Source organism: Colias croceus, chromosome 7 (assembly GCF_905220415.1).
Source record: "Colias croceus chromosome 7, ilColCroc2.1".
NCBI lineage: Eukaryota > Metazoa > Arthropoda > Insecta > Lepidoptera > Pieridae > Colias > Colias croceus.
Genome location: NC_059543.1, coordinates 4,455,823 through 4,516,692, shown reverse-complemented (window position 1 = coordinate 4,516,692; position 60,870 = coordinate 4,455,823). Strand labels below are relative to the sequence as shown.

The 60,870-nt window shown below is 32.7% G+C and overlaps 2 protein-coding genes across 2 annotated transcripts; one reads left to right on the top strand and one right to left on the bottom strand.

Moving 5' to 3' along the window:
- Window positions 1-37,695: 37,695 nt before the first annotated feature.
- On the top strand, window positions 37,696-39,563 carry LOC123693153 (putative nuclease HARBI1). Its single transcript, XM_045638124.1, has 5 exons — window positions 37,696-38,226; window positions 38,321-38,589; window positions 38,711-38,866; window positions 38,954-39,110; window positions 39,228-39,563. The coding sequence occupies exons 1-5, from the start codon at window positions 37,991-37,993 to the stop codon at window positions 39,475-39,477; spliced, it is 1,068 nt and encodes a 355-aa protein (XP_045494080.1). The 5' UTR covers window positions 37,696-37,990; the 3' UTR covers window positions 39,478-39,563.
- A 143-nt stretch (window positions 39,564-39,706) lies between these two features.
- Window positions 39,707-41,459, bottom strand: LOC123693217. The gene is made up of 4 exons (XM_045638217.1): window positions 41,387-41,459; window positions 40,983-41,240; window positions 40,216-40,570; window positions 39,707-39,936 (listed from the first exon to the last, which is right to left on the bottom strand). The coding sequence occupies exons 1-4, from the start codon at window positions 41,405-41,407 to the stop codon at window positions 39,707-39,709; spliced, it is 864 nt and encodes a 287-aa protein (XP_045494173.1). The 5' UTR covers window positions 41,408-41,459.
- Window positions 41,460-60,870: the final 19,411 nt, after the last annotated feature.

Here is a 60,870-nt window from a genome sequence, read left to right as displayed (position 1 = left end):
GAAGTCGCTTAAAAAGTTACGTCTAACACCTACTTAATATTATACCTATATGCGAAAGATTGTGAAGATGGATGGATGTGTGTTACTCTTTCGCAAATACTACAAAGCCGATTACAATGAAATTTGGTATGTAGGTAGCTGAAGACCCAGAATAAGACATAGGTTACCTTTTATCCCAGAAATCCTACAGGAACGGGAACTATGAGGGTTTTTCTTTGAAAACGCGGGCGGAGCAGTGGAAAACTAGTATTTTTATACCTACCTACTAAAAATAATATTTGTATTAAAATTTCATTAAAGCTTACTTTTTGAAGTGAAACTTCTTTAGGCGCGTTGAGAGTAACATTTCAAGTTTGCTATATAGCAATACCGTCACGTCATGGAGAATGGAGAAATTTTGCTATGTTTGAATCTTGCCAAAGAAGTTTCACTTCTGACAAGTGTGTTATTTTTTTGTTCAATTATGGCCCTAATTATTATCAAAAGGTATTTTCTATTTATATCTTTTATCTGTACCAAAGCGTTTAATTTATTCGCATAGGTATCATATCCTCCAAGCCTGTAGTGTGATGTCACTTTAACTAGAAACTCTTTAACGAGGCATCAAAGAAAATATTAAAACCCAGCTGCAAATTCTACAAATAACCTCCGACTAACAAAGACCTTGTCACCTCAAAGGTAAGAACTCCAAACAGAAACGGAACAAAAACTAAACTTACAAAACCATTTTCAGAGTTCCACAAGGCTCGAGCGAGATCTCCTTATTACGGAATAATATAATATTGCTGGGAACAATTAAGTAGGTAGCTATAAACACGCACGGAAATATGCTAATTATTATAAATACTATAATTTAATTTATATCTTCAGAAGTATGCACGTAAATAAACATGTATTTGTTTTTATATGATATTATTTTAAGCAGTGAAATTATACTTCAGATTTTTATTATTTTTGTAAACGTGTGTGTTTAATTCTACTGATATACGACGTATTTATGTAGATATTATTTATTATTTACATTTTTAATACTTACCGTTATGATTTCAAACAATTGATTACATCAGATTTTCAATGTTTACATTCCGAACTTCGTAAACATTTTCCATTTTACATTATTGATTAAATATCTTTATGATTACTCCATATTTTATTTAAAAAAGTATACGGTATGCACGCAGCACAGTGTATCATAATGGATATGAAATAAAACAAAAGTTATGAATTATTACACTTGTATTTATTTAATATTCTTCAGATGCTGCGACATCGCAGTAAAGTTGCTTATAATCTCATTTGCACTTCTAGTTCCTGGATCTGTAAACTTTTCTAACAAAAGTTAATAGAACATGAGAGAACACGAATGTAGTGTACTTTAATGTGTGAAGTTTTCACTTTCTAATGGAGTTATTTAGTTATGTTTATTTACACCTAACTATATTGTATTTTATGTCTAACTATATTAGTTAGATATATTATAATAAACTCAAACTCAAACATTTATTTATTTAATCAGACTTCTTCTAGAAGCACTTTTGAATCGTCATGACCTACATATTTTTTACATTTACCACTGATTCGGAAAGCAGTATCAATGGAGAAGAACCGACAAGAAACTCCATAGTTGCTCTTTTAAGATCATGTCAAATTACAATTTAATTTTTACGTTATACGTTACTTATATCTAACTACATAATATATCATAATATGCCAAAGAACTGTCCTGTAGTTCTTACGCGACAACTCTCCACACCCTCTCTCTATTTATACGCATATTTATGATTTATAGAGGCTCAAAATTCATGATAAATAATATGACTGTGACTAAATAGTTTATTTAATGTGTCTATAAATAAAGGTAATAAATGCCAATATTATTTATCGAGCAGTCCGAGTCACATGATATTCAATGTATCTACTCCTACTTTAAAGTTTTCTGTGCATTAAAATTATTTATTTCATTTTTTTCGTAAAAAACACTTAAAGTATAGATAAGTACATACTAACTCACAGCTTACTATTTAGAATATAACAATGTGCAAAGCAATCCGGGCATAGTTCATAAACTAGAGGAATATTTAAAAACTTCAACTAACAGAATTGTTTAAAAACTAAACCATCGGTATTCAACTGTTTTCTAAGACAACACGACAGCAGCAGCTGTTTCCCGGATGCAAGATTTGAATTTCAATTGGACATAAAGTCTTTTCAAAGTATTGCCATCTGAAAGCCATTTCTAAGATGCATTTATTGGGCAGGGAGAGCTTATCTGTATATGGAGTACGGATACATACATACATGATATTGCAGTATTATTTGTTGTATTGTAAATCATAATAAAAGGAAATATTTATGAGAGACTAGCTTTCCGCCCGCAGCTTCACCCGCGTAGCTTAGGAAAACTGGCATAGTTAGAAACTATGCGAGTTTGCTTTGCGGTAAAAACTATTCTGTGGTAATTCAAGTTACCCTAGCTATGTGTGTGCCAGTTTCATGAAAATCGGTTCAGCAGTTCTTGTGTGATAGAGTGCCTAACAAACAAGCAAACAAACTCACAAACTTTTGCATTTAATATAAGTATTACTAGGATCTATAATCTATAAGAATTTAAAATGTTTATTGGTTGCCCATGGAGATCGAATTTCATGCCTCTATAAAAAGTAAAGCAATGGCGATCGAAGAACAATATACCTGTATAAATAACCTACAGATTCATCAGAAATAAGCAGCGAGTCGCGCTTGTCCTATATTTCCACAATAGTTGCCCTCTACAATCAGGCGCCTCTAATTATACCTCTACTTTTAACAATGAACAGTTTTTGTTGACATTCGCCGACGGGCGGCATTGTAACTATTCCACCTCCTGAACATTTTGTACCAAAAGGATTTTTATATAAAGGCGCAACTTTAATGAGTGCTTTATCTTTAATTAGCACTGTTTAATGTGCCAAATTACGACACAGTGTAACGTTTTTATAAAAGAGAACAATAAAACAAATAATCACACGAACTACTTCTAGAAAAGTAATTTATTAAATCGCCAATTATAATACAAGCGTTAAATTATAATTTTATATTATAAATAGCTTAAATAATTACCCTCGTTTTGGCAGAGTAGACCGCGTTAATATCGATTAGTGTTCACCAGTACTGTGTTTCCATTATAATTACAAGTCTACAAAAACAAGGCACGGAGAGGTAAAGCGGATTTGGAGCTAGTTAATTATACAGCTAAATAAAATGCGATTCCGACTGCACTCTAATCAACAAAGTTATACACCACACGGATGAAAGTTTGGTGAAGTCTAGCACAATTGAGCATCGCAGTATTTCATAACAGTTTTCGTTAGTAAACTACAACAAACCAGTTCTGAACTCACAAACAAAACAGTGCTTAACTTCTGTCAACACTGCACCTTAACGAGAAAACTTCGTGTTACACAAATGACATGACTATTTTGAAGAATTAAATAACTCTTTAGTCTTGTTATAGTCTTCTGGATTTTAGTTGAACACCCAAAAGTATAAATAAATACGCACTTATGGTAAGAGCTCCAACTTTTCTAGTACGGTCAAGATAGGACTTGGCAACGGGTTGCAAAGGTGCAAAGCAAAGAAACCATAAAGCTCTAATTATTTTGTACCGTCAGTTTTGAAATAATGTGCATACGAAAAATAATCCCCTCTAGGTGCAGTGTTAAACGAATATTGTTAATGTACCTATTTACTACATCTGTGTTTCTCGATTCACTAAAGTATAATATGAACATGTCCATAGGTACTTAAAACTACTTTGCGTAATAATATGGGTTAATATTATAACAATAATTTATACGCAACCAGTCTTTGAGACGTGCGTAATGAAGCGGTATGATTAATGACAATTAATTACTAAGTGATATTATGTATTGTACAAGTATTTGGGATATAGGTTAAGTATGTTATGGCTGCCTCGGTTTGGTTAGGGTTAACGGTTAGGTATGAAGTAATAATAATTATTTATACGAAATATAATTTAAATGTTATCATTTTGTTGTGGTAACGAAGTGTATTATAATAAAATTTGAAACCTCTCGGGTAGTCTGAGAATCATCATAATATGCACATTGTAAATGTCAACATACACTAATAGTTCTTCGATATTTTGCTCGTAAAGACGTTAAACGTTGTTAAGATTAGGTCAAAATATGATGTTGTTGAATCAATTTTTCATGTTCTAATAATTAAGAATACGTAACGAGAACTTCGAAGCTAGATATCTCATTATAAAAATTGGATAAAAATATATATTATTACGTTCTAGGTATTACTAATTTGGAAATATTTTTTCAATAGATATTTATAAATATTCTAGTCTAAGTTATAAAAACATCATGCTCCTGAATAGAAAAACACAAATATTTATAAAACAATGCCTAAACTTTTTATACAGAAGACTTAAAGCAGTAAGAACTATAAGAACAATATAGTTTCTACAATCCTTCCGCAACTGTTCATATTAAGTGGCCCCTTTTTGGATAATTTGTACTCTTGTTCTATTTTGCAGTTGTCGAGATCCTACTACACAGACTCCTTCATATCCTTAGCGCCTAGTACTTTAAGCTTTCGTACTTTATAATAATACTTGGGTAATATTCCATTATATTATACTATTAAACTGTTATTTCTCAAGTTTCTCGGAGCAAAAATAAATAATCATATAAAATTAATGGTTCTTTATTTTAAATAATTCTTGGTGCGTACAAGCACAAATCTAGGTACTTATATCCAATACATAATTAAAGATCAAAATGAAACAAGTACCCTGAGTGAAGTTCGATTTCTTTTCTCACAATATGACAAAATATACAATATTCGTTTCATGTGTCGTTCTTTAAATAATATTACGAAAAAATTTGTGGCAATTTTGAAATTACTCATTTGTATTTTATATGGTTAATGTTTATTTATATTTATATTTTCATATAGGTACCTACTTACATTCGTATTGAATCATCTACCATTTATTTAAATGTGAAAGACATACATAATCACGTTCGCGTAAGATAATATTATCAATTTTGGTAAGGCCTCCGTCCCAAAGTCGGTGTTGGTAAAGATAGGCGATTGCGACCTGTGCTTGCGGCTACGGCCGCGGCGGTTGGTCTGCTATCCTTTCAAAATTATGATTCCTTACTGAGAATTTATAACACTTTATAGTGGAGCAATTAATTTAGCATCACTGAAGAACACGTCCATACAAAATAATAACACGATAGATATAGTAGGTGCCTAGCTATTAACACAATGTTATATTCGCCTAGAGTCCTAGACTAATTCATATATACTTATTATCTGCTAGTTACTTCGTATAATTTCAAATACTTATCACTCCCGATCCAATAGGATATTATCCTTTGTCCTCTTCGTTGTAGAGTTTCATTCAGCTTCTGTATTTTTCTACTTTTATTTATGTTTCGTTATTCTCTTTGTGGTTTATAGTCTGTGTTGAAAGCACTACCTTATGTATTCTTTGTAACTAGGTTCTGTGTGGGAGTATATTACAGGTTTGTTGACGTGCGTAATCTTAATCTTAATATATTATATAAATCTCGTGTCACAATTTTTGTCCTCAATGGACTCCTAAACCACTTAACCGATTATAATAAAATTCGCGATCCAACTTGAGAGATAGGATAGTTTATATCTCAAATCGTTTTAGAGAAAGCGGGCGAAACTGCGGGCGGTAAGCTAGTAATAATATAAACTTCATCGCGTAAAATCCAATAACATGAAAAAACTGGTTGAAATCAAATAAAAGTGTGGATGGATATTATTTTAGGGGTAATTTTATAAAAAAAACTGCTCATTTTTTTTCCAAAGGTAACTTTCACCAAATACATATACTCGAACCGGAACATAAAAAATAAAATTTATTTTTTAATTAGAATAATATCATCACCTCTACATCATTATTATTTTCGCAATCATATATAATTTCATAATTAATTCGAGGCTTTGTAACATCAAAATAATATAGATAATACGTATGAATAGCATAAACAAACAGCAAAATCAATCCACCCATTTCACAATCGAGATGTTAATATCATAATCAATCAGTTTGTTATAGAGTGATTAAATGCAACGCTCAAAGCGTAATTATATACGTTGATTATTCCGGCCAATTGCACTCAGATGATATAACATGTTGGTTGATCCATAAATCCGTCTTGAAACCTGTTACGTGGAACAATTCTGTCAAGCAATCAATCAGTGAATCAAGGTGACATCTGAGGTCACATTATGATATAGAGTACGATATATTCCCCGTCCTGAGATTGGTTATAGGGAGTTAGCGTCACTGTACGTGAACTGAATGTCTATAGTATACTATGTTACTTGTTCTGTTCTAATATGTTTTGGCGAAGTGCGTAATGTACTTATGAATGTGTGTCGTTTGTTTTTGCATTTTTCTTCATTTCGGAAAAATAAGTAAACGGTGTTGAAGTTTTTTTTTTTAATATTTGATAACCATGTTATTTCTACATTTAAATACGTAATAATAATTAGAATGCTAGTCAATAGTTTAAGAGAGTCACTGCAGAACGAGCAGCCGTCTATATAGACCAAGCTGCTTCGGGCAGAAATAGCTTTGCGGGGCTGATATCCATGTAGTATTTTCAAGTATGCTGGTGATTGCATGATGCTTTTCCATTTTTATGAAACTGTAGCACGTCCCACAAAACACAATACTAACCATACACTATTTACCTTACCGTATCTAGACGGAAATTCGGTTGCAATACCTCATGCACCATTGATCAAATAATTCCCACAATACGTTACAAACGTGTCGGCGATCACGCGACTGATCGCGTGTTCGCGTGATCCGATTTTATTGCGTGCACGCTTTTCACTTCAACTCTGTCGGGGGCTTTCTTGAGTGCTCAATAAGGGAGCACATGCGAATTGCATAGATGTAGATAACTAGAAGATACTTTTATTTGTATTCCACAATGGGTATGTGGGTGTTTTTTAGAATCGATTTTAACAGCTTGTGGTGTAGGTTTAGCCTTTTGTTACTTTAGATAGGTTTAATTCTGTTCGCAATAAAGAATTCTATATTAATATAGAATTCTTTATATAGCGATTGCCAGGTTAGATATTAATATCTAACCTGGCAATCGCTATAATATAATTCTTACATACTTTTATGTCTTTAAGTATAAAGCTCACGGAGTAGCTTTTTTAAATAAATAATATTTATTGAGTTCCTTCCAGTGTCTCTAGTTCTTTCTTATAAGTATATTAAACGCGATTAATCCAATCTGAAACGAAAGATGGAATGAGTTTTAGACAAGAACTTTAGTCTGCGTCTACTTTATCGGTTAATGTATTAACTTTGCTCACTTTACAAGTTACCAATCATAAAAAAATGTCTGTTGAACTTTGTAATTAGGAAAATTGGAGAAACCAGTATTTCATGTCATTATTTCTAATTTTTATATTAAAACAGTTGTTTGAATAATATATTTTCTATTAATTTCATTAAATATAGTGGATAACATATTAGATAATATATCAATGTGTATTTACAAATCGCTGCACTGGTTGCACTTTACTTGTCTTTGTTTCTGTGACATAAAATAAATGGGGAATCATATTATTAATTTTTATACTCTATGGGATTCCTAACAACATGGCATCTAACAATTCAATCAACAACAAAAACTAACATGTAAATTTACTTGTACTAGTAAGTATGTTTATATATTTTTACACTTTTACCTATTAACTTAATTGTTTGTCATTTTTTTAATTACTTTTATTTCATTTGCTTACATATATCTACTCTTTTTAGGGTTCAAACATAGTTCAGATTACCAACTTTTTTCTCTTTAAATCATAAGTATAAAACTATTATTGAATATCCTTTCAAACGCATAGAACGTTCTAGACAAACAATACATTAGATTTTAATAATATATATAATATATATTCAATACTGTGACGTTGCTATAGCAATACAATTTCAAGACAGCTTTGCTCGAACGAATTAAATTTATAATAGATGGATCATCATCAATTCTCATTGTAGCGAAAGTAACGTATTGTATCGGACTGGGTACTGATAGTTTATATTGTACTAGATTTCCGCCCGCGGCTTCGCCCGCGTTTGCAAAGGAAAACCCGCATAGTTCCCGTTCCCGTGGGATTTCCGGGATAAAAACTATCCTATGTGTTAATCCAAGTTACCCTCTATATGTGTGCTAAATTTCATTGTAATCGGTTCAGTAGTTTTTACGTGAAAGAGTAACAAACATCCACACATCCATACAAACTTTCGCCTTTATAATATATATTATATATTTTAAATAACATTGAAGTTTCTCCGAAATCTATAACAAATAGGTAATATTTTTTGTATTTTCTTTAGTTTGAGTTTACGCGACCATTAAGTTACTACATTTAATATTTAATGATTTGATATATTTCGACCTTTCTGTCTATTATAAGGCTCCTTGTTCAATGTATCAAAAATGTATATTATAATCTGTTAACAACAGATAAACAGTCCATCTATAAAAAATGATTGTATTGCGAAAGCGCTTTAGTCTTAAAATTCAATACAGTTTAACAAAACAACGCACCGCTCTCACTATAAACTGTTCAATAAAACTGAAATCTCTCGCAAGGGAAATTGTAGGTTATTCAAGTTGTATCGAACTTCGAGCACCAAGAGCTTAGGTATTACTAAAATCAAAACCGCAGCCTCCATTGAACACTAGCCGGTAGGCATCGAGTTCCGATATTCGAGTAAATATACAGACTCGATCTTATATACTTCGATCTCAGAATATTACAATAATTACTAGCCAATGTCGCGCAATAAGCAACTATTCAAATCAACGAGTTGGATTAATATAGGACTGTTCTTAACTTAATATCTTCATCTTCTATCTATACTTATATTATAAAGAGGAAAGGTTTGTATGTATGTATGTATGGTTTTCACGCATAAACTACTGAATCGATTACAATGAAATTTAGCACACATATAGAAGGTAACTTGGATTAACACATAGGATAGGTTTTATCCCAGAAATCCCACGGGAAGTATGCGGGTTTCCTTTAAAAACGCGGGTGAAGCCGCGGGCGGAAAGCGAGTCCGTAAATAAATTTTGATGTAACGTGTTCACAATGGACATTAACTATTATAGAGTAGTCTATAAATACTGAATTGACTATCTTCTCGTGGTTATGGAGGTCTTAAAATATTTATGGTTTTTATCTAAGGTTTGTATTTATATTGTTCTTAATAATGATGTTAGATGAAATTGTGTTGTGAGTAAAAACTTAACAATATCTAAAAATATTATCTATGTACGTAAAAAACGTTATTGTATACTCAGTTATACCATACGAACCTTTCCCATATAAGATTACTAGCTGTGCCCTGCGGTTTTAGTTCCCACGTCGCTCCACTCCTGTTGGTCTTAGCGTGATGATATATAGCTTATAGCCTCGATAAATGGGCTATCTAACACCGAAATAATTTTTCAAATCGGACTATATTAGCGCATTCAAACAAACAAACTCTTCAGCTTTATAACATTAGTAAGTATAGATTTAACAAAAAATGGCAATAATTCCAAAAACCACATATCGCCCAAGATCGATATCGATCCCGTTTGATTCGCAGCTGGTTCAATTTCCACGGAGTAAGAACCATTTCAATATATTCATGCTTATCTGGAAAACATAAAATTTAAGCACACTGCCTACGCATTAACAAAAGCCTGCAATCAATTGCTACATACATTCTCTTTACGCTCGATTCGACACACGGGTCATGGTTTTTTTTTTATTAAAAATATTTTCTAAAAATGATATCTAAATTTTTGATGAGAATTTATTGAATACCGATTCTTATCTTCTTATGTGTTTAAAACTTCACAAAAGTATTACAAGAATATCAACATATAATATTTGAAATTATTTAATACTAGCGGTCCGCCCCGGCTTCGCCCTTGGTACATATTTCGCAATAAAAGGTAGCCTACGTTCTTTTTCAGGGTCTAAAAGTTGTCTGTGCCAAATTTCATCAAAATCGGTTGAGAGGTTTAAGCGGGAAAACGTAACAGACAGACAGACAGACAGAGATACTTTCGCATTTATAATATTAAGTAGGGATATACATATATATAATGCATTTAATATTTTTATACAAAGAAATAAAGAAGTACCTAACCTATATCTCTAAAAATTACTTTCTACTCACCTCTTCCATATCTATAAAATATCTACAATATTATGTTGTATTCTGTAACAACCGTGTGTCACTTAAGTTATAGTCAATTCCCTTATTGAAAACGTTGGGTTCAAACCTCAGGTGATTAATATCGGAATCAGATATCCGTATAAGCAAAAGCGCCATTTATAGATAAATTTCTGCGTTTTCTATTTCAACGTAACATTTATCAGAATTGCTAGGCTCGAGAGATTTTATATAGAAATTATTCAGCTGTGTTTGATTCGTAATATTTTTCAATAATATGGCAATGTTCAATCCGTGAAAATTGATAAAATATACAAGTAAAAACTAAAACAACAAATAAATGGCGAATAAATAGCGAACCTTATTATAAAATATTAAAAACAAATATTATGCTTGAAGTATTGCTTCTTCTGCTTAGTGGGTGATTGAAAGTAAATGTTGTATTCTATCTAGTTAAAGAATAAGTTTTTAATAAACGATAAATAGTTCCTCATAAATTTGCAATATATGAATAATAAATACCAAGTACCCTTTGTCACCTTTTGTCTGGAATAAAAATTGGGTTTAAAACAATTAACAAAATTCTCAGAATTTAAATTAAGTACTTATAATAGAAAATATTAACATGTAACATCATAATTCATACACAATTATGCTCGCTGGCAACAAAAATTATTGCTCAATAAAATTGATTATTTTGAATTCCTGGAATTGGTTGTATTAATTGCAGAACCGTTCAATATTATTTCATATTCCTAATGTGTGCAGAAATTATACAAAATTACCATACTGAATTTTCCTGACGACTAATAAAATATTAAATACTAGCTGCTTTTCCTAGGTTCGCCCGTGTTTAGTTGGAATATTTTAAAGCGTATTTTACTCTATAAAGTTATGTTAATTAATTTTTACTATATAGAAAAGTATATAGTACAAATTAAAAATAAGCGACAAAACAAACACTGCCTTTCTTTGGGATAAGACTTAAAAGGGCATTGTAGTTCTGTAACTGTTAAAATATGTGCTAAACTTATCGATTCTATCCAATAAAAATAAAACAAACCTAAAACCAAATCATACATTCCAAATTATATAGTTAAAATAACAAGATACGAGTATATTACGAAAAACACTCAACATATCTCGTTATTTTTATTTTACGCACTCATATCACTCTAGGTTAGCAATAGCGTATACGATGAATGATATCCGATTCTGGGGTCCTATTTCCATATCAATTTGTCTGACATTACAGAAAGATCACATCATTATTGTTTTTCGATCCAACTTTGATATATGAAACGTTTAATGGACTTTGTATCCAACTGGATAAAGGTTTTTATTTGGTCCTTTTAACTGTACTTCTAGCGCACTTCAAATTGAATCTACTAGTTTGCATAGAATGTTTATTAGTTTTGTTTTGCAGTATCGAGTGTTCGCTCCAATTTTTTGGTATAATGGATACTTGTGTTTCAGCGATCCTTTGGTTGAAATAAAACTTGTAGATCAATTTGATATTATTGAAAATAGAACAAAAAGCCTGCTCGTGAAAATGCTCACAATTCTAAATATCAAAATATTGTTGATTTTTATTTCAAACTTGAATTTTATGTCAGTATTAACTAGTTGAAGATTTGTCATTTGTGCTTAAAGACCATAAAACATGAGCTACAGTTTATTCCACAAATATCTACAAAATCATAAAATAAATCGCTCGCTATTTCATACTTTAACTAAAACAAGATAACGAACACCACGAAGAATATCGTATGACACAAGAATAACCGTGAAATAATAACGAACACATAAAAACTGACACGATTATGCTGGTCAAGTGCTTCATATAGCGAGAGGTTTTATGGCCCAAGTGAAAATTACATTCAGTTTACGATTGTGCTCGTAATTTAAGCGTATGGAGATGACACCAATACGGAGGATATAGTTAATCTGAATCAGAGATCAATTACTTTTTATCGCATAGGTATGAAAGTTCTTGAATTAATGTGTGATTAGATTACAGGTTCATGCTGGTTTAAAAATAGCATCTCTCTTTTATAGACTTTCAAATAATATACAGTAGGTTATAACAATTAAGGTATAAATTAAAAATTTCCGTACCCTATAGATCACAGCAATTAGATATCAGCAAAAATATTCACCTCACCTCTATTTTTCTTTTCAACCATTTTTAAGTTACGCCACCAAACATGACAAAAGACGATTAGAACGTCTCCTTAAATATAAATATGTCACGGCATAGCTTTTTGTTTATACTTTATTATCATACAAATTGCAATTTGTTTTCTTTCTTTCCATCGGGGTAACATCTTCAACAATTTAATTTAGGTATCGAGAGGGTAGAATGTAAATAAATTTCAGTGCTGATGTTTGGTATATATTAAAGATATGTACCTAACGGTCAATGTTAGGGTTGCCTGGTAGAGATCGCTACCTAACGATAAGGCCGCAATTTGCTGTTTATGTTAAGTCTTGTCTTTATTTCATGGATTTATTTTCAAAGCAATGAAGAATTTTCATGCATTCATAATACTCTAAATCTATGGAACTATGCAGAATCTATGTAATCTATGTAAATATAATATTTTTAAATCTACTTCTGAATCAGCAACATTAAGACCTACACAAACGCACGACATATTATTATGATCAAAACAAAATCGTTGACATTAATGTGTTTACATTATCATCATTACATAACAAGTAATTACCTGAAAAAAGCCTTTTTTCCTCATATTTTACGAGTAAATATTACCAGTGGGGTGATTACGTATCCTGTTTATTTTTAATAAAGCCATCACGTTAGTTGGTAAATATTAAAGACGCGGGACTATTAATCACGTCTGAAGCGACGTTAAAGGCATAGTCGGTGACCGCGAACAAGAGGGTAGTTGAAAAAATAATTAATCATTAATACTTTTAATTATTTTTGCATCGCGGTATGAATCGTTACTCGTTTCACGCACCAACATCAATTTATTATGTATGATTGTGCTGAAAATATCTTATCTGAATCTGAAAATATAAATTTTATGTTTGTAATTAAAACCTCAATAAGAATAATTCTTTTAGGTATTTAAGTTTAAAATATAGGAAAGATTTAATGTAAAAAGTAGTATTTTCTGAGTAGGATTCCTTCTTCCTTACATTATCTAAAACATTGATATGTATATGAAGGAATTGTTACTTTTTAGTACATTATTACAAAAAGGAAAAACAGGAATACATTTTACATTTTTACCAATGTATGATGTACTAGTAATTACCTATTAACTTTAATTTACATAAACTTAACACTAACTTTATCTGATAAGATTTATTTCTTATATCTGCCTTAAAAAGGTAGGTTCATAGTTAGCTTAGTAACTAGGTCGTTTGATAAGGTATTTACCCTTTGCAAAAATACCTGGACGTCGACTTAGGCTCAAAGACTTTAATTAAAATCTTTGCTCAGTCTAAACGGTTGAAATGCGTTATAGGCAAAGGGTTATAAGGATATTCATTCACCTTTAATATAATACTATCTTATACTATTGGTTTGTCTGTAATAAACGAGCAGTATAGGAAATGTTGTTCTGAAAAACTATTATAGGAATACTCATTTGAAAAATAAATAATATTATACTGAATAACATTGTCAAGTAGCAATAAAAGTTAAATTCATGTTAGCGGTACTGTTATAAGCGATATTATATTTATATTAATGCATAATACAATATTCTACACACAAAATTTCTATTTCGATAACAATGGTCTGATAAAAATACATTTTAATATGGTTTTTCATCTGGAAACGGTAATTCGGAACGATATTCATTTAAAACCTATTCGTACGCCGCGGCCGCCGTCCTATATTGCGCTTTCCCATGCAATCTCATTTCCCAATCATAATGTATTTTACAAACTCCAATTTCAATTTATTCCACGGCGATAATAGAATGATTTGAAATTTGAAAAATCCCTTCAATGCACGTGACACCTCGAAATTCTTTGTAAATCTCGTAAATGCAATGGAATTATAATAACAAAGCACAAACGTCTTAAAAGTGACACAAACGTCGCATATGAATGTATCTTTACCACGAGGCTTATTCCCACGCGTAATCCGCACGTTAAGATAAATTATTCTGACGTGTATATGCACGTCAACTGTCGCGAGATAGGCTTAGCTCGCTCACTCACAATATTATAAGAAGGTTGCAAATGTTCTAAAATTATTCATGTGTCTAAATCTTTCCGTATGTAGCTTCATTTGCCGTCTTATTTATAAAAGTTATACTTTCTTTTGAAAGACATGTTGCTAAATTTTAACGCTTTAACCTTTTACCAAAACAGATAGGACATCCCACACTTTTGCGTAATTGCATAATATCCTCAAACAACAAATATTATAAACTTAATCAAAGGCAAGGAGATGTCGATTTTTATTAAATAACAGAAAACATGCAAACAGACTCGTTAAATTTAATAGCAGTACACAGTGAGTACACCACATAAGATTAGGTTGTCAAAAAATCTCATCAACCCCTCGAAATTTGGCCTATATCAAATTAGAAACATTGCGAATTATAGAAATTACAACACGTATCTGCCTTACATTAGGAACGCACGCTGCAAGCACGCGTCATGAATACAAATTGATGCGCGGGAATGTTCCATAGAAACGTTTATTTCACGTAAATAGTAGCTATTTCACAAAGTAATTATTCATATATTCCCTGAACACTATTTGGTTTGAACGAAATAGATTCTAACATCATTTCAATATATTTATAGCGTTCGATATCATTATTTGCTTTGGTTGTGTTTACATAGATCTAGTCTGCTCCAATATCGTTCATAAATTAATAATGCTTCGTATTCGCAACTAGATTTACTATTACTTATTGAATTATTCTCCTCATACTATAAATATGAGCAAGTGACGTAAATATAATCGTTAAAACAATGATAAATCCCTTTCTATTTCAATTTTAGAATCTATAATCTGTTTTATTCGAATAACTAATTAAACACTGCGTTGTGGTCCATTTCCGTGAAAAATTATACGCCATTCCCTACGTAGCATTTGCATCGGTTCTTTGTTGTTATTTTTGTAAGCGTCACAGAGAGAATTAAGCGTTGTTATGGTGTAAAAACCACCTTTATAGCCGTGCACTGGCTACTGCACAAAGGATAACTTTATTTGTTAATTGTATTTGTAAAAACTAAAAGTAATTACATGTTGGGAATATTTAGAAATCGTATCTTTGAAACTACGACTTTTAAAATATTTACCTATGCCATTTTCATATATTTAGAGAGAAGAACACATTTGAAATTAAAGACTTTTGGACTTATTTAGTTTGGCACATTTTACACCGATCAGATAAAAAGTCTCGAATTCTAAATAACTCTGCTTTGATCGTAAGTTATTTCATGAAAAATTGCAATTTTTGCAACAAACAATAATAATATACTGTGTATATTACAACAAATAAAGAAATTTAAGGAAATAATAATATATTATTAGCGCCATGATTACAAAATCACACTACCCAAGGTGTGATTTTCTTCCTGCTAATACCATAAATCATTTCTTATTAAAACACCTCGACTATTATTATCGTTTCGTTCTATCAAAGGCCGACATAATTCTACTATCCAATCTCCTGCGCCCACTTTGGCGCCCAATTTTATCATGTGATTATAATGTTATTAATCGTTATGGCCAAAATATGCTCACTTTTGATATTTTTTTAGGCGTAACGATCGTAATAAAAAACGAATTAGCGACCCCTGCGAGGACCCCAGAGGTTAAACCATTACATTTTATTTTTTACAAGAGTAATAAGCGGTATTAAATTTCGAATAATACCGTACAAATTAAATTTCGTGGGAGTCGGACGAAAATGTAATAAGCGATTTTTAAGTCATTTGACTCCGATGCTGTCTGTGTAAAATACAAATTATTGAGGCATGTTTCCATTTTAATGAAAATAACAATTTATGCCATAAATGGTCCACCAATCAATAAAGAACAATAAATAATCAATTTAACTATAAACTTCATAGCATAAATACTGTTTGCTCAATAGTGATTGCTTATAAATGCTAGTCACGTGGTTACCTTAAAAATAATAAATATTGCAGCATATAAATACAGAAACGGGTCTCTACGCTGCGAAACGTAAATCATTTATATTTATTTCTCGAGAATCATAAATAAGTTAAGGGAAATTTCTCTGGAATCGGGTTTTTATACTTGCAATAATAATGTATTTTATTATATTATCATTGTTTAATCGAATAATGTATTGAATAACACAATCTTCTAGACAGTATACTGTCCATAGTATAAAGAGGAAAGGATAGTACAAGTTCTATGTTCTATACTATGGTATAGAATAATAATAAATGAATAAATTAAACAGTTGAACGTTATAATAATATTTAATAATCCTCTGTCAAACGCACTGAAACAAGTTATTGTTATTAATCCACTGTCTATTAGTCTGATGCATTTGAAATGTAGAGAACTACGCTATAATTTTAGTGTTATGATTTTGTAATTGTGTTTTTTTCTTGCATGTTACTGAATGTTTATTTTCCTCTACATTTTAATGAATGTTAATAAATGTTTTTCTTATTTTAAGTATTCGATTAAATGTTATATTCGCATGAATTGTCTTCGGTTCAATATTTTATATCAGAATTTGTTAATAATTATTTGAAACATGCAATGGTTGTGTCCAAGAACAAACAACAATTCAAATTAATATATTGATATAATTATGAGTTGAATTAGAAAGTTATACCCCGTTCCAGTTTAGGAACCATTCGTTTGGGAATTTAATCCGGCCGACAGAATAATGCTTTGATTAATATCTAGTTATTAATCATCTGTAGAGCCCAACTATTCAACGGTCGCGCGGGATTTACCGATGTTAGTTTCAAATTCGAAATCCAAATTAGAATCCCATTAACAATATGGCCGACGTAATCGCGTGTGTGTATAAATCGCTGGCTTTCCGTGATTCGCCATTAAACATTGTGTATCAGACATTAAATGTGATTCAATGGTTATTGTGTTGTCATAATTATCGCCTTTGTCGTTATCGTAAGGAAACATATTTTTATAAATTCTTCGTATTCCCTTATTTCGACTTTAGTTCTTTTTTAGAGTACTAATTTATAATCTGTCTACTTATTAATGCATGGAGCATTCAACACAAAAATATACATTTAAAATGTACGTCTTTCATTCACGTCATCGGCCTACATATCACGCAAAAATATCATGTAATATTTTCTTAATTTCCGTTACCCTTTGTAACATTTTTATTACGAAAACAATATAGCAGGATGCCTAAGCCTTTTTAGCCCTAATTTCTCTTAGCGTTTGCTCAAGGCACTTCGCCTGTCAACGTCAATATACCTAATTGAAGTTAACGTGTTTCGCTTCGTAGATGCTTAGGCACTAAGTAGCATGCTAAGTGCTCCTAGATGGATCGGCGTCTCCGTATTAATACGTCTTTAATACTTGCCTCGGAAATGAAGTGTTTAATAATGTTACTATCAATTTTATGGAAGCGAGGTGAGGTAATACTGAAGGTAATGTTTTACTTGGAATTCTGTTTTAAATTGTGCTTTAAAATGAAGGTTTTGAAGATACTCTTCTTAATGTAGGTAAGTTTAGTTTAGATCATTTTGTAATTTTATAATTGTAAGACGTTCATTAAACCCTATTCTTTTCCTTATACCCTTCGCAATTCTTTATTTATCCACTTCCCATTGAATGTCACCAATCTATTTGCGAAGGCATAAGGTCTGCAAATGATCTTACGCCTCTACAATTGTTCATTGGCGATGGTAGTGCTGCGCGGCGGTGATAGGTGCCATGTGCCCATCTTGATAGTGGGAGTCGAGCATGCTTCGGCACGAATTGGGCCACGCTCGCACCGGGGAAGGTACCACACCCTCACAGAATATCGGCGCCATAGTGACAGTTTACTGTCTCGTTCCGTACGGTGAGTGGGGGGTCCGGAGGCCCACATCCCTTCCCATCTCCTACCCATCCTCTCCTTCCCTATCCTCATTCCCTCCCATCCTCGCCCCTTCTACCTAACTCCTTCCAAATCCCTTACCAGTAGGCAACACCCGTAACCCAGTTACGGTAGTCTATGGGCGGCGCACTTAGCTTACCATCAGGCAAGGCGTCGGCTCGTTTGCCTTCTTCTACCATAAAAAAAAAAAAAAAAATGTGGCGCCCCTTTAGCTCCTTTGACAACGTTGACATAAAAAGCACACTGAAGCACAACATTTATCTAGATAATTAAAAAAATAATAATCTTTATTTCACCTTATGATTGTACAATATTGAATATGAGACTCTGGCTCTCTTGCTAGGCATAGCCTGTGTTAAGAGAGCCAGACCCTACCCTTAATACATCGTGGTCTTGATAAAGGTAAAAATGAAAAGAAAATTTATACAAAGGCAAAAATATAATTATGTACTAAGATATATTGAAATTAATTTGGAAGAAAAATAAAGAGATTACAATAAAGAGAGATATGACTTTTAAGTCTATTGCTTAGAAAAATATAATTATTTCAAGATTCACAAACAAGTTTGTATTCTGCAGGTAAAGTATACAATTACCAGTCAAGCGTATAGAATTAAAAAGTAGGCAAAAGCTAAAATAATATTAATACGACCGTCGGATGTATGAAGTTAGTTCAGACTTGAACACACACCATCCAAGTTCCACCCCGTGACTTCTGTAAGTGGACGACAAGTTTTGTTTATTCTTGGATTATATTTAGAGCACACGACGACGATATCGTTTCGATATGTCGCGAACTAATTATTTACGGCATGTAGCTAATATTGTAGGGCTTCGGTTAAATATTATCTGTACACTATTTCAAAACATATGAACACAAATAAATTTGCTGCATACACTGGCCCCATAACCATAGAATTCTTTCTTATATTTGACATTTTTAAACATTCAAAATTTTCATTTTTTATTAAATAATTTTACAAGCAATATCATGAACCGAATTGTTAAAATTAATTTCTAAATTCATTTTAAATAATGTACAAATTGTACACCTATTCATAAAACTGTATACTTCCAACTATTTTCAATTTAATATTTTGTTAATAATTAAAAAACCGTATGTTATAAAAGTCCTACATCTGCCTGCTCGCTGGTTGTGTGCGAAAGCTCTCACAAACTTTCTATCTCCACAGTATTGTTTTAAACTGGAAACTGCAAGTTTAACGAAGGTTAAGCAGTGACATTTCATAATTTATGTAAGATATACTAACTTCGAAGTAGGTTCATTGAAATATTAAATTAAAGTTATATGAACTGGAGTATGAGTATAAAATGAGTAATATTTAATTATTTTTACGTATTATCTAAAATTGAGTTTTAATAAATTTTTGTTAAAGTTAACTCTATGCTTCTAAAGTTATTAATATTGGTAGCTAAGTAGGTACTTCATAAATATTATATCCTAATTCACTATTATATTATATCCTAAATCACATCTACTTATTCACGTTATATTGAAAGGTACTATATGTAATCATATTATTAAGCTCATAATCGCATAATTACAAAAACAATGCGCTTCATTTTTCAACAATATAATATGAAATTCATCAAACGTACGTGGAAGTACTTATTAAAAAAAAATCATTATCACAAACGCTGAATTTTCATCGCACTTTATTTACATGCGTCTTCCATGCGTCATAACTCATAACAAACAGAAAATTCGCGTAAATAATTTAAACTTTATCATTGAAATGACCTCAATCATGCTTTACTCTATAATTCAATTTAATCATAAAATTTTGGGGCTCATTAAAATTTAACAAAATTCAAAACGTGCTGCAAATCGAGTTAAAACTATGCCTAAATTAAAATCTGGTTCAGCCATTTCCAGGTGACCTATAAACTTATAAAGTCTCGCTAAGAAGTAAAAATAGATTTTTACCTCCGTAATGTCCTTTGTATTATGGAATCTTCGGGAACATTTGAACTATTCCTTTGGCTGGCATTCTTATAAAATATGGTTTCTAACAAATAGATTTTTTGAACTAATCAGTTAATAGTTGATACGTGTAAGTAATAATATTATTTCTCTATTATTACATTAGTATATTCCTCCTTTATTTGCGGATTAAACACCTGCCAAGTTGTATTTATGTTATGGACAAAATGATTTATAATATTATTAATTCAAGCATTATGTATTATGTCTACACACAAGGTGAGACGTATTGTGTTTATAAATAATTAGCACATTATTTCATTAATATGTATATTGTATACTTGTATACTTATGTCATATTATATAGTACCAATTACAAAACAATTTAAGCTACTTTAATATCTAATCACAAAAGGTATTGTTTAAAAGGGGTAAGTTAAAAAGATAGAATGGATACCTAGGTACTTAGTTTAATACCATTATACAACTATTTCTACATATCTCTTCTCATCTCTTCAAGTGAACACGACCCAATTGCTAGTTTCATCAGGTTTCTTCTGACTTCAATATGACGTCACTTAGAAATATATTAGTATCTGGTAACTTACAGAAACTTCTCGGTCTTAGCAGACGAATACATACCCGATACCAAGCTGACGCCACCCACGTAACAGGCTTTTCAATGAAATCTTTAATGTTTCATTATTCCCTCTGCTTTGTGCCTTGTTTATTTTTAAATGTTAAATCCAGATTTAAAAAGGAAATATACGATTCTCCAAAGATTTATTGCTAACGTCAATACCGGCCATTAACAATCGCAAGGAAGTTTCATAAATTGTTCGCGATCTCTATAGAGACCGTATTTCAATTCTTATATCAGTGTGTGTTAACAATCGTTCAGCGAACGGGAAAAGAATATTATCATAGCGCACAAGGAAAGAATACTAACTATTAACGTTACAGTGGTGTTCGAGTAACTTGATTTTTCCCCTTTCGATGTTTTTCTGGTAAATTTAAGTCATAATTATCTTATTATATAGTTAAATATCTTTTTTACGAATCTCTTTATCAGTTCAATGTATACCTATTCATATACTAGCTGTGCCTCACGGTTTTATTCGCTATACTCTAAACCTATTGGTCTAAGCGTGATAATATAAAGCTTATAAGCCTCGATTAATATTAGATTAACTAATAGTAAAATGATTTTTCAATTCGGAACCATAGTTCCTTTGATTAGCCTCTCAAGCTCAAGATCTTTATAATATCAATATAGAATATAAATTGACAAAATATAGCTAAAGTAAATGAAATAAATATAAATTAATCCACAGGAATGCTAGAGACCTAATAGGAACGTGAACATTGGCGGTCTACCTACGTCATGAGATATAAATCGACGCACGTGTCCACGTGTGTGTTTCGGAGAAAAATTCAACATTTAAAAGTCATAAAGTCATATGATTTTAGATATAAGAAGAGCTTTTGAAGATAAGCTGGAAGATACGCCAAACTAATTAAATAATTACAAAAGGGAACATTAACATTTGTAATTGTATAACACTTGCCTCACGCGCATAAATCACTGGATCGTTAATAATAAATTTTAATTAAAGAAACAGCAGATACTCCTTTGTTCGCACATCGAAATTTTACTCATTAGAAGATTGCATTACGAAAATCGGTACAAGAAAGTTATCTAGTTTGATCTTAATTGTTTACCAGCTGGCTATGCAAAAATGAACCTTAAATCTTACGAGTAGAATACAATGAGTATGTGTGAGAAAATTTGCGGTGGTTTTAAACTTCAACCGCAAAAACAGGTGTTTGTTCGAGTCGAGTCTTGGAGATTTATTGAACAGTACTTTTCGACTCATTAGCTAAGTGATACGAACATTGCGCAGAACTTGTAACATTTTTAGAAACCGAGAAAACTTTTACTGGAGCACCTCTGTTTCAGTGATCATTTCATATCGTTATGGGACTTTAAAGTTGGCGATGTTAAATTAAAGTTCTCACACCGCGTCTTTCGCAGCTCGTATTAATATTAATAGCTAGAATTTTCAATGGAAACCTATTCAAATTAATTTTTAAGAACTTTAAAGAATTTCTAATATACATTTTACTGAAAGAAGCTTGTATCCGATAGCTATAAATATTTATTTGAAAATCACTAACAGAGTTTACGCAAATTCTATTAGAAATCAATGCTACTCAATATTCCACCGTACGATTTCCAAACATTAGCTAAATGACACTTCAAAACACAATGCTATATGCAATATTATTGTGGTCATTATACTGCTCTTCGCACTGTTCTACGAGTACAGAGCAGGAAAGTTCCGTAGCGAAGGTATTGGGTACCGTTCGATTGCAGTGCAACGTGAGGGGCTGTGATTTAGTCTGTGGCAAAAATTTAATTCCAGACGAAAACCACAGTCTACTATTCGTTTTTATGGGCGGCCGTTGGCCACTGGATATGGTTATTACGATCGTTTGGAAATAGCCCCTCTGCGCTCACTCGATGCACTTATCACGGGATGTACTTCAGGCAGTTTGCACGCCATTCGTGTCAGTTTCTAAGAAAAAAATATTATGTTTTTACAACCATTATTAGATACAACAGTATCCTAATTTAATCTACGTTTATATTCATTGTTTAGCTGGGTTTTAATGCAGTAAATACAATATTGAATCAATGGTTGTACGAAATATTAAATTATGCATATAAATATTTCTTTTCTTTTTAGAAAGTTTTAAACGTAACAGTGTAAAGTAAATGCCATAATCGGAGCTAAATTTTCAATTTAAAATAATAGGAACGTATTTTTGCGGCGTCATTCAGTACTTTTCTAGAAATACGAGAAAGGCGCATTCAAAGGAATTTCAAAGAAAAATATTGTTTCATAAAACGAACCTTTCAACTTCTTCCAATAGTTAAACATCAGGGCTTAGTACTGTAAAACAAATATTTACCAATTAGGATCCTGTTTGCTAGCCGTCCTCCATCTTGCTTGAGACTGAATACAAAATAACACTGCAATATTCTATAAATAATTTCCTCGTTACATTGTTAATTATTAAGCCTTATTTTCTTTCATTTTAAACTTAAATTCCTCAACATATTATAATATTTTAACATTGTTACAAATCCTCGTACATAAATTATTAAGCAAATAATTATCAAAATTTCTGAACAATGAAAAATAGTACAAGTTTAATAAATTTCGCAAACATTCTGACGTACCTACAATGAACGAATTAATTAAAAATTAATAGCATTGACCAAATAACGATGCAATGAATATTTTCACACAGGATAGCTTTGTAAAATACGGATATTTCATATTCTGTAAATATTGCGTGTAATTAATCGAATTCATATCGGAAATGGATTTGTTTCGAATTTTCCTTGGATTAAAATAAGTGTCTTTATATTATTTTGGTATGGAATAAAGTCATAAATAAATAAATAAATAAATATTATAGGACATTATTACACAAATCGACCTAGTCCCACAGTAAGCTCAATTAAGGCTAGTGTTGTGGGTACTAGGCGACGATAAATATAATATTTAATAAATACATATATAGATAATAACACCCAGACCCAAGAACAATTAATTGAGTTCATCACACAAATATTTGCCCTGACCGGGGATCGAACCCGGGACCGTCGGCTCAGTAGGCAGTTACTTTACCACTGCGCCAACCGCGTCGTCGCTAGTCGTCGCTAGTCATAATTTCGTAAATTAAAATTATTCATGTGACACAAATTGAATAAATAAATATTATTTTAAGCGTTTTACTACGGTATTTTTATTGCACATCAAAGGGATTAAATATAATTTTAATTACGTGTAGACACGTTATTCATTCATTATTCTTATACTTTATAGTTGATGTTTTATGAAATTACATCATATTCATATCACTAATGTCAACATCCTCACCTTAATACTAGTCATGATAATATATTAGTTACTAGCTTACCGCCCGCGGCTTCGCCCGCCTTGTCTAAAACCTAATAAATTATATACTAAAACCTTTCTCTTGAATCATTCTATCTATTAAAAAAACCGCATCAAAATCCGTTGTGTAGTTTTAAAGATTTAAGCATACAAAGGGACAGAGAAAGCGACTTTGTTGTATAATATGTAGTGATTAGATAATCACTTGAATTCATCCAACTGTAAAAAACAAATGCAAAATCACACTCCTGTAAATTGTAATCTATTGATTAATTTATTCAAACGTTTCTCACAATAAAAATAGTAACTCACAGATTTGTAAACATAGTTTTTAAAACATTATAGGCTTATCGATAATAAAATATATAGATACCAATGAAGTGTACCCATTATGATAGTATTATTTATTTCACTATTTTTATCGGTGTTACCTAGTTCTTGTCAAATATCACATTTATGAATCATGTGAAAGAACACAAGGTAAAACTGTTGAGAAACTGCACCGACAATTTTCCAAGCTTTTGGCACTTTCAAACATTTTTGCCGGGGAAACTTCGCTTGAGAACATAATTCTGTCTTACGAGCAGCGTGCTGGCTTTTGTTACATACAAATCTGGATTGTTCCTTTTCTAAGAAACACGTAAATGTTACACATAGATTTCATTTTAATATCCGGACTTTAATGTACCCGAAAGTTGAAATGTGCTCGAACACAAAGTCAAATGTTTACTTCTGCACGTGGGCTCATTTGAAAGCGCTTTTGAATCTTCGGGTATTTTTATTTACCATCGATAAGGGAGGCAATTTTCATGTAAATAAATCCATAAATAGCTGTGTTTATATTTTATTGAAACACTACAGGTAACATAATTACCTAAAGAAGCTTTTTATTTATATTTTTTTTAATGTGTAAATAATATTATGTGTACATATCGGCACTTTCGTATATATTATCTTTTATTTACTTAAACAATACCGATTTTTATATAAATCTTATACTAATCACTACAACAATCCGTACTAATATTATAAATGCGAAAGTAACTCTGTCTGTCTGTCTGTTACTCAATCACGCCTTCACTACTGAACCAATTTGCATGAAATTTGGTATAGAGATATTTTGATACCCGAGAAAGGACATAGGATAGGTTTTATCCCGGAAATCCCACGGGAACGGGAACTATGCGGGTTTTTCTTTGACTGCGCGGGCGATGCCGCGGGTGGAAAGCTAGTGACAAATAAAAACCATTTAACAGAAGCCTTTTAATCACGAAAGTCTTTTAGAACTTATACATAATTCATCAAGTCTCCTCCTAGTCTTTGCAATAAAATCAATTAGATTCTAGACTTAAATTGTCAAATCAAATAATATTGAGCTGAAGTCGCAATTTAAATTGTATAAATAAGCAGAATGGAATTGGCAAAGGCAGATAAGATAATAAGGAATTTGTTATAACAGATGAGATCTAACAAAATTCATGAATTCATACTCAGGTACGTCCTAATAGACATTGATTCAATTTTGGTAATTGTTCATTAATGTATTCAATTTTAAATATACGTCTGTAGTTTAAATTGATGTCTAAATTTTCAATAAGATTTTTTAAAATTTTAAATACTTTTCTGAATGTTCCAACTTATTTTTTATCATTTCTTATTTGTATTAAATATTATGTGTATTGCTCCAAGGCAAACATGTGTTATCTAAGCATTTCACTGTTTTTTGGCATAAAATAATTAGTTCCGTATTATAATTACTTATTTGTTCTAGTGCTGAAAAGCGTAGAAGCTCTAAATTCTTGCTCACAGTACCTACGTTTATTTTCCTTGCATTTATAGAATATGAAGTATCTAAACAAAAAATGTTCAACTCTACTCAAATATAAAATCACAATAACCAACCTTTATCATAAATATATATATCTGTTTCAACTGCAAACAATCCTCTGAGATTTTAGTACCAATCAATATAACTGCAAAGCTATCATGAGCCAACCATTTCACAGCCATAATACTTTACATATTAAAAAACATTACCAAAGGGAATGTGGTGAAAACGAAGGAAAATAGTGAAACGCATCGTTAACGATAATCAACGACCCCTCTCTCACGAATGTTTTACAATTCAATCGTCCATTACGGTCAGCTGTTAATTTTAAACTGTTTTAATGAATATCAATTGACCATGGAAGTGAAAATTTTAAATAACACTTGCAAACATTTATAATTAGTACTTACTTTCTTTATTAACCTGAGTATTAACATTTATTTATTTATCAATCCTTTATTGCACTTAAAGCTTATACAAAATACAAATGGCGGTCTTATAGCTTTAGAGCGATTTCTTCCAGACAACCTTTGGTACGGTAGAGGAATTAATGTAATAGAAAATAAACATTTACATCAGTAAAAAACAGTAAAAAACATCAGTAAACCATCAGGTTTCGAGTATATTTTAATTTTATTAAACAGTCAATGATACGTTATTATTTTAAACAATTATTTAGACTCAATTAACGTCTAAATATATTTATAACTCAAAGGTTGACTGTCATAGTGATCTATCAATGCACAGCCCAGACCACTGGACGGATCGGGCTGAAATATCACATGCAGATGTTAGGACGTAGGCATCGGCTAAGAATGGATTTTTATCAATTCTACTTCCAAGGTGATGAAATGGGGAAATTTATCTTTTCCAAGCAGGCGAAGCTGCGGGCAACAGCTAGTTACTTATACGTTTTAATTTAATAGTCATGTGTTAAGGTTAAGCCCACAAGACTTTGAATATAGTTAACAAAAAGGTTCTTAGCAAAAACTGCAGTGCAGTATAAAATTTCAACAGACTCTACACTTTTCAGTCATTCATTTTTCTTTTACAAACGCTTTGAATTGCAAATAGGTCTCAAAACAGGTGTACTATACGGTAAAATAAAGTAAATTAAAACATTATCTAAGAGTATTATTGTGATAATCAAATTTTCGTGTTCAATCTATAAATTACGTGTTTTAGGATCATGGTCCTCATTCGTTACTTGGAAACATATCTATCAAAAGTTATCAAACAAATACTTCAATTGTTTTCATGCCATTTCAATATTAGCATACAATGTATCGAAAAACAGGCATTTTCGTTTAAACATCCGCTGTTATACCAGCAGAATAACTCAATTTTGCTTTCCAGTATTAATTCTGTCAATCAACGGAATGCATGCAACGGGCTCGCCTTCCATGCTTATCGCCTATGGCACTTTGTATTCTGTGTCTATCGTACGTTAGTAGATATTAATTATTAAAAAATGCCTAAATCTCTACTAATTTTATAATTACCAAGTGTGTTTGTAAGACTTTCTATCACTTCGCAGAGGAGTGATTTTACGATATTATTATTGTTTGTATCTAGAGATAGTTAGGAGCCTAGAGAGTGACATAGGCTTCTTTTTACCTCGGTGGGAATTTTCACGCAGGCTGAGTCAGTAGAGGGTTGTTATTTTTTTGTTGTTGTAGTGATTCGTTGTTTTTTTATTTTAATACGTCTGAAATATCATTATAATTCCGTATATAATTGGAAAGATAATATCATTTTTCATGATATCAAGCAATGTTCGATTGCATGTTACAATAGCAGCCAATTATTTATTATTTGATTTGTATAGAGCAGAAAGATATTATTTTCTTGCTATAGAAAATAAGAATACGAAAATATAAACGCCGTGTTATTTTAGACGTAGATATTTCTAATTTCTATGTGAAAATATAAAAATGAAGAAATAACATTTACACTTAAAAAATAATAAGTTTAATAAATAATTTGTATATTATTTGTATTTTTCTAACAAAATAGTTAATGCTAGGCTAGCTAATGATTGAGAATCCAAAAGCACTAACGAAAGAGAAAAAAAAAATTTCATACAACGCAATGATATCTGTGCTATTGTACTATTTATTGGCTTATGTTAACATCGCTTATATGCTTTTTATTAAAGTCCTCGTGCGTTGACAGTTTCACAGAACAATATATAAGCGTTCGTCAGTCACTCAGCAGTGTGCTGGCGTTGTTTCCGGGGAACTAATGAGAAAAATAATGGCCTTTATCTCTGGTATTGAGTGCTCAAGGGCTTCACGTTATCTGCGACCGCAGCCCGGAGGTGCGATAATGAGTAATTCCCAGTTCATTAAGGGAAACAAAAATAGAAAGAATTATGTAGTGTGTTCTACTGTCTATGGCAATACGTAGGTTTATTTTTATTGTCTATGAATTAAAAAATAGAAAGAATAACATAGCGTGCTCTATACAGACTGTCTATGCAATAGGGTTGTTTTGCGATTTTTTTAAATATATTTAAGGTGCATGAGAAATACTAGAAATTTTTAAGCATCCAAATATTATTACAACTTGTAATTGGAGATTTAATTGACATTGGCTAAATTAAAATTAATTAATAGTTCATTTAATTGTTAAATTGATTAAAAGTTCATCTATTAGAAACTTATAATTATTACTTGCTCATTACTACTTCTCAACTTTAACAGCAATTATTCTAAACTAAGACAAATCAAGAAGAATATAATAATAATCAAAGTACTTTCATTATGTGTATTTTGAACAAACCAACGATAAATTGATATTAACCTCCTGGGGCCTGCGGTCATATATATATTACATAAACAATAAAAAAATATTTCAACGCCATCTTTTGCGTATATGCGGGAATAATACCTCAAATCGATGTAGTGGTATGTCATCCGCTATACTAAACGGTTTTTGGTTTTATAAGTGACAGTGATTTGAAGTATTCTCATTTCGAAGTTGACGGTGGCTGTGCGACGGCAAACACGTGGTCAGTAATCTTACATTTTTAGTGGAACCATTAGTATATTGCAGTATATCTTTGTATATCTAATTATAATAGATATTATTTCTGCAACCGCAATAGTTATTTTGTAAGATAAATCTAAAACTTGTGAAAAATATGAATGTTTTCTTTTATGTCATACTGGTAAGACATTTGGTCTCAATTCTTGCCAAATTGGTATTGGTTACAAGGGCCCCATGTATTACCTATATGACATTATTTAGTTTATGTTACAGATTTTATTATAATTTTCAAGGATTATAAGATACTGAGATCTACCAACACCTGGATGAGTCAAATATTGACCTATATGATGGACCTATGGAGTTTCTTGCCGGTTCTTCTCCATAGATACTGCTTTCCGAATCGGTGGTAAATGTTAATACTGTTATGACGATTCAAAAGTGCTTTTAGAAGAAGTCTAATTTAATAAATAAATGTTTGAGATGAAGATAATCCCCCAAATGATACCGATGAAGCCGCCCAAACACCAGAAAATGAGTCTTCTTCCATTTGTCCAATGAGTATGAGTCACGTCAGTACAGAATCGTCACTATATATGTCATCTTCAGTTGTTGGCAGACCATTTCGGGGACGCACATGACGTGGACCAAGCATTAGAGGAGGCTGACCAAGAGGATGGATTAGAAATAAGACCTATGGGTGGACGTGACAATATAAATACACCGCCGCGCCGGTGCAAAATACTTGAACTGGTTATTTCTCACCCTTAAAAATACCTATCTTTGAACCAAGTTACAAAAAATAGATACAGAACAATAGATAGAATAATAAATATTAGGTTTCAAGTTTAAAAATATATAATAACTAAAAAAACAAGTAGTTTTTCTTCATTTTCATAAACTTATTACACTTGGAACTGGGACCCCCTGTAATATATAAATGACATAAAGAAAATCCAAGTTTTCCACGAAAGATTTTTTTTTCCATTTTTTTTAATATCTATAATTGCATTAGAACAGATACAGCTAATTTTTATTAAAAAAGAAAGAAAAAAAAATCCTGGGTCTCAGGAGGTTAATGACTTCAATTTATAAATGAGTCTTTTCGATGATCGTAATCAATTTGGTTTGTTTCAATTCGATCCAAATTCATTTCACCTTTAATTTACAAATTAAAATTTAAATACTTATTAATGTCATTACTTTTAACACTAAACGAAATATGTTTAGAGGGTGAAAACATTTTTTATTTTATTTTAAAATGAGCATGTAGCGACTACATATTATTTAGCATGTAGGTATCAGCTGTATATTGTCATGAAGATATTTTAAGCATACGTTTTACTTAGGTCTTAAGATAGTAACAAGGACGTAGTGTATAGTATATATACCTCATATAAGCCATGTTGAATCTATACATATAATAAAATCGTAGGAAAGTCAAAACTGTACATTGAATATTTTTTTAAAAGAATACATAATCCATGATCTATAATCGATATAGAAGCCAAAAACATATTTTTTAGAATTTTTGTCTGTTTGTCTGTTTGTCGGTTTGTCTGTTTGTCTGTTTGTCTGTATATTTGTCCGGGCTAATCTCGAAAAGTACCGCATAGATTGACTTCAAATTTTGCATGAATATTACTAACAGGTCGGGTGAGGCTTTTATATACACATTATCATGCTATCACCTCCGGGCGAGGAGCTGTGAACCTTTATTTTTCTAACGTATTCCGTGTATTACACAGCGTACAATCTAAAGACTCATGTTTAAATGTTGTTTTTGGGTAAGCCACGCTATTATCTAGCTTTACACTATAAAAACTACGTCATTTACGTAATTTTGGCAGAGAAACAGTTTAATGAATCTTAGTAGTATAAAGACAAATTTGAAACAGCGCCATCTATGAGACTTCATTAAAATCAAATCAATTTACATGTTTAACGCTTCTTGCAAATTTATAATTAAAAATTAAATAATAATATGACGTTGGTGGAGTTTTTAATTGTACTTATTTATTTAACTTTTTAACCCATGTCTTCCCAGAGTCCACTTCAGGTGCTTATATTTTATGTGAATATACTAAATAAAATTTTACAAGTGAGGGTAGATGTTTATTATTTGATGTCAAACAAGACACTATTAACAGTTAATTGTGACATTTTAAAAAATCCTTCTTGCGTTCCCACAAAAGGTAAGTTGTACCTTTTATATTTATTCTTTATTAATTTAGTTAGACTCATGTTTTTAATTAGAATTGAAGTTACGACAAAATAAGAAAATGATGAAATTTTATTTTTATGTATAACTTTTACAAGACTATATTCAACGCCCAAAGAAGGTCACTTTAGTTCTTGATAGAATTTTATTTGTTAGTAGCTTTTTAATAAAATTAGGTAAAGTAATCTTTTCATTTTTTTTATTTACAGATTCAATGTTCATAAAAATTAACGATTTGCATGAGGATGTAGTAGAAATAAGTATCCTGGCGCGTGGTCAATTGTTGACTAAAGTTAATTTCCAACGTATGGTACAATCATTGAAAGAATCTTGGGTAATTTTAGAGGATATTTTTCGGGAATGAGAAAAGGGGCAGCCAACCACGTATCAGCGTGCGTGCGTGAGAATCTACCTACGTTTTAGTACCAAAAAAAAATGTTATTTTGAAACGTAAATATTGCACTCACAACTACTGTACAAGTATGATTTTTAATCGTGCTTTACTGTCATCTGATTGTTTTATTATCGTTATGGCTATCGCGGTACAGATCGTACTGGGATCAGAGTACATATTATTTATCAATTGGTGTGGTAATATACGGTGTGTGGACCAAGTGGTGTGGACCAAGTAAAATATTTACAATCATACCAAATGGATTAACACGGTATGTACATAAGGCGGTCTTATCGCTTACTAGCGATCTCTTCCAGACTGCCCAAGGTAAGAGATAAAGAATTATACCTACTCATGATCCAGCAATTTTCAACCGAAAAAGAAGTTTTTCTGTAATTGGTAGTTGTTTCATTTATTTATTTTAAATACCTAATTTTACTTTTATATTTGCCCATTTGCATTACATTCAGCTTCCATATAACTTATAAAAATTTTATGTTTATTTCTGTCTAATATAAATACTCTTTTTTAGATATAAATAACAAAAACAACTTTTTTATTAAAATTTAGTAGGTACCTTGGGAAGATATTATCTATGTGTTAATAGAACAATACATAAAGGAAATTATGTTACGATTTTATACAATGAAAATATGTAAAAAAATATTAGCAGGTGTAATTATTAAATTGATCCCGAACCCAAAACTGTAGTTAATTTTTTTTGTCATTTAGTGTTTAATTCATGTCAATTGGTTCATTAATAAAAAAAATTATGATCATTTAAATAATCACGGCGAACATTTGCTAAGGCATTCATGTACAAGGTGTAATCGTTCAGTGTGCACAGGGATTTTTTTTTTGTAAGTATTACAGATAACAAAAAACTTTAAACTGATATCGAAAGTACTTAACCTATTAATGGCCGTAATCATTTTTTTTTAATAAATCGAGAAATATCAAAAAAAATATCTTTAAACCCTCCCATACATTAAGTACATAATATGAAATATGAATATCCCATATACATTTAATATAAAAGATTTTAGCTTTCTTTTTCTTTTTTTGGTTGTCTGCTTTAATTACTTCGCAAATTTGAAGTGGCATTTTCCACGCTTTTTCCGGACATTTTCACGCATTTTCCGGATATTTTCCAGATATTTCCCAGGCATTTTCCAGGCATTTCCCAAGCATTTTCCGGACATTCCCTGACATTTTTCCGGGGATTTCCAGGCATTTTCCACGCTTTTTCCGGACATTTTCACGCATTTTCCGGATATTTTCTAGATATTTTCCAGGCATTTTCTGAACATTTCCCTGACATTTTCCGGAGATTTTCCAGGCATTTTCCACGCTTTTCCCGGACATTTTCACGCATTTTCCGGGGATTTTCTAGATATTTTCCATGCATTTTCTGAACATTTCCCTGACATTTCCGGAGATTTTACAGGCATTTTCCACGCTTTTTCCGGACATTTTCACGCATTTTCCGGGGATTTTCCAGGCATTTTCCAGACATTTTCCTGACATTTTCCGGGAATTTTCCAGGCATTTTCCACGCCTTTTCCGGACATTTTCACGCATTTTTTGAATATTTTCCGGGCATTTTCTGGGCATCTCTCAGGCATTTTCCGGGGATTTTCCAGGCATTTTCCACGCTTTTTCCGGATATTTTCCAGACATTTCCCTGGCATTTTCCAGAGATTTTTCAGGCATTTTCCACGCTTTTCCCGAACATTTTCACGCATTTTCCGGATATTTTCCGGGTATTTCCTGGACATTTTCACACATTTTCCGGGGGATTTTCCAGATATTTTACAGGCATTTTCCGGATATCCCCGGAAAATGCCCCGGATTTCCGGAAAGTACGTAAGTTTTTTAGCTTAGATTAGTAATAAATTCTACTATGCAGTCGCTATTCCACGCGGACGAAGTCGCGGGCACAGCTAGTACAAAATAAATGAGTCGTTATAGACAAGTTATAAAATCTTGTTTCGTTGTTTTATTACCATAACACAAAATCTGGCAAAGTGCACACTACAGTTGACAATTTTGACTATTTATATACATTTGTAAATTTTATTTTATTACACTTAGGGCTGATTTTTCAATCCTTGGTTAAAACTTAGTCATGGAATAACGTATTAAACTACCATTTCAAAAACGTATTCTAATTGTCCGTGTATGTCAGTTTACAAGTGACATTTTAAAATGTTCGTGTAATACTTTATTGGACGGATAAATTTTAACCAAGGATTGAAAAATCGGTCCTTAGTTTAATATACCCATAGTGTCAAACTCTAATTCTCATCCTATTAAAATCGTTAAGTTGTTCCACTAACCAAATGGGATGTATTACTCGAAACATTGTTGATATTTCCGTAGCTGTTGTAACATTGTTTGTACAAAACAAACAGAAGAATAACGAATATGCCAGAAACAAAAGGTATAGAGAAATTCTCTACCTGTCACTATTGACTTGGTTTCAAAGCGGAATCTACATTCGAGAACCTAAAAATACTAGACTGTTTGCACAATAATAATTTGAAATAACATTTCGAGATATTGATACTCGATAGTATGTTTTTTCGGCTTTATTTATTTAAAAAACTGTCGTAAGGGTTTGCTTTAATTTGACATGTAGGTAATTCCTTTATTAACGTAATTAATTTTTTATGAATTGTATTTTGAATATGAATTGTACTATAAATAAGTTGTTTTTCTTGATTTCCATTTAAAGAAATGTTCAAACAATAATTATTGTTCTTTTTAAATCAGCTGCTTATAATTGTATGGAACAGGATAATGCTAACATACAGCGAAATGTATCTCGGAATAAGAATATGTAGTTTCGTTTATCTTTTTCAATCTATAAAATGTTTCTAAGAAGATTTAGGTATTAATTCTTAAAACCTTAAAGAACATATTGCATAGATACGTCTTTTCACTGTATTGATATTAATATCGATTATACATACAGTTACAGTAAAATTTGCTTTTTCCATTAAAAAATCCTAAAGAAAATAACAAAAAGATTAGAAGCATACTTTCAGTAAAAGGCAATAAATCTATTTTAATTACTAAGTAATAAATCAGTTAAACTTACGACTGTTGAAGTCTTTTTTATTTTTGCCACATTTACATAGTACAATCAAAATTGCCACATAATTTACATAACGAAAGTGATTAATATGAATTCCTTGATTTCCAGGTTACATAAAATTTTACGAAATTTCATGAAATTACAATTTAAATCAATTGGAAGAGTAAGCTCTTCCAATTTCATTCATTCCTTCCTTCCTTCATTCATTTTAATTTCGAACACTGTCAAAATAAAAACCAAATCTACTAAGGATATACATCTATACTTAATATTATAAAGCTGCAGAGTCTGTTTGTGTGTTTGTTTGAACGCGCTAACTACTGGTCCAATTTGTAAAATTCTTTCGGTGTTAGATAGCCCATTTATCGAGGAAGGCTTTAATAGGCTATATTATATCACCATTAAATAATAATTACATGTCAACTTAATATCAATTAGGATATTTTTAACCTAGACTTACCTATTTGTTACATAACTTTCATAAAACTTAGTAATATTATCACTTTAGTTCAGCCTACAATAGTTCTGCAGATGAGCCCGAGGACATTATCTTGAAGGGAAACATTAGTAACGGCGGTGATAAAACCGCCAAATATTATTCACATCACGCGCCTGTCGCTCCATTTTTCTGATCCTCAAATACGAAAATGTATATACGCTATGGTTAAAGTAATAAAATACGGAAGGAATTATTCAGAATAACGTTTATATTTTACGTAACAATGTGATAAAAATTTGAATTAAATTACTGCATTCAGTTAAGAAATAATTTGTAAAAACAGATTAGTATAATAACAATATTATTAATTGTGAAAAGTACAAATAACTTGGTCCTTACAATATACATAATATTATTATCATACTCATATTATAAAGCTAAAGAGTTTGTTTGGATGGTTAGTTTAACGCGCTAATCTCAGAAAGTAGGGGTCCGATTTGAATCTCAATTTCAGTTTTAGATAGCCCATTTATCGAGCAAAGCTATAATATAATCTTATCAAATAAAATATCATCATGCTAAGATTAATAGGAACAGAGCAATGAGGGTAAAACCACGGGCACAGCTAGTAACAGATAAAATACATATACAACTCTCTTTCTGTCAATTTCATCTGTGTGTACAATAAAGAGTTTTTTTTATTTATTTATTTATTCTACGACATCCCGCTTAACACTCATTTATTCACGACAAACTATATAATAAGTTATCAAAATGCTACCGACCATAAAATGATCATAACATTATTGTAGGATAGGCTAAGGGTTATATTTGAGTTTCACTTGGCTTTTTGTGCGAATATACGCACGGCGATAATATCTCATTGTTCATAGAGCGCTTATCCTAGTTCTCCAAAATTTTTAAGCTTTAAAAATAAAGCATAAGCAACGTTAAAAATAATCACCACGTATAACACTAGTATTAACATGTCACAGTTAAATGATACCCAAAATAAAACTTGAGTCATATTTAAATAAAGTCCAGAAAAGAATTTATAAGAAAATATGTCTTAGCAGAGAAGAGGCCGGTTCGTCAGTATCGTTTATCGACACTTATTAACATGATCCTTAGATAAATGTGCAAATAAAGCGTAATCCGTCCATCAGTTCACCACCCAGCTCCTAACGAAGAGTAAAGTCGCGTTTATATAAAATTTCCTGATAGCAAAAACAGTTATATTATTTTTTTATTAATTTCTTTTTTTGTCTTGTTTTGAAGACCTTTTCATATTGGTACTGAAAAGTCAATGTTTATGATAATAATTACTAAATCATGTTTTGCTATATTTTTTTCTGAAACTATACTACTATATTATACTGTCTGCTGTCGAATAAATATTGATCTACACTCAAAATTCGTTTTGAAAAGCCGTATACAATTTTATTATAGTAGTTCAACTATTTTTCTTTTGTTTTTATTTATAGACAAGACAAGTTATTTAGTGCCAGTAGTTAAGGATCCCATCATTGTGTTAATAAAACGAATTAAAATATATTTATCCAAATTAAAGTAAGTGTCGTCTACATAATATTCGTCTCATGAATAAAATAGCCGGTGAATAATACAAGAGTCAATTTACTTATAAAGAGCTGTTTATCTCAAGAAGTAGATACAAAATAATCCAGATTACGACGTCAGTCGTAAAACTGTATTTTATAGCACTAATATCTAAATTTTTGATGGCACTCGTAGAGATCGATTTAATACGGAGCATACTCGGTATAATTGACTGTTTTATGTATTATCCGCGGGGCTTATTGCTGTATCTTATGAAGATCAAACTTAGAACTACATATTTTGTATTAGCTTTGCGATTTCGCCCGCTAAATCAAGTCCAATTCCTATATGGATAAGTTGTTTCATCGCAATAAAAAGTAGCCTATGTATGTACTTCAACTCTCTCCCTACACAAGAATCATGCCACAAAATTGCCCTGTTGTGACGCGACAGAAGGACAAATACACTTTCGCATTTATAATAAAGTAAGGATTGGAAGTGCTGATTGTTAACCCAATTGCATGTATGGATGAAGAGTTTTGGCTGAAATGGGTCGCGTCCGCGGACGGATACATGTCTTCAAACTGTCCCGCCCTATGTCACAGTCCCAACATTAGGGTGTATAGTTATAAGTTCCGTTTTCAATAATTTAAGACGTGATTTATGATCGGATATGCTTAATACTACGTTGTTTGAAGTTAGTAATAAATATATGAAAAAACTTATATAGGTTTTAAAACTAACGTCTTTAATTAGTGAATACATTATGAAAACAACTAATTATCTAACACAAATACAAAATAAGAAGAAGAAGAACATCAAAAAATACGAATTCCTGCATAAAAAATGTCCTCACAGCGTTAAATAATTCAGAAAGCAGGCTTGTTTACAAAGTTTTATTCTTGACAGCGTGTCAGTACACTAACGGCCGCTTTCTATATTGAATCTCAATCCCTAATTTGCTGGTCGAGATTGATATTTCAATCCATTTTCTACTTTTAGTATTTCAATAACCGATCGATGGATCGCTAACTCGATCTTTTTTTTCAATCCATCTTTGGGAGGGCCGATCGGGTTTTTAGATTGGTATTTGTATGAAAGTGAGAGTATGGTGTTTTCTTTAACCGATCTCTGATTTTGACAAATCGATTTTTGAACGTTATAGATCTTTATTTGTGATCCTCCAATTTTGACCGATTGTATTGATAAAAGGCGTGAAAATGGAAATATTTTCAAGTGATAGTGATAGTGATCTTGAATTATTAGCTCAGCTGTCGGATTGGGATAGTAGCGACAGCGAACAAGAGAGAGCTGTGTCCTCAAAAACTTTTCGACGAATAAACTTCATGGCAAGTTTAACTGACGCAGAGTTTACATTCAGATTCAGAATGAACAAAGCCTCAGTAGAATCTGTCTTTAATGAAATAATGCCCTATATCAAAGTGAAATCAAGACGGTAAGAAATTTATTTGTTTGCTCAAATTGCTTCAAAATGTATATAAACATAACCTAAAAATTGGATACATAACTAAAGTACCTATCATTTTCAGGAATAATGGTATACCACCATTGCATCAACTTTTATTGGCACTTCGATTTTATGCATTGGGTACAATGCTTAATTCAGTGGCCGACTTTGCTGGAGTATCCTTATCATCAGCTTGTAGAATAGTGGCAGATATATCTGCTGCTATCGCTAGATTGTATAACAAATATATTTTTCTGCATTCTAGAACTACAGATAAATTTTATAACATAGCTCAATTTCCTAGAGTATGTGGTGCTATTGACTGTACACATGTACACATTCAGTCTCCATGTAGGTATACAAGTACTGATTTGTTATCAATAAAAAATTTGCAATTTACTTAATTACTATTTGTTTAGAAAGTTGCCATACATTTGCTACAACAAATAAAATAAAATATTATGTATTTCAGGTTCAACAATAGGAGAGGAATATAGAAATAGGAAAGGATACTTTTCAATCAATGTCCAAGCCGTTTGTGATGCAGACCTTAAATTAATGAATGTTGTTGCTCGGTGGCCTGGTTCTGCTCATGATGCTACAATTTTTAATCAGTCAGTATTAAAAGGTAAGTAATATTGGGTTTATTGCCCTTTTAAATGTTATTAACATTTAAAATAATATGAATTTCTAATGTATCTAACTCTTATTACAGCCCAGTGTGAAGATGGTATTCTAGGAAATCGCTGGTTGCTCGGGGACAGTGCCTATCCAAACCGGCCTTACTTGCTCACACCTTTGTTAAACCCAGCAACTGCCCAGGAAATAAACTACAATGAGGCCCAGATAAAAACTAGAAACACAATTGAAAGGTAAAATCACCATTTTATAAAGCTTTCACTATACTAGAGATTATAAAAATTAAGTACCTACCTATTCATTTACTTTTTATTAACCAAGTTTATAAAAAAATGTATTTGTTTGTTTAGGACATTTGGAGTCTGGAAACGTCGCTTCCCAGTAATATCCTTGACCATGCGGTTGTCATTATATAACATACAAACAGTTATAATTGCTACAGCTGTTCTTCACAATATCTGCAGAAATTATAACATTGAAGAAGTACCCCCTGAAGTAGAAATGCCAGACGATAATGAAACTACTGTGATATCAGAGAATTCGGACAGTATTGAAAATGATATCAGAAATAGACAAGGACTGATTTCTAATTATTTTTAAAACTTATTACCTACCTATTTATTTTACAAAAATATGAATAGTCTGTCTTGAGATAATTTGTAAATTCCTTTGATTAGATTTTTATCATTAACATTTTGTCCTTATTATCATACCTTTTATTAGCTTCAAATTATTAAACAATGATAATTTCAATAAAACATTAATTTTTCAAAATAGTTTATTTAGTTACATACCTACATAAAATATATTTACACGAAATTATATAATTTTAAAAATCCTCACCCTTCAGCTTCCTTATTTCTAATTTTAATTTTTCATTTTCTAACTCTAATTTTTCATTTACTAGCGTTAAGTTTTTATTCTGTAATAATAAAGTTTCATTCTTCTCTCTCATTTTAGTTTCTAACATTTGTTTTTTAATGTTATAATACTCTGCCAATGCCTTGTTTCGAGCTTGACACCCGTTGTCTGGCTTCAGTAGCTTCCGCTTAACACCACCTGTAAAACAAAAATGCATTAAATATAGGAAAACATAATGTTTAAAATTTCATCAAAATTCTTTTAGTAGTTTTTGCATGGAAAAGTATCAAATATCCATCCTCACAAACTTTAATGTTTATTCATCTTCACAATCTTCATGTAGGTACCTAACATATATGTTCCAGGTCATAGTCTACCTGTGTGCCAAAATTTTATCCATATTGGTTGAGCCAATAAAGCATTATTGTGTAACAAACATGCAAAGTATCACATTATTATTATGTAATAGGATATTACCACTAGTTTTGAAATTCCTTTTTTCAATGGAATGGATATTGGGCGTACCCAGCGACACCAACTCATCCCCAATGCCATTGGCTGGCACTTCATTGCCCATGGACACAGATGTATAATCCATGGACGGCGTAGGATTTTCCACAGGCAATGGAGTGTCAATCAATAGCATTGGATGATCAGCTGGCACAATATAAGCTGTCCCAACACTCCCATCACCATCACTATCACCAATAAGTTGGGGCTCAGCATCACCACCAAACCTCACTGTGAGACCCTCTCCAGTGCTGCCCAGTAATGCTGCTACCCTGTCCAGGATCTCATCTGGAGGAAAGTACCCTGGTGGCCCACCTCCAGTCTGGAACATAATTTGACATAATCATTAATTATATATTTAAAAAAATTCCTCATCAACATGTTCTGGACTACCATTTACAGTACCTACTTAACTATAAGTAAAATATAACATCATGCCCTGTATTCCCCAACAGGTTGAGCAGCGGTAGCACACCCTGGCACACCCACATTTTGCCAGTTATGTTTTAAGGCAAGCCTATTGCCATCTACCGGGCACATATCCAGACTCCGGGCAGCTACTGAGAAATTCCTAATGTTAAAACTTAAAAACACTGCCCAACCTGAAAATACTGACTAATACCTCATGCTCAGCAGTCGCTTACAACCACTAGTCTAGTTATTAGACTAACAAGCAGGCAAGGCTAGTCCAAGTTTTGTATTTTTAGGGTTTATCTATTTTAAACTTAATTTACCTTTATCCGTTCCATCCGCATGAGACCAATGCGCTTTCGCGAATTCTTTTTCAAGTTTTCCCACTTAAGACGCAGTTGTTGTGGTGTACGGCGACAGGTGCCTATATTTGCATTGAAGACCCCTGCAATCCGTGTCCATTCTTCTATCTTCATTTTATTACTGGTGGCATTGGTCTTCTTGTTATACAATATCTTGCTCCCCTCAATTAAGGAGAGCAGCCCTTTCGTCTCTTCCTTCGAAAGAGGTTTAGTTTTACTCTACAAACAAATAAAATAAAACTTAGTAAGTTTTGTACGAAATGGCGCGAAATACCGCGCCACGCGTTTATCTTTTACATAGAAAATTATACATTTGTGGACGTGAATGTTTATTGCACGTATATTTAGTATAATTATTTACTTACAGTTTCTGCCTCTGACTCCATTTTTTATTTAACTTTCTTCTTTCCAAGGAACAAACAAACTTGAGACTATAATAAAATAATTTAAGTTAATTTTGCCAATGTCAAACTGACTGACTGACGTTTGCGATTGACTGACGTTCCGTTCCTCTTCAACAAAACGTATGTTACTATAGTCGAGCCAATTTAATAGGCAACATTTGACGTCTATCAATTTTATCTTCGAAGAGAGGTAACCTGCTTAAAAACATCGATTAAAGTGAATTAATCGATACGGATTTGAAACATTTGTCAATCGAATTTATTAATTTATGATGATTTTTATTCACAAGTAATCAACGCATTCGATTCTAGATGTCAGATTTCGATTTTTAGAGTAACGTCTCTGGTATTTAAAAAGAAAAAAGGTTTAGTGACACAAAATTGTAGCGACGTCAGTTCTTCAATTCAGAAATTGTTTATTATGTTTAGTATGGTTTATCAGTAAAATGAAATCTTAAAATTACTTGTATCGGTCATTATTATTATAAATATGTAATCATAATTGAAAAAAGTTAAGCAAATGTGCAGTTCTAACAAAACGAAATATCATGTTATTCTATGTCGTCGTTACTAGGTTACGTTGTTGAATTTTGTTGAACTGTCAAATGTTGCCTATTAAAATGGCTCTACTATAATCTAACGTTAACGTTATAGTACTTTACCGCTGCAACTTTGCAATCAATTATTATTATTACTGTGTATGCAATTTCTTGTGATTATACATAAAATAGATTAGCTATAAGAAAGCAAACACCATTTTACTCATTAACAATTGCTGATGTTCTTTTACTGCAAATGCGTAAAACAAAACGTTAAGGAGGGCGCAAATTTATGACCAATCCCTTTTTTCTAATGGATTTGGAGACGAGATCGGCTTATTGAAATGCAGATTCAACATCAATCGACGGATCGGATAAAATCTGGATCAATAGAAATCTAAGATTCACGATCGAATATTGAAAGCGGCCGTAATTTAGCGTTTGCGAAACTGAGATCGTGTTGGCCATCATTATGAGTACGTCTTTAGGATTTCATCATCTTTAATCGTAGCAGACAGGTCTCCTCTAATGAGAAAAATAATGAGCGCCTACGGGGACTCAAAGCTGGCCTTAATCAACACCCCACGTATCGGAATAACTCTACCTTTTACTAAACTATTCCAATGGAAAAGAGGCGATAATTATTTTCAGGTGTATTTATTTACGATCTTTCGATGAAGCGTTTTATTTTCTTGGCCAACAATTTAAGGTTTGCCGGGGTTGCCCAATTGGCTGTTTGTTACTGATGACAGTGATCAATCTATGTGAATGGCTTCTATGGTGAGTTGAAAATAAATTGGGCGTATTATATGTATGCAATGTATTTATTGTAAACATTTTGTCTAATGATATTATAGGTTCCATCAAAATTTTTACAAGTCATGTCTTTTAGCTGTTATTAAAAGTTTGTCATTAAAGCTGTTAAAAAAAAACTAACTACAATGTATGTTGCATTTAAAACCCGGAAGGAATGTACTTACACACAAAACTTGCATGCTATTCAAAACATTAATTTCCTGTTCATACTTGCAGCGGTAACTCGAAAAAGGGAGAAATGTAACAGAAATCGTTTTAATCTAAAAAGAGGTAAAATACGGCAATAATGTACCTTTGTTCCGCTTTCGACTTCAGTCTTTGAGACCTTAGGATTTACGAGTGGTGCAAGAAATAAGAGGTTAAGGAAGCACCTATATGTTAGAAAGTGAAAATTTAATTTCATCAAAAAATTTTAAATATTTGAGAGTCCAAAATGGACTATGAATGTTGCTTTTACCCGTTTGGACCCGTTTGGACTGTAGAACTGTTTTCCTTGAATACATTTAAGCTCAAAGGAACACAAACTATATAATTAGTATTTTAAATAGGTAGACTCGTTCTAAATCTAAATAAGTGTTAGCCATCAACAACGAGTCATCAATCTAATATAATTCATGTAGACGTACATTGTCAGGGATTAAAGACCTATAGAGTGTACTCTACAGTCTCTTTTAGGGGTATCTTCCAAGAAAAAAAAAACACAGTGCCACATTATGGTCCACATTATGGATTATATCAGCTACGTCGTTGCATTAACCAAGGCGAGCATTCCGCTCAAAAGTCTATCTCTTAAACATGTCTTATGACTTACATTATTTGCAGGAGCAGGTTCGAGGTCAAAACGAGCAGGCGAAGCCCGTCAGTAAATCTCGTAAAAAGGATTTACCCATTGTATCCCCGCCGATTTACTACCACAACATCGTTCCATATATCTGGGCATAGTTTTTACACTTACGTGAGTTAAATTTTGTATTTCACGGCCCATATCGATATTGAATGATACATAATAAATTGTATAAGCCTACGAGGCTTTTTATATTATATTATGATATGTTTTAACTTTTATTATTAGAGACGAATAACATCAATGTTTATGTTTATTTCAATGTGAAATGATGATTTGTAGATTGGTTTCAGTGAGCACATAGTTAAAATTAATAAAGAAGATAAATTTTTAACCTTGTGATACATTAATCTTAATATATATAGTTCTCGTGTCACAATGTTTGTCCTCAATGGACTCCTAAACCACTTAACCGATTATAATAAAATTCGCACACCATGTGCAGTTCGATCCAACTTGAGAGATAGGATAGGTTTTATCCCGGAAATCCCACGGGAAAGGGAACTATGCGGGGTTTTCTCTGAAAACGCGGGCGAAGCCGCGGGCGGAAAGCTAGTTATTTAAAAAGGATTAAATGAAAATTTGTAACCTTTCGCTCATTTCATGTATACTTTTACAGATTGGTCGACACTTGCCTTCTTAGTATTTTACCTTACAGCATGGGTTGTCTGGAAGGAATTCTCATTGAGTGATAGTGGGACCGTCTTTGGATTTAATTTATTAATGTTTGTTTTTTTATTATACAATACACTAGTACTGTAGTGACATTATATTATAATAAATATATAAATGAATTATTAACAGTATTATATCAGTTCGTTTCATTCCCAAACTTAAGCGTAACAAGCTTTAATAGATCTAACTTATCAAAAATTTATAACTCTTGTTATCTAAAAACCAAAGAAAGAAGCCAATCGAATGAAACCAGAATATAAATCATATGCTATTTGATAAAATTAGCATAGCTATAAAAATATCCATGTATTCGAAGGAAAAGTGTAAGGTAAAATTACATACAAATATACATACTTTAGTACACAGCCGCGCCCCTTCCTTAACATGGAAGCAATTTCTATATATGTATATAATATGTTCCATGAGTCAGGTAACAGGCGCCATTCCCATTACTATATTTGCTAAACAAGCTACTTGCTGGCGACTCGACGAGACGGTAATGGATTTCTGACGTTGAAATAAATGATAGATTACTTTATATAAACCAATAAATGGGTTCTACATCAGAATGTTGCGTAGAATTCACGATGGATCGGCTTTGCAAATTATTTTTGTGTGTTTTATCCCGTATGGGTCATGATACAAAAACGAGTTTTATGATAGATCTAACAATCCGTAGCAGTTCACCATGAAAAATATTTAACAGTTAGTTTATGTCACTTTAACAATTACAATGTCTGCTCTTGAAATATAGAGGCATGTAAAATTTGCATAGACAATAGTTTTCATGTTCGTAAAGTACCTAAACAGCTTCTTAGTTAACATCAATTATGTGTCGATATCATTTAAAACGACAAGATGTCCTTACAAGTTACACTAAAAAGCATCTTTTGAACTTCGCCCTTCCAGTGTTCAAGATCAAGTGCGATACTATTATTACAAATGAGTGCCATAAAGACGGCGGGCGAAGTGATTACGCAACCTATCAGCCCTAGTACGAACGTTTGTCAAATGACGTCACGTGCGATCTGCTACCATATAACTTTCACTCACTATTATTAGTGTATTCAAGCAATTTTCTCACGATTTATGACGTTAGTTACAAATGATGGCAGAACTTTGATATTTGCTCCTTTTCAAATAACTATTTTGGAACGATTTCAATTTTATCTGTGACTTGAAAATGAAATATTCGTTCGTACAAAGTAGAGAACTACAAAAAATACAATAGTTCAATTTATTTTATTTGGTGTTGAAACAAATTGTGCTTTGATTGCGATTTGCGTTATATTTTTATAGGTACCTACGTACATTTCTATGGTACGTATCTACGTTTGATCAATATTTTTCGAAAAAATATTGAGAAATATGTAGGTAGTGGTGCAATGAATAAAAAATACTAAGTACTACCTATTTGGTTTGGCTCATTTTTAACAATTTGTAAGAGTTCTTTAAAGACTTAATGAAGATTATAATATGAAATTAATAAAAAAATTTAATAGAATATACACTGAGAGCCTCGACCTTTTTTGATGTTAGTTTGAAAAAGATTATTTTTTACATCGTCTCTTAATTGTAACATATTTTAATCTCATTTACCAATTAATAAGACATATTTTAATTATTCTAATGATTTGCTTTCAAATAACTTCAATCAAATAGAATATTATACGAATGTTTTCTTTATAAACAGTCGTCATAAAGCCGATGAGAAATTCACAAGTTTAAATGAAAATAAAATCAAATTACGTTTCGCTAGCGAAGTTCAATTTTCAGTAATACAATTAGTATTCTTATGAAATAATATCGCAGTACAATCGTTTTTACTATATTTTAAAACTTTTATTTTTGCAATTTAGCCATAATTACAATGAAGTTTGGCGTCAATTGTACAGAATTAGTAACACATTAATTAATTACGAAACAGAACATTTGAGTTGTGATGAAAACTGGAATTTCTCCAAATTAGTAGAACGACCTTGAGAAGAATGAGTTCAATTAACATAAGCTGCTACTTATAGGAGTAAGGTACTTTCTATGGAGATACTTTTCATACCATGTAATTTCTCAACATAAGATATGTGAACTATAAGATGCAGTCTAACTACTATATACATGAATTAATACACAATCAAATAACGAAGATTTAATTTCAACTGAGGAAATGAAGCTCCTTAAAGCACTTTATCTATACTAATATTATAAAGCTGAAGATTTTGTTTGTTTGTTTGAACGCGCTAATCTCGGGAACTACTGGACCGATTTGAAAAATTCTTTCGGTGTTAGATAGCCAAAATATTGAGGAAGGTTTTAAGCTATAAATTATCACACTACGACCAACAGGAGTGGAACCACGAGGGTGAAACCGCGCGGTTCAGCTAGTTAGATATATAGAGCATTTACTTTCGATGGAAGAATTAAGAATAAGTTATATTAGGACTGCCTCTAAAAATAATTATTAGTGACATAATGCTTTATATTAAAAAAGGTGAGTGTGGTTTCACTTCTCATTTTTTGATCACCGTTCAGACACCACGATCCGCCTGCGGCCACGCTCGCAGGAAAATGTTGGAAATATCGGGCTATTAAATATGACGAATATATTTCGTTGTTATAAAAAGTGTTTTATTTTCTGTTAAGCACATTATCCTTATGAGATTGATATAAAGTATTCATTTTTCTGGTATCTTGGCCATAAATCTGTTATTTATAGTGAGATAAGTGTAATAATATTTTGTCATTAAATATAAGATATTAATGTTATTCGGACCGTGAAATGCATGTGTTTAATTTTTAAACCAAAATTGCCATCGATGCAATGATTTATATTAAACGTTAGGATACATCGTAATACATTCAATCAATTTTTTAAATAGTCAAATATTTAGTTATGAAATGACAATAACATACTCTCAATACTCTCTTCATTACATACTGAATAATGACGTATACAGCACTCGTGTCATTTTCACGCCAGTACCCTTACCATGAGTTCATTCGAATCTTGAGTTCACTTACTGCATTCGATAGCGAGTAACAACCAACAGTAGAGAGCGTTTTTCAAATTCCCTCTCTCTACTAAGGTACCGATAAATATCTATAACAAAGCTACAGAAAGTAACACGCTAACGCTAAGATTTCGATAGGTAGGTATTCACTTTAAAACACTATCACGTACTAACTATATTGTAATCAGTCTTTATTACGATTTAAGTGAGAGGCGGTGTAGTAATAATTTATATATTAAAATGAATCACCAAATGTGTTGGTAAGCAAGAGAACCGCTGATCCAATTTCGTTAATTCTTTTTTTTATAATATTTATTAAAGTGAGAGGATGTTTATAAAAACATTACAGTAGAGAAAACGTAAACATGTGCCACGGGCAAAGTTGAGGCAGTTTTCATATATTATTTTACGCAGTCGCTAGCGAGTAGGATCACTGTGAACTCATGGTAGGCCTACAGTTTAATGACACACACGTTCTGTGGAGTCACGTGCTCTTCAATACAACCGGCGGCTTATGTAAAACTTTCGCTAATTAGAATAATACTATTTGATCGGGCTTGTTTACAGCTTATGTAAGTTTTGCGAATCGGTGACTTTATCTTTGCCTGGTGGTTGTTTATTTTCTTTTAATATAGCGAGCGAATAATATAAGCCACGGTTGTTAAAAAATCATCTAACGTATCTGGAAGAACCATGATTACACCTAATTAATTACTTATATAAACATCTCACTAATTAATATGCCTCTCTGTTTGCTTATGTATTACATAATAATTCTCATATAATCTTGTAAATTGCCGTAAAAATCGGATCCATATTTAGCACACATTAAAGTAACATTTTACAAACATACAAGACTATAATAATATAACATAATACGATTTGCGACATTTTCAAAACTATAAGAAAAATGTGTATCAAAGAAATGGGCGACTTTTTGTCAATTTCAAAGATTTAAAACACTAATAGGTTTTGTATTTCAGCCGAAATAGATTCAATACGCGACGCGTTATACGTCTTTAGATGAATATCTGAATTAAGCATAATGGGCCTTGAGAGCAATGTATTCAAACGAGCTATTCATAACACGAGTCATTCGCAGCTGTCGTTATTTCAACGCGCAATAAATTGAGAAATTAAATTATTCATTTATATTTACGATCTAAGATGACAATCAGCCTTTAACGAATACGAAGAAAATTAATTCTAACTTGATACTGAAATATTGACGTTTTATATTCAAAGACGATGAATGGTAACTAATTTCTAAAGTATCTGCTTGAATTCAATGGAATACAAATTAAAATTTATTATTTTCGCGTATAAGACTTATTGACTGAGTTATTATGTTCTAGGAAAAACGAGTATGAGTGAATTATTTTTTAATTAAAACTTAGTGGCATACAGAGATGATCAGATGAGGCAACAGAATCTAAAAATACTAAAAAAATGAGCCCAATCTTATTTACTTCTCATCTTGTTACGTGTCATTTGTCGAGTTATAATAGTGCTCAAATAACTATCTCACCAGCTTTAATATCATAAAATTATTTTATTTAATCAGAGCTTTCTCTACTATCTCAACACTATAAACCCTATTAAACTCTTAATGCTCTTACAACATCTTTAGAACTGTTTATCTATGTAACACCTTTTATGTTACTTTTGAATAAATTAGTACTAAAGTACAGAACAATAGGGGAAGGTGTCTCTTTAATCAAAGACCCGATTAACTTTTATTACCCCGTTAAACAAAGCATAAGGTACAGTCGTTTAACTTTTATTACAAAACGGTTGAATTGTACTTATAGTTTAATAACCCATATAATTATGATAATGAGTTTATTGTAACAAATATAAACTTTGTACAAAACTTCTAATAGAAACAACATTTAAATTTATTTGAAAGATAAAATATTCAATCATCGTTTTCTATCTATTCAGTTCTTCTAGAACTGTATAGACGTTAAAAACATAAAAATGTATAAAATATCCTATTTTACTCGTAGACACAGCCTCTTACGATATTATTGCATTTTCACCAAAGTTGCGCAAAAATTCAATTCAATCGAGTTTCGAAAGTCCTTGAAAAATGTATTACAATTCTTTTTTTCAGGATTTGGATGTACGAACGGTGCAACTTTTGCAATAAGGCAAAATTGTATACTTTACAGTCAGATACGTATAATATTGCAATTTATTTTTGTTTTTTCGAGTTAATTAATTATTATTGATGTTATATTATTCAGGAAATTTTGTTTATAGTTCTATATAACATATTTCAATCAAGGAAAGCCGCGATAATATAATCAATTAACGGACATGTGCTACCATTCAGTGTAGGCCGCAAATAACCGTTCATTGTTAACATAAAAACATTGAGTTTATATTAAAAAGACAAGTGTTTATATTATTATAAACACATTTGATAACTGACAGTTTCATGAAATTAGGTGAAAATTTGTTCAATTCTCATAACAAACGTAAACAAACACACTCAATCAACAATGTATGAGTATCCAACTTTATGACTTAACGACACTGTAAAGCTGAAAGTAATGAAAATTTCACTACCAGCTTACTTCGCCCAGACCCTTACATCTTACGTCGCTTATATGGTTGATACGTTTAAAAGTTTGTCACGTTTAAACTTGCCATTTATCGCTTTTTATATCTATTTTATCACCCTTTAAACGTGCTAAGAAAACAATAATTATAAATGAACACATTTCTCTATAGCGTGCAGTCTTGGATACATTTATATTCCGTATAAAATACCTAAATAACGCACAATGCTGACATACCCCTAATCTTAAGGCGATTATGGTACTTCAGCAGTCAGCTTATTGACGGCACAAAACCATATTATAAGCGAGCAACAATTGTGTTAATGATCAACACACAACGTGACATAGGTGCTATAAACATGCAATACGTCCTACTAGGATACTCACTGCATACGGAATTGAGACCGCAAAATGTGTGAAGCTTAACAGCAATTACCTGAATATAAGCCTGATCAAATAATGGCTAATGCACTCAAAACAAACTAATCTAAAATTTCAGTAGTTAGGTTTAGTCGCGAAATATTACATATATCCGGGGCTTTCGCGGTTACAGTATAGAAGTTAGTTAATTCGGACATTCAAATAATCACAAATAGATAGGAATATTAGCGTGAAGCAAATGAGAATAATTTAGATTGTCCCCGTTTACATCGGTATCACGTTGTTTAATTGCCCCACGAGTAATTCAGGTTAATTTTCAGTGTGCCTGATGATTTGTTTTGTGTCAACCGCTACGCTTCAATAAAATCAACTAAAAAACAAATTTATATCATATCCTTTTATTTTTACAATTCCTTCTTGTGTTTAATCTATAATATAAAAATGAATCGCAAAATGTGTTGGTAAGCGCATAACTCGAGAACGGCTGAACCGATTTCGTTAATTCTTTTTTTATAACAATCCTTGAAGTACAAGGATGGTTTTTACGGAGAGAAAACGTAAACATGGACCACGGGCGAAGCCGGGGCGTACTGCTAGTTAAACATAAAATTCAAGAATTATTGCTTTTTAGGGATTTATATCAAATGATGACTTTAAACATAATAATATACCTAATCATTACCTTAGTATCTAAGGTTCTTAGTTCTACAATCTAGTAGGCTTAGATTATTACATTCTTCATCCTACCAAATGAATCGATCAATCTTCTTTCAATCAAAAAAGTAGTTTTGGTAAAAAATACCAATTCCCATAGAAATTTATGTAAATTTCAAAAATGTAGAAGATAAAATATAATATATTATGCATGATGTTTCATTTCTTTGATTGCCTTTGTTTTCCTCTATTAAAATTTATTTCACGTTACAAGTTGTAGAGGCATGAAATATGAATGTGGCTTTATACCTATGTATTATTTTTTTTACTATCAAGTATTTGACTAGAGTTAGTGAAACTTAATATAAGAGTGAGAACTAAGATATATTTACTTAATTAATATAAAACAAAGATTTGCATTTTTGTTTGTTAGATTGGCTCAATAATTATATGACTAATATTTTTTATCCAGGATCAACCCGTACGAAGTTAAGACAATATTTTTTACTAAATTTATTGTTCATTTAATGCAACAACAAAATTAAATCTAATTATAACGTCTTCAATTTTTATCATCCTTGTTGATAAAACATTTCTTTTGACGCGTCCGCCCTCCATTTTATCATTCGATAGGTGAAAATGAATTTTTTCATTGTTGTTTTAAGCTGTCTCCTCGTCAATTGTATTAGGGAAATATGTATTTACTGAAGAAATATGACTGGAATTTTGATTACTCTCAGCGATAAGATTTATCTTTTAGAATACTTTTGTAAGCCATCTTTCGTGAGTCATGTATTTATCACATTCAAAATGTGACAGAGATATGATAGTGATGTCAGGAAAATAAATGGAATTCTAGAAGCAAAAAGCCAACATGTAACTAAGATCAGTCGACTCATAACGTAAATAGTTGTGGTCGTACAATTTTGAACTATATTTTCCCTCGACCTTTGACCCTAATGTTGCTATGAGCTTTGCTTATATTTTTCTTCCACTTCACTCTATTCATGACGTCGTCTTAAGAGATATTGTGCCTACAATTCTATGGCCTAGCTGGTATAATAAAGCACTGTTATTATTTTACAACTTTTTCAAGCCTTTAGATTTTTTTAATCTATATATATCTATACAAATATTATAAAGAGGAAAGGTTTGATTTTTTGTTTGTTTGTTTGTTTGTATGAATTGAATAGGCTCCGAAACTACTTGGCAGATTTGAAAAATTCTTTCACCATTCGAAAGCTACATTATCCACGAGTAACATAGGCTAGGTTTTATCCCTGAAATCCCACGGGAACGGGAACTATGCGGGTTTTTCTTTGAAAACGCGGGCGAAGCCGCGGGCGGAAAGCTAGTATATATATAAAACTCAAAGGTGACTGATATAGTGATCTATCAACGCACAGCCCAAACCACTGGACGTATCGGGCTGTGGCATGCAGGTAGATGTCATAACGTAGGCGTCCCCTAAGAAAGGATTTCCCGAAATGCTTGCGGGAACGTTGAAAAACGGGGATGCACGTACAAAGTCGTGGGCGGAAGCTAGTAAAAAAATAAGTATTGTACCTACCTACCTTTGTGATTCAATTGATTGACTACGTAACATTAAACGTTGAAAACAATTTCTTTTAATTTAAATATTTAGACTAGAATTCAATAGAAAACGCCCCTTTTAGTATAGCATAAAACGTTGGATATTTGTGAGATATTTTCCATTTAAAAGACTTCATAATAGTAGTATTTTTGTTCTGAATTGTGTGGTTTTTAATGAAAACATATTTTTAAACGAACGCATTCGTCCATTTAAGGGGCTGAGCGGATGCAATGCAGTTTTGGTCTATTGCTATTCAAAATTCTTAATTGTTAGCAATATTATCAAAAATGCTCGCATTTATTATTTTTCATACGAATGGACATAAAAATATGTGCACGTTAAATTTTTTTATGATTTCTATATAAACATGCAATAACTGTGCTATAGCAAAAGAGAATTGGATGAAATGTTTTTTTACTGCTATTATTTTGTGTCAATAAAATACCTATATCAACCATAAAACGTTTTTTGTTCCTTATTTCAAAATGCTTTACAAATTTATAAAGCAGGATTCTTAAATAATGTAGTATTTAGCTATTATCTCAAAATAATAGCAGATATTGAAAGCTTGCTGTGATTTCCATTTTCCCATCTTGACGACTCGTAACGTATTTAAATTCACGTCTTTTGATGTTAAATTTATTCTATAAAATGTTGTTTCATACAAACAGAATAAGTTAATCCCAAAAATGCCTCATAAAACTCTCGATATTAAAAACCAAATTCAAATCGCAGATATTATAGCATAAGTATTTATAAAATAAGTACACGAATCAAACAATTGTGCGAATTCCGGCGACGAAAATTAAAATTAGCACCCGGCAAATTCAATATCCCATTGCCAAATACAATACGGACAAAAGACGCTCACCTTGAACAATGCTTTTTAATTTTAAACGTTCATAACGTTCGAGTGAACCACAATAAAAGCGATGTTTAATCCAGTGTAGTGTGAGTCTATGAGTGTAGCTCATAGAGTCGAACGATTTAGTTCGATTTGGATCGGATCCCGGGAGCAATACCGTGGAATGCTTTACGATCATTGCCACCCAGAGCATTTACGGTGAGTTTAAAATTCTCGCAATTCTAGCTGTACTTGGCGACTACCATTGTGCTTTGACACACGAGTGAGTCTTTTGTCTTGTGATTTTAATAATATTGATTTATTTTTTATTGAAATGTTAATATTAATGCTAAAGAATAGGATTACGACTAAAGGAGGATATAATCTGGAGTCACAGAAAACTTCACACATTCTCAAACTTTTAACTTTAGATTTGAGTCTTCCACACAACCTTTGTAGTATCCTTTCTTTGTCACTTTCCCATACGCTTTTTAATGATTTCCAACGAGTACCTATCTTCACTTTTACCGTCTCCAACGTGGATTGCACCCAGAACATTTACGTTCTAGAATTTTTTGCGCGAACCAGTGGACGAATGCAATTATTTTAAGTGCCTTTCATGTGTTTACCTGACTAAGATCCCGTGACTTTCTCACTTTGAACATAGAAATTTACATCTGCATCAGTACCGTAAACACATAGTAGGGGTAGAGAATAAACTCGAGAGTAAGAGCGGCAATTCCACTGTTCTAGTTCACGTTAGATGGCGCCAATGCTACATGTGTGATGATTAAATGGGGGGACGTGACTCCCAATGGACAGTGGTAATTTTTAAAACGTACACGTGGAATAAGGAATTTCTATTTTGAAGATCCGTCACATTGTTACTGAGGGGTCATTGATCCCATCCGTTATACAGAGGAAAAAAGTGGCTTGATGAAAACGACATCTGGAATTAGAAGTATAGTTATTGAAATATAAATAAATCTATGCATTATATGTTGATTTATTTCAAAAGATAATTTTACTTTATACCATGACATATTTTTAAGTTATTGCATAGCTTCTATCGCGGGCCTTGAGCGCGGGGACCGAATCCAGAAATTGCGTAACGAAAAACCTCACGCTCCCCACTCACGACTCTCCGACGGGCGCGGAGGTGTGGCTTGAAGGCATAGCATGCAATAGCTTTACCGCGGCAGTCCCCGAGTGCCACACGACTTTTTTTTATTTTATTTTTTAGAGTGACTGAAATTTTAAGCATTTTATATTATGATATGTCAATTTTGAAAGAACATAGAACAAACTCAAGCGGTAAATACACAATATAAAAACTTTATTATAATAACAAAAAAACGTTGCATAATTTTCTTATAATAAAAGAGAACAAAAGCAGTATCTGATTTCAGAAGAGCGATTGTAAAATCTTTACAAAGGCAATTTGCTGGTACACTACAGGTTTATCAAGAATACATCGTTGAAACTAAAATCAATAAGGATTACACTTAATCGCCAGTAAATCGCCTTTCAGCGGCGTTTATATAAGCGGGGTTTACACGGGTCTATTTTCATCGTGCGGATAGTCGCTTCACAAATGAAGCCGCATCGCTATCCTTTTAATGATTTCCTACGAAAATGTTGAGAAGAATAGGTATTGTAAAAATGATATTGTTTATTCGTGGTTTCAAGCATGCAGCGATCTACCTACAACTGATCGCTTTACACGGTCTGTTTTAGTCACCAGCCGCATGCGGGCAAAGTCGGGTGCTATCCAACTTTGGGGCTTGCGGCTTTAGTCACTCGCGACCTAGTTGTGCCGTGTGGTGCCGGCCTAGAATAGCACTACCCCATCTCTACCCGTGGGTGTCGTAAAAGGCGACTAAGGGTTAACTTTATGCAAACGGGCAGCAGCGTTATGCATGATCTCCCCCACCATCAACTGCGCTCGCCAACCCGCCTGCCAAGCGTGGTGAGTATTGGCTTTTTTCCCCCCCAAATAGATAAGACTTGAAACATGAATAGTACAACAACAACCAGGCCCCTAGTACCCGGCAGCTCCGCTATTCCTGGCTACGGTAGCGGCCATGGTAACGGCGGGGCAAGGGGTGCTAAGAATCACCGGAAGCGATCCGGCTACCACTCCCGACGACCCCTGGCCCTGGTAACATACAACGCACGCACGTTGAGGACGGACGAAAAGATTGTTGAGCTGGAAGAAGAATTGAGTAAGTTACGCTGGGATGTCATAGGGTTATCAGAAGTCCGAAGACAGGGGGAGGACACGATAACGTTGACATCCGGTAATTTATTCTTCTACCGGGAGGGCGACCAACAGTCCCAAGGTGGAATAGGGTTTATCGTTCGCAGACCCCTCATTAACAACATCATAGCCATCGAAAGTGTGTCGAGCAGGGTAGCGTACCTGGTCCTCAAAATATCTGATAGATATTCTTTGAAGGTCATTCAGGTCTACGCGCCGACCTCGGCACACTCAGATGAAGATGTGGAGGTAATGTATGAGGACATCAGTAGAGCCATACACACCTCGAAAACACATTTCAATGTTGTGATGGGGGATTTCAACGCGAAACTGGGCAAGAGAGGCGATGATGAGTTGAGAGTGGGGCAATTTGGATTTGGGCAGCGCAACCCGAGGGGCCAGAGGCTCGCTGAATTTTTGGAGAAGAAAGGACTCTTCATGATGAATTCCTTCTTCCAGAAATCTCCCCAAAGAAAGTGGACCTGGATAAGCCCTGACGGTAAAACGAGGAATGAGATTGACTTCATCATGACAACAAGGAGACATATATTCAATGATGTTTCTGTGATTAATAGGATAAAAACCGGTAGTGATCACCGAATGGTAAGAGGCACATTGAATATAAACGTGAAACTGGAAAGGTCTCGCTTGATGAAGTCAACTCTTCGACCGTTCCGCACCCAAATCCAGAACCCCGAAAGCTTTCAACTCGAGCTCCAAAATCGCTTTGCTTGCCTAGGCGATGACGTATCTGTGGACGATCTGAACAACAGGCTTATCGAAACGATTCGTACGGTAGGGTTGCATCACTGCAAGACACCCCGTCGAAATCGGTCCCAAAAACTTTCCGCCCATACCCTCAAGCTCCTGGAAGAACGACGCTCCTTGCTACTACATACTTCCGATGATGCGAAGTCATATAGGCAGCTCAATAGACGGATTACAAAGTCCTTGCGACACGACATCCGCCTCTTCAATACGAAAAATATTGAAGAGGCGATACAGCGGAATAAAGGCACAAAAGTGTTCGCAAGAGATGAATCTATTGGGCAAAGCCGGCTGACTAAGCTGAAGACGGATAGTGGTAAGGTGGTGTCGTCTCTACCAGAGCTACTGGGAGAGGTCGAGAAGTTTTATGGACATCTTTACACCTCCGTTGCTATGCCTGTTGCAAGTCCGGCGAAAGATCCTAGAGCCCGACTAACCCGACATTACACCGAAGATATCCCGGACATCAGCCTGTACGAGATTAGGATGGCTCTCAAACAGCTTAAGAACAACAAGGCGCCGGGTGAGGATGGAATCACCTCTGAGCTACTGAGAGCGGGTGGCAAACCAATCCTCAGAATGCTACAGAGGTTATTCACTTCCACCTTACTCGAGGGCACTGCGCCAAAAGCGTGGAGCAGCAGTATGGTTGTCCTCTTCTTCAAAAAGGGAGACAAAACCCTGTTGAAGAACTACAGGCCAATATCACTGCTGAGCCATGTTTATAAGCTGTTCTCGAGAGTCATCACGAATCGTCTCGAACGCAGGCTTGATGACTTCCAGCCTCCCGAACAAGCCGGTTTCCGAAGAGGCTTTAGCACCATGGACCACATTCATACGCTGCGGCAGATTATACAGAAGACGGAGGAGTATAATCTGCCATTATGCTTGGCGTTTGTGGACTATGAAAAAGCCTTTGATTCGATCGAGACTTGGGCCGTATTGAGGTCTCTTCAGCGCTGCCGCATCGACTATCGGTATATCGAAGTGTTGAGAAGTTTGTATGAAAACGCCACTATGTCAGTCCGGGTTCAGGAGCATTGCACAAAGGCAATTCCTCTGCAGCGCGGGGTCAGACAGGGAGATGTAATTTCTCCGAAACTGTTTACCGCTGCTTTGGAAGACGTCTTCAAGCTCCTGGACTGGCAAGGATTTGGCATCAATGTTAATGGCGAGTACATCACTCACCTTCGATTTGCGGACGATATCGTAGTCATGGCAGAATCCCTGGAAGACCTCAATACAATGCTCGGTGACCTCTACAGAGTTTCACAACAAGTGGGCCTTAGCATGAACATGGACAAGACGAAAATAATGTCAAATGTCCATGTTGTGCCCACTCCGGTATCAGTTGGAAACTCTATTCTCGAAATTGTTGACGAATACGTTTACCTGGGACAAACCGTCCAATTAGGTAAGTCCAATTTCGGGAAAGAGGTCAATCGTCGAATCCGACTCGGCTGGGCAGCGTTCGGGAAACTACGCAACATCTTTTCGTCCAAAATCCCTCAGTGCCTGAAGACGAAAGTCTTCGAGCAGTGTGTGTTACCGGTGTTGACTTACGGATCTGAGACGTGGTCCCTAACCGCGGGCATGGTGCACAAGCTTCGCGTCGCTCAACGAGCTATGGAACGGGCTATGCTTGGGGTTTCTTTGCGTGATCGAATCAGAAATGAGGAGATCCGCAAAAGAACTAAAGTCACCGACATAGCCCACCGTATTAGTAAGTTGAAGTGGCGTTGGGCTGGGCATATAGCCCGCAGAACCGATGGCCGTTGGGGCAAAAAGGTTCTCGAATGGCGGCCACGTACAGGACGTCGCAGTGTGGGACGGCCTTCAACGAGGTGGACAGACGACCTGATCAAAGTGGCGGGGAGCCGCTGGAGTCAGGCCGCTGGTGATCGGTCGTTATGGAAATCTTTGGGGGAGGCCTATGTCCTGCAGTGGACGTCCTAAAAGGCTGGAACGGACCTAGTCGAATAAAATTGTCATTTAAACAGTCGATTTTCGCCGTGTGACGGAAATCGTGCGGCTTCAGTCACCCGTGTAAAAACCCCTTTATACAAGCGGGAAGTATTTAGCTGAGCTACCTCCAGTGTTACATTAAAAGCTTATTGTTTGAAGAACATATTTCAATTAATGTATCGTATTCTAGAGGCTTTTCGTGTATAAGCGTTTACGGTTTTAGATAACAATGTGAAACGGTAGTGTTAAGTTTATTTGTACTACTAAACACAATTTGTGTTTGATATAAAATTGTGTATACCATTATTATAGTATTTTTTACGTAAGATATTTGTAACGGTGCTCTTGTTAAATGCCCACACTCTTTATAGCTACACTGAAGTATGTAAATTAATGTTTTATTCGTCTTAGAACAAAAGCTCATCGTAATATTCCACTTAATAATACATACTTACTTAAAGATACAATTAAATAGCACTGTATACGTGCTTATGAGATGTTATAAAACGGAGTAATTTAGTTATATAAAGTTCTGTATATTAACAGCACAAAATATAAAATGTTCGTAAAAATAACTATTCTTAAATTGAGTTGCTTTCCCGGTATATTCTTACAATGTTGTTATAAATCTACAAAGTTTTATGGAAATGGGGTCGGTAAGTCAGCCGCAAAGCAAAAAATGTTATTCTATACTAATTACACTATAACTCTTTTTGCTGGACAATAGCTGGCAGTTTCAGTCTATGTAAGGGTAGCCCGAAGCAATTTGCTAACTCGTATGCACTTTGTTTCATTCAACACAAACAAGGTTTTTACAGGCCGGGCCATAGCAATTATGAAGTTTTAATTGAATTGTTTGGGCAACAGAACTTACTGTGTTGTAAGAAAAAGAAATGTTTACAGCTTCATTCATAGGAATTTGATGTTAGCAATTACCAGTTTTTATTTGAAGTCGCGTAAAAAAAATGTGTAGGTACACACTAGGGTTTCAATTTGTAGTGTACTGCACCTACATGTTACAATGTATGTCTACATTAAGGGGAAGCGGTTAATCACTTTTAGTTTAAAAGTAAATTGTGTAGTGTTGCCTTTCAAATAAAGGGAGCTAGCGATGATAAATCTGTTAAAAAAGCACTATAAGAGTCCAATTCTTAATGGTGTAGGCGTCATTCGTTCATATAAATTAGGATCTAGTATTACATTTAAAATTTAAATCAAAGAGAAATCAAAAATGCAATTTCAATTTGAATCAATTTCAGTAAACCTAGTTTCATATTTATTTTTGTAATTGCAACTGCTTTTGTTATTGGAATTACAATGGAGATATTCAAATTCTATCTAAGTATCCCTTTCTATTGATGCCAGCTAAACCTAACAGCTACCTAGCATAGTACTTATGCTAAAGTACTGGTAGTTTGCCCCAAGTTTGCGAACAAATATATATCTAAAGACCGAGAAGTTTATCTGAGTAACGAATCGATCTTATAATGAATACGTTTTTAACGAGAAGCTTTCTGTATGGAGATTTCATGTATTCGTAAGAAATTTTATCCATAATCTCTCTTCAAGTAAAACGATACCTATAATCTATATACCTTTTTATTTAACCGTTTATTCTATAACATCATTTAACATATTAATATACGTAAAGTACAAATTTATTCATTTTTAGTAGTTTAATATGTGATGATGATTTACTTGGTATGTTGTACTCATTCATATATATTGTTTACCTTTTGTTTAGCTATAATTATATATATAATATAGGGTTTGTAATAATTGTTAATATCTTATCTTTACTTTGCTCACTCACAGTATAATGATTGTTATTTGTGTACCTTTTAATTGGCGTATTGAAATGTTAATATTATATCTAGTGTAAGATTAGCTGTAATATTCTATTTCTTTTAAGGGCTGATTTTTCAATCCTTGGTTATAACTTATTCGTAGAATAACTTATTAAACTACCATTTATGAAATGTATTCTAATTGCCAGTATTTGAGAGTTTACAGGTGACATATTTTTAATATTATCGAGTAATACTTTATTGGACGGGTAAGTTTTATTCAAGGATTGAAAAATCGCCCTTAGATTATATAACAATAATCCATTAAATAAAAATTGCGAAAAAAGTAGACTAAAACAAAGAATGAAATGTACTTCAGAATTCAGAATATATATTATAGATGGTTTATTGAAACCGAAATAGTTTATTCAATCTTGATTAAAATATAATCGAAGGACATTTTAATTTTGTCAAATTATTGAGGTCGGTGCAAGTGAAATATTTGCGGCGAATCTCACCATATTCCAGAGATTAAATTCAAGACAGGATACCAGGAATCTTATTGCTCACTGTGCGGATAAACGTGGCGCTTTGTGATCTAATCTCTTTCCATAGTGTTATTAATTTGTATTTATATCTATCTCTTTCTATTCCCACGATATTTTTAATGAAAAAGAGAAACGACTGTATTTAGTTTAGTACTTTTTTTCTGAGCAAATAATTGATTAACTTAAAAGCTCATA

Coding starts and splice junctions, on each gene's coding strand:
- LOC123693217 (XM_045638217.1), bottom strand. CDS start 41,407: ATGGAGTCAGAGGCAGAAACT. Junction 41,241..41,386: donor TGGAGTCAGAGGCAGAAACT/GTAAGTAAATAA, acceptor ATTTGTTTGTAG/AGTAAAACTAAACCTCTTTC. Junction 40,571..40,982: donor TGCGGATGGAACGGATAAAG/GTAAATTAAGTT, acceptor ATTATGTTCCAG/ACTGGAGGTGGGCCACCAGG.
- LOC123693153 (XM_045638124.1), top strand. CDS start 37,991: ATGGAAATATTTTCAAGTGATAGTGATAGTGATCTTGAATTATTAGCT. Junction 38,867..38,953: donor TAATCAGTCAGTATTAAAAG/GTAAGTAATATT, acceptor CTCTTATTACAG/CCCAGTGTGAAGATGGTATT. Junction 39,111..39,227: donor ACTAGAAACACAATTGAAAG/GTAAAATCACCA, acceptor TTGTTTGTTTAG/GACATTTGGAGTCTGGAAAC.